Source organism: Polypterus senegalus, chromosome 14 (genome assembly GCF_016835505.1).
Source record: "Polypterus senegalus isolate Bchr_013 chromosome 14, ASM1683550v1, whole genome shotgun sequence".
Lineage (NCBI taxonomy): Eukaryota > Metazoa > Chordata > Cladistia > Polypteriformes > Polypteridae > Polypterus > Polypterus senegalus.
The window spans coordinates 41846773-41918861 of NC_053167.1; the positions used below are offsets into that span (position 1 = coordinate 41846773).

Here is a 72089-nt window from a genome sequence, read left to right on the forward strand (position 1 = left end):
CCCCTTCTGCCTGAAATCCAACCATTGTACCTGTTCCCAAAAAACTGAGGATAACCTGTCTTAATGACTATCGACCAGTTGCTCTCACCCCTGTCATCACAAAGTGCTTTGAACGACTGGTAATCACCCACATCAAAGCCTCCAACCCAGCTGATCTAGACCAACACTATTTTGCCTATCGGTCAAACAGATCAACTGAGGACGCCATCTGTGTGGCTCTACATGCTGCTCTAGCACCTGGAAAATCCCAACCCCTATGTTAGGGTGCTCATTGACTACAGCTCTGCATTTAATACCATCATACTTAACCAGCTGATCCAAAAACTCTATACACTAGGACTTGCTCCGTCCATATGCAACTGGTTACTGGATTTTCTCACCAACTGCCCCCAGTCTGTCAGGATGGGCAAACATATATCCTCCACCCTTACTCTGAGCACTGGTGTGCTGCAAGGATGAGTGCTAAGTCCCCTTCTCTATGCACTCTTCACCCATGACTGTCAACCCATTCCCCAATCAAACATTATTGTTAAATTTGCAGATTATACAACTGTCATTGGGCTTGTAACAGACAACAATGAAGCTGCATATAGGGAAGAGGTTCAGAATCTGACAGAATGGTGCAACACCAACAATCTGGTCTTAAATACCAAAAAGACCAAAGAAGTTATTCTGGAGTTTAGGACCACTAAAAAGACCAATCACAGTCCGATAACAATCAATGCAGATGTTGTGGAGAGAGTTTCAAGCTTTAAGTTTCTAGGAGTCACCATCTCAGAGGACCTGTCCTGGGCTGACAACAAGTTGGCTATAATAGGCAAAGCATAACAACACCATCTATTTTCTCAGGAAGCTAAGGAGAGCTGACCTCCCCCAGAAGCTGCTGGTTAATTTCTATAGATGCACTATAGAGAACATTTTAACTAACTGCATGATGGCCTGGTACAACAGCTGCACCAAGGCTGCTAAAGAAGCCCTGCAGCGGGTTGTAAAAACAGCAGAGGCCATTATTGGGACTGAACTGCCATCACTCGAACTCTCATATAAGACTCGCTGTGTGAGAAGGGCCAAAAACATTCTCAAGGACAAAACACATCCTGGAAATTCTTTGTTTGAGCTCCTCCCATCAGGAAGACACTTTAGGTCAATCCGTGTACGCACAAACAGACTAAAAAATAGGTTTTTCCCATCTGCCATAAACTTTCTGAACTCTGAATCTCCTCAGTCTGAGATCATTTTTAATTGAACATCTGCAATGAGCTATATTGGTAATGTACAATATACTAATGTATTACAATATAGAATATGTAATGTACTATTCATTAACAGGTGCAATAACAATTTATGCTGCTGTACTTTGAGCAATAATAATTTTCTCTGGTTACTTGATCACTTAACACTGTATTTGACATATTTGGAATTATTTGACTTTTCTTTAAATGCACCTTAGGGCTGTCACAAAAAGTAATTTCGTTGTGTTACACAATGACAATAAAGTGCTTGAACTTAAACCTTATCCCATCCGTGAAACATGGTGGTGGTAGTATCATAGTTTGGGCATGTTTTGCTGCATCTAGACCAGGACGGCTTGCCTTCATTGACGGAACATTGAATTCTGAATTATATCAGAGAATTCTAAAGGAAAATGTCAGGAGATCTGTCCATGAACTGAATCTCAAGAGAAGGTGGGTCATGCAGCAAGACAACGACCCTAAGCACACAAGTCGTTCTACCAAAGAATGGTAAAAGAAGAATAAAGTTAATGTTTTGGAATTGCCAAGTCAAAGTCCTGACCTTAATCCAATTGAAATGTTGTGGAAGGACCTGAAGCGAGCAGTTAATGTGAGGGAACCCACCAACATTTCAGAGTTGAAGCTGTTCTGTACAGAGGAATGGGCTAAAATTGCTCCAAGCCGATGTGCAGGAATGATCAAAAGTTACCGGAAATGTTTAGTTGCAGTTATTGTTGCAAAGGGGGGTTGTCATGTTTATTGGGAAAGGAAAAGGCTTAATTATGGACCTTTTCTATTCGAGGGTGGTTATTGTGTTCAGATATGCATGCTTTGTAACGTTTGTCCTTCCTGAGCCGCCTTAGAGTGGGGCGTTCCCGATGTAGGTAATGTATCTGCCACAAACACATAGAGCGAAGTTCATCTTGCCTGTTTAATCCTATGCTAGCAAAGCCGATAAGTTTATATTTGTAAAATGTTACTGTTCTGTACTGCTACTTATAGTTTAAATCTGTTATCAAACTGTTTGCATGCTAAATATTATATTTCTTCACTTGTAGTTTCACACCTGCTATTTATTAATAAACTGGAGATTTGTACACCTCGTGTCAAGTCAGTCTCCGGGTCGTCATATTGATCAAGGGAGGAGTTTAGCTGCCTGAATGTCTACTACTGTACCACGTAATAGTGAGATCAGAACAGTGAAACGGCTGCTTCCTGGCAGGCTTTTTAACGGGTTACGGATCAGACTGAACGGACAGGACACTGCATCTGTGCTGCTATAGAGTTGTACAAAGGTTAAACATTGTCAAAGAAACAGTCGTTGGTCTTTGAGACCAAGTCCCGCGTGTCATGCTCCACGAAACGCTCAAACAAGTCATCCAGCAGTGCAGCGACTGTTTCGGCGCACGCAAAACCTTAAGCTGTAAAGGCGCGGTGGCAATTGCTAACGAAGAAATGCAGATACAAATAGAGAAAGCTCGTATAGATGCCACTTTGGAAAAGCTAGCAAGAAGAAGGGAAGCAGCAGCAGCAGCTGTGGCCGAAGCTGAAGCGCTAGAAGCAGTAGCCATTGCGGAAGCAGAACTTACTCTTGATGCAGAGCTCGGTCTCCACAGCACTTCAGAGTGCGTACATGAACACAGCGACGTGCACTGCAACCCTCACCCGATTCAAAACGTAAAGCATATTCCAACCATTGGATCGATCTGTACACAGAACCAACAGCCTCAAGGTGGCGACCTAGTCCTACATTTTAAAGAAGAAGATGCTTCTCCAGGCAGAATTGCCCACAGTAACCTCTTCATAGAGCAAATGCAAAGACCTTCTCGCTACAATATGGAAGAAACTCCATTCACAAGTAAGAAGTATGATGGAGGTGGTCCTTTGGAAAGGACGACCAATAGATATAACTATGCTCCAGGGTACAATAGCATTCCTGACACTTGTTTAAATGTTAATCAGACTCCTTCTGACTTTACTAAATTCTTTGTTCAGTGTGAACTTGTCAGTAAGGGTCTCACAAAATTTAATGACCGTCCTGAAAGCTATCGAGCCTGGCGATCGTCATTCCGGAGTGCAGTCAGAGACTTAGACCTGTCAGCCAATGAGGAGATAGACCTTTTAGTTAAATGGCTTGGAAGTGAATCAGCTGAGCATGTAAAACGCATGAGAATGATAAACATAAATTACCCAGCCAGGGGACTGAGAATGGTCTGGGCAAGGCTGGAGCAATGTTAAGGCTCACCAGAGATGATCAAAAATGCATTCTTTCAATGAATTCATGACTTTCCAAAAATATCCAGCACAAATTACCAGAAACTTAGAGAGTTAGATGATTTGTTGATGGAACTCCAGTTTGCCAAGACAGAAGTGGATTTGCACGGTCTCACATTTTTAGACACTGCATATGGCATCAACTCAATTGTGCAAAAACTGCCATACAATCTACAAGAGAAGTGGGCAGCAAGAGGATTCAAGTATAAACAGAAATACAGAGTCTCCTTCCCCCCATTTTCCTTTTTTGTGGACTTTATTTGTGAACAAGCAAAGGCTAAGAATGACCCTAGCTTTGTTTTAGGGTTATCTAATATTGCTTGCACCAAATATGAGAAGTCATCTACCTCACACACTTACTGGAGCACAGCTGTAGCAGCCCACAAAACAAATATAGCCTCCTCGGAGTCATTATGCAAAGTCTCTATGTCTAGCTCTGCAGATGAAGATGAAAGGTCCGAAGTAAAGGACCCAAGTAGACAATGCCCTCAACACAGGAAACCTCATCCGCTCCAGAAATGTCGTGCCTTTAGGGAAAAGTCATTGGAAGACTGTAAGACCTTTCTTAAGATCAACAATATGCTTTACGTGTTGCTCTTCAACATCCCATCTTGCAAAGAACTGTAAGGCCAGTGTGAAATGCTCAGAGTGCGACAGTGACTGTCATAATACAGCTTTGCACCCTGGCCCAGCACCATGGACTGCACAAGATAGAAACCAGGTCAGAGAGCATGGCGGGGAGGAGCAAAATACTGCACCCCAACCAGAGGTAAATACTCACTGTACTGATGTTTGTAGGGAGGGTACTAAAGGCAGATCTTGTCCTAAGATATGCCTTGTAAAAGTATACCCTTCAGGCCATCCAAGTGAAGCGATAAGACTTTATGCTATCCTCAATGAACAAAGTAATAAGTCCCTAGCAGGCCCAACATTTTTCAGCCTTTTTAAAATAAAAGGCCCCTGTACTCCTTACACTCTTAAAACCTGTGCAGGAGTAGTGGAGACAGCTGGAAGGAGAGCATCTGGTTATCAGATTGAGTCACTTGATGGACAGCTCTGCATGCCCCTGCCAACGTTGATTGAATGCAACCAGATTCCTGATAACAGATCAGAAATTCCCACACCAGAGGTAGCCCTTCATCATGCACATCTAAAACATCTAGCTTCACAGATCCCTGAACTTGATCCGTAGGCTCAGATACTATTGCTCCTTGGGAGAGACATTATAAGGGTTCATAAAGTTAGAAAACAAGCAAATGGCTCACACAATTCTCTTTATGCCCAGAAATTGGACCTAGGATAGGTCATAGTAGGCGATGTTTGCTTGGGAGATGTGCACATGCCTTCAAGTGTTAGTAGTCTGTTTACAAATACATTGGGAAATGGTCATCCATCCCTTTTTCAGCCATGCCCTAATCGTCTCTCTGTAAAAGAAACTTACAACTCTACCAAACAACCCAGTCAGCTCCAGAGCCCTTACAATGTTTACTCACTCTGTGATGGGGATGAGAATCATTTAAGGTGCACGGTTTTCCTGAGGACAACAAAATTGCCCTTTCTATTGAAGATAAAGCCTTCCTAAAATTCATGAAGGCAGGACTGTTTAAGGATGCTTCAAACAGCTGGGTGGCTCCACTCCCTTTTAAACCTCAGAAACAATGTCTCCCTAACAACAGGGAGGAAGCCTTAAATCGTTTCTGTTCACTCAGATGTGCATTCCAAAAGAAACCAGAGATGAAAGAGCACTTATTTTCCTTTATGGAGAAAATATTTGAAAATAAGCATGCAGAGATTGCACCTAGTCTTAAAGAAAAGAAGGAGTGTTGGTAACTTCCAGTATTTGGGGTGTATCACCCAAAGAAGCCGGGGAAGATTAGAGTAGTGTTTGACTTCAGCTCTAAATACAGAGGGGTTTCTTTAAATGATGTCCTCCTTACTGGTCCAGACTTGAACAATAAACTTCTCAGGGTGCTTATCTGATTTTGCAAAGATTCTATCGCCTTTGTAGAAGATATTCAGCAAATGTTCCATTTTTTCCTTGTCAGAGAAGAAGACAGGAACTTCTTAAGGTTCTTCTGGTTCAAGGATAATTATCCCTCTGAAGGCATAATTGAATATTGAATGATGGTACATGTATTTGGAAACAGTCCTTCAACTGCAATTGCAACTTATGGCCTCAATCAGTGTGCATAGGAAGGTGAAGCACAATATGGAAATGATGTTAAGAAATTTGTAGAGAGAGATTTTTATATGGACGACGGACTGAAGTCGTTGCCCTCTGTTGAAGCTGCTGTCAGCTTGCTGAAAAGAACACAAGACATGCTTGCTTGTTCAAACCTTAGGTTGCACAAGATTGCTTCGAACAGTTTGGATGTTATTGAGGTCTTTCCATCTAGAGACTATGCAAGCAACCTGAAGGATTTAGACCTAGGAGCAGACATATTGCCAATACAGCGCAGTCTTGGTCTGATCTAGAATTTAAAAATTGACACCTTTGAATTTAAAGTCAATAATGAGGAGAAACCCTTTACTCGCCGAGGTGTTTTGTCTACCATCAATAGTTTATACAACCCCCTAGGTTTTGCTGCTCCAGTCACTATTCGGGGCAAAGCAATACTCCGGGAACTGACTACAGAGCCAAGTGATTGGAGTTGTCCACTTTCTCCAGACAAAGAAAGCTTGTGGCAGGGTTGGAGAAACTCTCTGAAAGCTCTGTCAGACCTCCAAGTCCCATGTTCATATTCCTTTATTCCCCAAGAGGAAATACAAACTAGGAAACTCTGTATCTTCTCTGATGCTTCCATTAATTCAATAGCTGCTGTAGTCTACATTAAAACCATAAACCTTAAAGGACAATGTAACATTGGGTTTGTTATGGGAAAAGCAAAGTTAGCTCCACGTCCTGAAATCACTGTACCATGACTAGAGCTCTGTGCCACAGTGTTAGCAGTAGAAATGGCAGAGCTCATTTCATCAGAAATAGATGTTGAACTTGAAGAGACTGAATTTTACACAGAAAGCAAGGTAGTGTTAGGCTACATTCACAATGAGACAAGGAGATTCTGTGTATATGTTAATAACAGAGTTTTACGGATTCAGAAGTCCACACATCCAAAGCAGTGGCATTGCTATATGTACCTACTGACTTAAACCCAGCTGACCATGCTGCAAGAACAGTCTCAGCTAGTCGGTTGAAAGATGCCACTTGGCTTACTGGACCTGCTTCACTGGCAAAGGTGGAGCAGTACACTGCAACACGTGAAACATTTAAGCTAGACGACCCGGGCTGTGATATAGAAATCCGCCCTGAGGTATCAGTATTCAATACCACCACCTCAATCCAGACTCTCGGGTCACATCGTTTTGAAAAATTCTCAACTTGGAAATCCTTGGTCCTTGCTTGTTGCCAGCCTTCTTCATATAGTTCAGCTCTTCAAAGCTTCTGCTGCAGGTAAGAGCAGCTGTAAGGGATGGCATTACTGTAAGAGAGCACACACAGTACAAGAGCTTAAACAGTCAAAGAATATTATCATCCGCACTGTGCAGCAAGAGATGTATGCTAAAGAATTGCAGAGTCTCAGAAATGGAGAAGCCATTCCCAAATTTCTGGCTCTAAGAAAACTCGATCCTTTCATAGATGAGAAAGAAATGCTCAGAGTTGGTGGTCATATTAAGGAAGCCAAGTTTACTCTTGAAGAAAACAACCCTCTTTTACTCCCTGGAAGTCATCCCATTGCTCCTTTGTTAGTGTACCATTAACATGAGCAGAATAAACATCAAGGGTGTCTATTTACAGAAGGAGCTCTACGTGTTGCTGGTATATGGATCATAGGTGCAAAAAGAGTTATAAGTGGCACCATATTTAAATGTGTCATCTGCAAAAAACCTCATGGAGTTTTCCAGACTCAGAAGATGACTGACTTACCTTCTGACCGGCTTAGTTTGGAACCTCTCTTTTCAAATGTAGGGCTCGATGTGTTTGGTCCTTGGATTGTTGCCTCACGTCACACTAGAAGAGGTCTGGTGAACAGTAAACGCTGGGCAGTCATATTTACTTGTATGAGTATCAGGGCTGTCCACATAGAGGTGGTTGAATCCATGGACACCTCAAGCTTCATCAATGCTTTCCGGCGGTTCATATCTGTTAGGGGCCCAGTTAAAAGAATCAACTCTGATAGAGGGACTAATTTTATTGGAGCTTGGAAAGAGCTAAGAATTGCATCAAACCTTGACATTGACTGCATTGAGAGATACTTGTCTGAGCAAGGTCGTACCTGCACATTTAATCCTCCACATTCTTCACACATGGGAGGGGTGTGGGAGCGCATGATAGGTATTTTTATTTTATTTATTAGGATATTTTTACAAGCAGGGACAGCAAGACTCACTCATATTTCTCTTGTAACTTTCATGGCTGAAGTAATTTCTATTATGAATGCCAGACCCTTGACATTAATGTCTGATGACCCAGAGGATCCACAGCCTCTAACACCTTCCACACTGCTCACCCAAAAGATTGGCCTGATTGAGGCTCCTCCTGGTGACTTCAACACAAAAGACTTGTATAAGCACCATTGGAGACAAGTGCAGTGTTTGGCTAATGTCTTTTGGGACAAATGGAGGAAACAGTACCTCTCCACTCTGCAGCCACACAGTAAATGGTAATCTGGAAGGCCAAACCTAAAATCTGGAAATGTGGTTCTAGTGTGGAATTGTCAATCTAAAAGTAATGATTGGCCTCTTGGACTGGTGACTAAAGTGTTTCCTAGTGAGGATCGTAAAGTAGAGGTTAAAGTTTGTAGAGATAATGAGACCAGACTTTACAATAGGCCTATATCTGAACTTGTTCTTCTTATTTCATCATAGTTGTTAAGGATGATATCTTCGATATCAGGCGGGGAGTGTCATGTTTGTTGGGAAAGGTAAAGTGCTTAATTATTGACCATTTCCATTTGTGGGTGGCTGTTGTGTTCAGATAGGCATGTTTTGTAACGTTTGTCCTTCCTGAGCCGCCTTAGAGTGGGGCGTTCCCGATGTAGGTAATGTATCTACCACAAACACAGAGAGCAAAGTTCATCCTGCCTGTATAATCCTGTGGTAGTATAGCCAGTAAGTTTATATTTGTAAAATGTTGCCGTTCTGTACTGCTACTTATAGTTTAAATCTGTTATCAAACTGTTTGCATGCTAAATATTATATTTCTTTACTTGTAGTTTCACATCTGCTCTTTATTAATAAACTGGAAATTTGTACACCTCGTGTCAAGTCGGTTTCCGGGTCATCGAATATCTATTACCACGTAATAGTGAGATCAGAACAGGGGTCACACCAGATACTGAAAGCAAAGGTTTACATACTTTTGCCACTCACAAATATGTACTATTCGATCATTTTCCTTAATAAATAAAAGACCAAGTATAATATTTTTGTCTCATTTGTTTAACTATTGTGTCTTTATCTACTTTTCGGACTTGAGTGAAAATCTGATGATGTTTTAGGTCATATTTATGCAGAAATATAGAAAATTCTAAAGTGCTCACAAACTTTCAAGCACAACTGTATTGAAAGACTGGTGTTTTGAGGCTTATTTTAACTCATCAGTTGAAATAAGAAATTACTTTTTGCTACTAAATCAATAAACTGTGCACACACAGAGCTCACACCTACAGCCCAAGACAAATTAAAAAGCTGTTTGATTTTGTCAGGGCGAGTCATAGACTGGTTAGACTGAGTCACTGGGTATGGCGGGCTACATGACTACTTGTCCCTGCAGTGTGCCACGGCTGCCTCCAAACTGCTAAGATTATGTATATGAAATCCATAACTGAAACTCACTGGAATACTTGTGTAATGAGATGGGACCTTAAAGGTTATTTAATACACCATTTGCCACAGCCTGTTTGCTGTAGCATTAGTTGCTTACAACAGTGTTGTTTGGCTCCATTTTTTACTTTTGTGACTCCTTCAATATTCTGAATTCCTACGTTTTAGATTTAATTCTTGTGGACCTTTCTGTTTAGTAGCTAATTGTTGATTTTATTATCATATACTATCCTTTCCTTATTTCATTTTTGCTTTCAATCTATGCATTTTAATAATTGTGAATTTTTCTTTAATCTTTTTTATTTTTCATTTTGCCATTCTTCAGTTTTAGCTGTCACAATCACAGTGAGACATCATGCAAGCATATTGCTGTTGGTATACAGGAGCCCCAGTAGCATTTCTTGACAAACATCTGCTCATTGATTTGTTGGCTGAAAGTCCTCAGTGTCTCAGAGAGAAGATATTCAGCATTATTGATAATGGTACTCATTTTTGTTTTAATTCTCCCCTTTGCTACTACCTCCAGGTAGTCCAGAGTGGGTCCTATAACTGAGCATGCCCTTTTATTTAGCCTGTTAATTAAGTGGGCCTCTTTTTAAGCTATGTTACCAGCCTAGCACACCACTGAATATGAAACTGCACTGGCCATCACAGAGTGGTACAAGATGTGAAGAATGTCATTTCTCACATAGGAACACAGTCTGCTAAGGACAAAGAGCCTGCTCTACCCTTTCTTATATACAGTAGTTCCTTTGTGTTCAGTTAAACATGTCATTGCTGTAGACCCCCAGGTACTTGTAGGAGTGGACCACCTCTACACCCACTCCTCGAATACTGTATATTTACCCTCCTTATCACTGCACTCCATGAGTGCAGAATCATCTAAGAATTTCTGCGACATAAACCATCCATCCATCCATTATCCAACCCGCTATATCATAACTGCAGGGTCACGGGGGTCTGCTGGAGACAATCCCAGCCAACACAGGGTGCAAGGCAGAAAACAAGCCCCGGGCAGGGCGCCAGCCCACCGCAGGGCTGACATAAACCAGTTTAATATTTATACTACAAAGTGTACAGGTTGAGGAGAAAAGGAGACAGGACTGTTCCTTGTGGTGCTCCAGTGCTGCTTACATCTGCATCCGAAACATGGTCCTTGAAGCTAACAAATTGCAGTCTGATACAGGACATTTATATATAAAAGAATGTTATATTTATATAATTTAATGCATTATTTTAAACAATTAAAATGCTGTATGGCAAAGTGTTTTGATGGTTTACCTTTGCTATCAGAGCTAAAATTTGTAATACTCATAGGAAAATTTGTTTGATCACTTCCATTCAAGGATTCAGTGCTAACAATAGCACCTGGACTGGTATGGTTAAAATAATGAATTATTGTCTTATAGCTGCTGACAAAAATTACTGCTCAGTTCTTACATTTACTGAACCTTTCACTTGCTTTGATACATTGTACAATTTTGTTCCTATCTAATACTTTAAATCACACTGACATCTTACAGGTGCACAGGAGATATGGTTTCAATGTTATCTGTCTGGCAGACAACAGTTTCCATCTTCTGCCAGCTACAAATCCATGCATTTTCTTGGTACAGCTCAGTATTTGACCTACTCATATACCCTTTCCATCTAGATGAGTTTGTTTGTGTATATACCCTGAGATTTTCTGTGTTCACATCAAGCCTGCAGATGACTTTCCATTAACATTATTTGTTGAATATTTCATGCATATTTATGACTTGTTCAGCCACAACTTTGTAAAAAGTAAAGGGAAAAAGGTAGAAGTATTACTTACAGTGTATGTGCTAAAACATTTTGGCATAGACAGTGGTTACTCTGTCTTTGCTGCCAAATAAGGAATTGCAGTGTCATTTTAAACCCAAAGCTTTCATTTGAAAAATGTAAATAATTTAATTAAATCTACTTTCTTTAACTAAATTTACTTTCTATCAGAAATATTTTACAACAATGACTTTCTATGACTGACTAGACAGCTGAAACGCTCGTTCATTCTTTTCCCAGTTCCCATTTATACTGTTTCAGTATAATGCCGTGCCTTCTGGAGAATCTAACAAAGTAATCAGCAGATTATAATATGCTCATCAGCCAGTGTTATGACCCACACAAAATCTTAGACTCATCGCTGCCTCATTCATTACTCTCCATTGGTTACCAATTACATATTATATTTCTTACAAAATTCCTCTCTCTGCCCACAAAGCCCTTTAACCTGTTGCTTCTTCATATCGTTCATACCTGCTATACTATTTCACAGCTTGTAGCCACTAATGAGGAATAACTCATTGTCCCTACACTAGATACTTGTCCCTGGGTGACCAAGCATTTATAGCTGTTGCTCCAGGCTGTGGAATTCCCTACCTCTAGACATCCGTCACTCCCCTGCTATTGCTATTTAAAAACACACACACATACATATGCACACATGTATGGCTTTTGAGACGGGCCATTTTTCCATTATTTTTAAATAATTATTTGATGGTGTTTACTTTATTTTATAGTTTTCTTTAAAGATACTTTTGGCTTAAAAAGGTGGCTTTAAATAACATTTACTATTATTAGAAATAAATTCATTTTTATTAGGGCTTATAAAATTGTGCACAGATAACACAATAAAAGAACAGGGAACCACATTATTAGAATGGTAGCTGAGTAAGGGCTTTCAGCAGTTATGATCATTTCCTATTCCTCCAATGCAGAATTTAACCTTTTCACTCCCTTTCAGATAAAGGGTAGGGGCACAAATTAGGCTAATTCATCCCAAGAGATAAATAACAATAGGAAGCTTTTTTTTTATAATTATTATCTGCTTACATGGGTGGTTTGCATTTTTCTGGGAGTGATACCTAGGCTAAATGTTAGTGAGCTTATTATTGGGCATTAGAAAGAGAAAAGTCAAAATAAGATATGTGTACCTACTAACATATTGAAAGGCTGTTAAAGCATCCATTCTTGTATATGCGGACACACAGATAAAAGAGAAATCAACCTAAAGACACAGGTTTATACAGTATAAGAAGATATTAAACACCGCCTTCTGGCAAAGCTATGTTAAGTGCACAGTCACTCCTGGAAAGTCTTGATTTGTTGCATTAGGAAAAATTGTATAAGAAGAAAAGAAACTGTTGCCATATAAGAGCTTCAAGTTGTGTTATGTGCTTACCCAGCTCAAGGTCACAGATAATTGATTTGTTGAGGAATACTAGTCCAATACCTCTTTGAAAAATATTAAAAATGGCTAATGAGATTTTTGGATGATGTTCGTGGCCCTCAGGTAGGCTTGTTCCAGGCACCATTTGCCTCTGGTCTTGCCCATCTATCTTTGTTGCCTTGGCAACAATGGTCCTACAGGAGTCTCATAATAGCAGTGGCAGACGAATTAAAAAACTCCTTTTGAGAGTAATCCTTGGGAAAGCCTCTAGTTCAGGCTAGGCATGTTAAGTGCTTTCTTTTAATTGAAGCATTTTTGTCTGGAATACTGATAACAATACATCTTGTGAGCCAAAAAGTGAACACTTTGCCTTTATTCACCCAGAGAGTGCCTCAATAGAAAGCTCAATGATTCTGATAACATAACATTTGCAAAATATGCTCCAAATTCTGCTTAACTTCTGCTCAAGCCTATTAAACATTTAACTGTGTAAAAAGTTGTATTTTGAAACAATTAAAAAAAATTCCAGACCTTTAGGCTGTCATGGTGAATAAAAAAATATTAAGAGATGCTCAATAATATTTTGTCTTACCCATTTTGATTATGCTCACAAAGAGGATTCATCTTGTCTGGCTTCTCTCTTTCAGAAACACCTGCAGCAATCCCTGAATCTAATTCTGAAAAAAAATTCTTTTAATTTTATTGAGCCTTTCCACCTGAGGGCAACGCTTTCTGTTGTAAAGCCAGATGTCACAGTTTGTTATGTTAGCGAAAATGTTACACATTATCTCTTCTCTGAGATTGTAAATATACAAAAGGGTTATGGCTCAAGACTTAAAAAATATATACCATATATACTCAACATCAGAAACTCGAGACAGAGTGATATAAAGGTTTGGGGCAGCCACCCGTATAATCTAGTTTCCTGGCTGCAAAGCAGTTTTTCAATAAATACAGCACGGATGTGCACAAAACAGAACAGAGGGAATAGGGAAAAGGTGGAGGCTTTTAAAGGGGAAGACAGGAAGTGAAGTCAAACTGGTCGGGCTCATGTAGGTCTTCTGTCATTTATGTGAGCCCGGACGTGACATCACAGGGGCTGGAGCCGGCAAGGTCTCCTTCCATTGGCCAGGTCCTGGAAATGACGTCAAGAGGACCAGGTGGAATCACCTGTGAATGGTCTGCAGGCTAGGGAGAAAAAGAGTCAGGCACTCTGCCACATCCCGGTATGTCTCGGAACTGTCCTTACTCAAGCCCTTTAGCTGCCTCCCATGCGCACATGTGTGACATCACGTATTAGTCGGGTCTTGAAACCCAAAAAATTTATCATAAAATCAGATCCCAACTTATACACCCGTTCAAAAATGCAACACTTCATTTTTTTTTACATCTTCTTCCCTCCTCTAATCTCGCATCAGTTTCTCAGACACATCAAATTTTGTTGCAGCAGTGCCGTTACCAATTTCTTTCGCTACTTCAATGACGTTTAATTTGAATCCAGCTTCATATTTTTTTCTGATCGAATGCTCCATCGTAGAAATGCTCTTACGATAAAGGTGTATGAGGGTGTGAAATACAAAAAACACAAATCAGTGCAAACGTTGCTTCAGAATAGTTTGGGTATTACCGTGTGGTCACATAGGCACAATAGAGAGAGAGAGAGGTTAGGAGCACGTGGTGATACAGTGCATTGACGCACCCACATAGGAAAAAAAAAGCAGTCTGCTCTGTGGTTACTCTTTCAGGTGGGCGTTAACATATCATAATCCCTTGCACCAATAACGTGAGTTTTCTGCATTCAACTTATATGACCGATATTATAAAATACTAGAAATTATACTGTAAAATCAAGTCCCGGCTTATCCGCAGGAGAACTTATCTACGAGTATATACGGTAATTGTTGGGTGGCATATTCCTCTGTTACTTACATCATGCTGTTTGTAGTAATACCCAAGGAAATTTTAATCTCAGGTTTTTATGGAGAACGGAGATAACAAACTTTCTGACACAAAAAACTTCTATGGGGACCAGTGCAGAGACAAGTGCAAGCAACATTAAAACAACCAGGAACAAAATCTCAATTTACTCTTGTTGCCTAATCCATATGTCAAATATCCAGTTGTATGCTTACAATATCAGACACGTTTTTTTGGGCTAAAATATTCTTAAACAAACCACTTCCGGAAAATCCCCTCATGAATGACTGAGGAACATGTGCAAAAGGAATGAAGCTTTTGAAGTGAAGACCTGACTCTCCACTCATTCATTGGTCATTAAACCATAATGCCATATTTCTGGGTTTTTCAGTGACAGTTTATGAAACTGCACCACTGAATTGACCTTCTGCTTATTGAGACACCTCAGATATGCACAAGTTGAAGGTATACTCTCCAGCTGTTAAAGTTTTCACTGGCTTTTCTTTCCTATTTGTTTGTCAATGTTGATAACAAAAAGTGTAATGACAGCCAATGAATGAGTTATTACTGCGCAGGACCTCTAGCTGCTTATGAGTGGTTTATTTAAAATATTTTATCTAAAATACATGTGTTAGTACAGTACTCAGATACATCTCTGGATGCACTGGGACACATCATCAGTGATGTTTCCTAAGATCATTGGGTGTTTCGGGTCTCACAACATCAGACACCCTCTCTCAGGTGACCCAGCTGGGGTTGATCACGCCCCAACTTGTGTCTCAGCAGCACTGGCCCACTTTGCGGACCTCTTGATCCAAATCCACCTCAAGGCTCTTTCTGCTGCTTCTGTGATGGATTTAATGGCTCTCCTCTTTGCTGCTCCTGTGATTCCAAGCCTGGCAAAGATCTTACACAGTGATCGAGCGGCATAGCCTCTGCACCCTACTTCTATAGGCTCACAGCAAGCCTTCCAGCCCCTCCTTCGGCAGTCCTCAATGAGCTCCTGGTACTTGAGCCGCTTACGCTCATTTGCCTCTTCCATGCGGTCCTCCCATGGGACTGACAGTTCCAACAAAAGGATTTGCTTGGACGATGCAGATGTTGGGCAGCTACTCAGAATATGCTCCAGAGACCCTCGTCTAGGACAGAGTGGACATGTTGGAACTTCACTCTTGCCCCAAACATGCAAGTTCGTTGGGCCGGGGAGCACGTCGTACACAGCTTGGACCAGGAACTTAATACGCTGTGGCTCTGCCTTCCAGATGTCATTCCAAGTGATCTTCCTCTCCAGCGCTCCTTCCCACCTCGTCCATGCCCCTTGCTGCCGCATGCTCACCGCCCTGCTGGTCCTCACCTCCTCGACACCTGCTCGGACTTCCTCTAGGACCAATTCTCGTCTCACCTTACCCTGAGCCTTGTTGTACTGTGGCTTTGGGATTGCTCCCAAACCTGCTCGCCCCGTTGCCACTATACCCACAAGTGCCTTGTATCTCAGCCGAGACTCTGCCAACTCCAGTCCCTCTTGTGCTCTCCACTTCCTTCCTGTTCGCCTGTTCAATAACTGCTGCTGTTACTCTAGAATCTCCAGAGCCTTGGTAGACTAGGGCCTCTCTTATACGAGAAACCCTGAACTCCTCCTCCAGATTGCTGAAAGGAAGCTGAAGCTTATTACTCCTGCCATATAGTGCTACACTCGTTAGACTGCGAGGCAGGCCAAGCCATCTTCGGATATGACAGCTGATCTTCCTCTCCAGGGCCTCTACTGTTGACATCGACACTTCATACACCAACAGCGGCCAAAGAATCCGTGGCAAAATGCCATGCTGGTATATCCATGCCTTAAATCTGCCAGGTAAACCCGACTTATCTACTGCCGACAACCAAGCTTCCAGCTTCTTGATCGTTGTCTGTATTGACGCAGTATCTCTGAGGCTACAGTCAAAAACCTTACCTAGGCTAGTGACTGGTTTCTCATTAATTGATGGTATTGTTACGCCATCCACTGAGAAGTGAAACTTGTCCACCACTTTCCCTCTCTTCAGTACCATAAACCTGGATTCTATTGGCTTGAAGCTCATCCTTGCCCAAGAAATGAGCTTAACCAGGCCCTGGAGAATCCACCTGCACCCAGGCACTGAGGTAGTGGTGACTGTCAAGTCATCCATAAAGGCTCTGATCGAGGGCTGCCAGATCCCAGACTTGGACAGGGGGCCTCTGCACTCCGTTCCAGCAGCCTTGACCAACATATTCATCGCAAAGAGCAAAAAGGATCACAGAAATTGTACAGCCAGTAATTATCCCTTTCTCGAGTCGATGCCAGTTTGATGCAATGCTCCCTGAAGTAACTCTCAGACTGAAATTACTGTAATAATCCATAATGAGACCCTTGATCTTAAAGGGTACATGGTGCCAATCTAGAGTCGTCTCAACCAGCTTGTGAGGGATTGACCCATATGCATTGGCAAGATCCAGCCAAAGCACAGCTAAATTTCCATTTCCCTCACGTGCTTTCCTTATCAATTGTGTGACGACTCCAGTATGTCCCAGGCACCCTGCCACTCCAGGAATGGCGCCCTTTTGTACCGATGTGTCAATATAACCATTCTTCAGTAGGAAGTCTGTCATCCTTCTAGCTAAAATGCTAAAGAAGATTTTGCCCTCCACACTGAGAAGTGAGATGGATCGAAAGTGCTCCAGTTTTGTTGAATTCTCCTCCTTAGGGATCCAGATGCCCTCCGCCTCCCTCCACTGTTCTGCGATGATCTCTCTTCGCCAAATCACTCTGAGAGTGAGTTAGAATATTGTGAGAAAACATTTGATACATGACATAGGTTATGCAACACGAGTTAACTGAGATCGGTTTCATGAAAGTTTTTGAATTTTTTGATGTTTGTTCAGCAGCACATTTGAGCCCTTACTTCTTTGATCTGGTTATGGATGTGTAGAGTCGTGGGATAAAAGACTAATCCCCCTGATGAATGCTTTTTGCTGAAGACACATTATGCTGCACCAGAAAAGAAGAAGTATAAAGGAAGTTGAAAGAATGGAGAAGGGTTTTGGAAGATAGAGGATTGAAGATAAATAGGAAGAAGACAGAATATATGAGGTTTAATGATGATCAGGATACAGAAGTTAGCCTGTAGGGAGAGCTATTGAAAACAGAGGATACATTTAAATATCTGGGATCAGTGGTAGCCCAAGATGGAAATTTAGATGCTGTGATAACCCATAGAGTGCAGTGTAGATAGAACAATTGAATGAAGGTATCAGGAGTGTTCTGTGATCGAAGAATTAAGGTGAAGGCTAAAAGTAAGGTTTTTAAGACATTGAAAAGATCAGCAATGATGTATAGAGCTGAGATATGGACAGTAAAGGGAGTGCAGGAGAAAAAGTTAGATGTAGAAGAAATTGGACTGTTGAGATGGATTTGTGGAGTTACAAAAAAGGACAGAATAAGAAATGAGACAATATTAGGTACAACAAAAGAGGGTGAGAAATCTAAGAAATAAAAGGAAAGTATGTTTAAGTGGTAAGGACATGTGACGAGTAGACAAAATAAACATATGGGCAAAGCAGTGATGGGAATGGAAGAGCAGAGCAAGAAAAAGTAATGGAAGCCAAAACTGAGGTGGATGAATAAAGGAAAAGAATATCTGAAGGAAAAGGATCTGATGGGGAGGAGATGCAGGACCAAGTTGTATGGAGAAGGTTGATCAAGCACATCTAACCCACATAAAAGTGGGGAAAGATGAAGAAGAAGAAAAAGAAGAAGAAGAAGTTCAACATTGGTTGTCATAGAAGCTTTTTGTGTCAGTTCCTCACAAACAAATTAGATTAAAATATTTTCTCTGCCATCACTAGAAACAACACAGAGTAAGTAACAGATAAAAAAAAATCTTACCATGTAAGGAATTCACTCGAGCTCCATATGTGCAAAGCATAAAATTATTAAACATAAAATGATATATATCGAGCACATCTCTCTCATTTAAAAATTGTCCAAAATGTTTCCAGGGCAAAATCCAACCTGAGAACGTTGCAATCAAGTTCTAGCCTCATTGGGTAATATGTTTAGGGCGTTATTAAATTAACATCATTCTGGACCAAAATCTTTAAATACCTTCAGCCTTGGTGTCATAATCCCTCCTAACCCATTAACAGCTGTGTCTGATGGACTCCCAGATGGGCTTAAAGTTGAGAAGGACAAACAAACTGTAATTGCCTTTACTTCATTATTAACATGTAGACTTATCTTGTTCAAATGGAAGAATCATAACTATCCTCTTGTAATTCAGTGGATAACTGATGTTATATACTATTTGAAATTGGAAAAAATCTAATTCTCACTTAGAGGATCTGTACAAAACTTTTTCAAAACTTGGCAGGATCTAATCAATAACATTTTAGAATAAGCTTTTAAATTGAGAAAGTGGATTCACTTCCCTTTTTTTACTCTATTTATTTTTATGTATTTACTTATTTTTCCTACTATTAAAGCTTTACTCTGTTGACCTAGCTCTCTTTATCATGGGTGAGGGTTGATTTGTTTCCAACCTAGTTTTGTAAAACTTGACATGCTTGTATGGAATGTTATTTGATTTTAACAAATTCAATAAAATGTAAAAAAAAAAAACTGTTTTGGTGTAATATTCCTTTAATCACTACAGAACCTAGTAGTTGTAATGATTAATTAGATACATCGACATCCCCATCATGCTAGGGTCATAGTCCTAACAGAGACATGTAATTCCAGAAAAAAATCCGAAATCAAATATTACAAAATAAGCAGTCTTCTTACTTGACAATGAGAGATAAAAAGATTGAAACAAAACTAAGCCATTGAATGAACCGCAAGTGTCATTTTTGAATGTATCTATTTAGCCAAGACAACTTATAACATTTCACATTTTGCATCGCTATGCCCCACTCCTTGTAATAAACAGCAGGAATCACAGCACAATTAATAAAGTTGTTGAACACCTCAGGATTATTACAAAAAAAAAAACTGCATCAGGATGTTTTAGAGCAGAGGTGAGAAATGAGAATTGAAGTTATTACCTTGGTGATTATGGAAAAACATAACCTCCAATTTGTAAAATGAAAAAAGATAAAATAAAAAGAAACAATAATTAGTAAAGCAGAACTGATTACCCTTTGCTTGTACACAAAGAGCTGCAGATTAACGTGGCCTTTCACCTGGCCATTTTACATTCATACTGCTACAATGAAAAGTTAACACTTTCTATTCATATCTTCTACGTGTACCTCTTGGATTAGCCAAGTTTATTAAATGCTTATTAGAACAATGGAACAATTTTGATGGCCGTTCAGCCAAATAAAGATCATCAGTCCTAGTCACGTAATTTCTGTCAAATATCATCAGTTTGAGTTTTGAAGTCCTACTGTCTGCCACACTTTTTGCCATGTGTCCATAGTTTGACTGTGTGCTCCTTGTGAGGTGTATTATTTAAAGAAGTTTAAACATAACCTCTACTGATGTGTACTCCACACATGAGGTTGTATATCCTAACATCTTAATCGCATCTGTACACTGTCAGGATGTCTGTTAGAGCTCAGATCTCCCCCAAATAACTTGCACCATCATGTTTCAAATCATTTTTACTTCCCACATGTAATATTTTTTACATTTACTTATATTAAAATTTCATTTGCCACAAATTTGCCCAAGTCTGAATTTTGTCCAGGTATTTCTGCAATGATCCATCTGACTCTAGAGTATCTGGCAATCCTAATAATTTGATAACATCTGCAAACTTAACCTACAAAGTACTTGAAATTTATATTCTTGTCAAGATGATTTATGTATATTAAAAAGAGCTTTGGCTCTAAAACTTGTTCCTGAGACACCACTTTGAACAATAAAAAAGTACCTCACATCATAATCCTTTACTTCCTGTGTTAAGTCAGTCTTGAACCCATATAAACATCTTGAACAACCACTTTTTGTTTGATTCATTACTCATTGAAAGGTTTGCTGAATATGTATGTGAAAGCAAGGCACCCCAAAACCCTTTTAAACCACCCTGGTCCTTGTACAATCCACTATCTTATTATTTTTCTTAAAGCAATAATATTTGTAAGATACTGTATATTTGGAAACTAATAACAACTTCTCATGCTAGACATATAGGGTGGTCCAGATCTAATTATGTAATTTTCATTACGCTATAACTTATTAAGTTTGTTACATAGAAAATCACCCAAAAAATCCCGAACAATCGAGAACTGTGCGAACAGATGACATGAAAAGTCATCTTTGCACCAAACTGGAATCGTCCCTGCATAAATCAAAGTCATCCAGACGATCTGGATCCACACAATTAGATCTCGACCACCCTGTACTGACTTCTTTCTCTTTGGAGTAATGAGCTGAAAGGGATGGCCCATTTATATTAGTAAAACTAAATGATGGCACTAAGTAATGCACCACTTTAAACTATTATTTGAGCTATTAAGAACTGAGGACACAGCACATCATCTTACCAAGGGCAACATGTAAAAAGACCAAAACTGTCTTGCAGCAAATACAACAAAATAAACTTTTAGAAGAACAGACTCCAAAAACACAAAGGCTCATCCTTAAAAAACATTGTCTCAGATAATCCACCATCATCAAGCCACTGATTCCACCAGAGAATTTGCTGGATTCAACCATGAATGCAGAGGTTTCTGCTGCAAACAATACAGATAATGACTGTGTTTCTCCCAAAACATGGACTGACAATCAGTTAATGTTAATAATAGTAATACATTTTATTTATATAGAGCCTTTCCCATGCTTAAGATGGGAAGATTTTGATTGATGCTGGCAGTACACTGCTATAGGGCGACTTAATAGACTAGAAGATGCTGTTAAGTCCTTAAGATCATTATGGTCCAGTGTCCACACTTTTGAAACCTAAACTAAATGAATGTAATGATATTCATTAATGTAATAATTATTTTTAGATGTATAAGTACATAACGTCTCATTTGTGTCTGTCCATAAGTGTGAGAGTGAGACCATGGATGACTCTGACAGTTGCACTGATGCAGGATTTGCCTGTTAAACCTTCATTAAAGTCTCAGAAGTCTTGCAGGGCTCAAGCTTTCTACACTAGAAGCACCATGCAGAGGCTTTACTTCTGTTTGTTTTGGACACTGGAAGTATGGATCTATAAAATTTATTTTAGTATATAGAGAGAGAGATAAAATACACTTTTCAACAGCACTGAGAACATCCATCCATCCATCCATTACCCAACCTGCTATATCCTAACTACAGGGTCACGGGGGTCTGCTGGAGCCAATCCCAGCCAACACAGGGCGCAAGGCAGGAAACAAACCCCGGGTAGGGCACCAGCCCACCGCAGATGTCATCAGTCCCTGGTGTTATATGAACAAGACTCAACCTGGTGGCACCAGATCTTCCTCTACGTTCCTCTCAGCATTTTTCCATACAAACAACTGTAAACCTACTTTTGCCCACCTGTATATTGTGGATTTTTGTGGGTGCAATCAGGACCGTTCCCACATAACGACCTAAAAAGAACAAACTAACAACAAAAAAAGGAATAATTAGCAACAAGGAAATGCTATAGGTATGTAATCAATAGGTTAAACTACAATATGCCCAGCTGAACAAAGTAGGTAACTGACTGTCCCACTGGCTCCTGTCCCACATCAATCCATCCATCCATTATCCAACCCGCTATATCCTAACTACAGGGTCACAGGAGCCAATCCCAGCGCATAAGGGAGGAAACAAACCCCGGGCAGGGCGCTATCCCACAGCAGGGTACACACACAGCACAATATAGAATCACCAATGCACATAACCTGCATGTCTTTGGACTGTGGGAGGAAACCCACGCAGACACAGGGAGAACATGCAAACTCCACATAGGGATGACCCGGGAAGCGAACCCGGGTCTCCTAACCACAAGGCAGCAGCGCTACCACTGCGCCACCGTGACACCCACAGTGGGAGCATTTCATTCTAATTTCAAAATGCTAGAATAGCCTTTAGACTATTTACTTTGTAGGTAATAAATAATCTATTCATTACAAACACACAGTGGTCCACCTTAATAAATAGACAATTATCTGTGTGTCTGTCCAGTTGCTATATCTCTGTCATTCCCAGAGATTGTGTATCACAAACCTTTGTAGAAACAAAATGTAATGAATTTGTCATTTCAACAGATGGCACATCACAAACATTAACACTGCTTTTACGAATCCATTGCTAAATAGCATAACAGAGATAAATGCTTTGCATTTGTCATTCCAACATATGCAGAAATGCATTTTATTACTACAAATATTTGTAATGCGCCATTTTTAGAATGACAAATGCAATGCATTTTATTACTTACATGCATTACAAAATATACTTTGATAAGTGCTGCACTACAAACGTTAACAATGAGTTAAACGTTGATTACTTAGATTTCAAACCGTCTTAGTAATGTAGCATGGCTAGTTGCTCAATTAAATTTTCAGATGTTTTTCAGATGAGCCTTTGCATTTTCCTAGAGACTTAAAATGAACTGTATATTTATTTAGTAATTTGTTAACATTATGATAATGTGTGTGATTTGTGTAGTTTTTATGTTCTAGTTGTTTAATTAATTCCAGGTTGTGCTCTGTTTTAGCAAAGTTCAAGGAATGCTTGGGCTTTCTATATTTTTTGCTGGGCTTTAGTGTATTTTAGTTGGGCTGTATTGTACGTAGAGAAGTACTGTAAACTAGTTGGAAATCACAGCAAACTAAAAAAATAATGAAGAAACTCAAGAAAATATGTATTTTGAAAGACTGACTAAAATAGACAATTAGTGTTCAGGAAAATAAGGAAAAGAATTGGAAGAATGACAAACTGTGGGAAGAAGGGAAAGGTGAAGAGAAAAATGAATCATAAACCTGATTATAGGCTAGAAATATGTAGATTCAATGAGAGTTGTTTATAAAAATTAATGACCAAGAAAGTGTTTTTTACCGTAAATTTCAAAGTATCCTAGCAATACAAAAGGCATTATATATGACACTTATCTGCCTCTTGGTGCACGGATAAAATACTGCTAAGTAAAATAAAGTAGTGTGTGCTTCCATGCAGAATCAGGGCAGTTCATGATCTTGAGTTTATTTAAATTCCTAATAGTATTTTCAATGTTCCCCATGACCAGGACACAGAGGGATTCCTCTACATTTTATGTGGGTGCCTAAAGGTTACTGCATAGGATTGCATCTAGTAAATTTGTGGAAGGTGAGCAGTGATTGACAGTATGGTATTGTGGGGTGGTGAACCATTCAACTCATGTGGTATTCAAGGACTCATTTGTTAAATTTACCTTTTTGTTGTGCTTTATGTTCTTCCTGTTGTGTTTAACTCTGTATAATAAAACCCTTCTTGTTTTTTTTTTACTTTTTGATTCCTTGGATCATTTGGTTTGGGGCCAGCTTTTGAGTGCCCCTACATTTTACTATGGACATTGCAGAAAGTGGATGAACACAGACAACAGAGGAATACTCACTTTAAGTTTTCAGACATCTGTGAGGAACTATATACTCTGGAAAAGGAAATTGAGCAATTTCTGTAATGCCAAAAGATACTGTTAGAAAAGAAAGTTCTCAGACTGTGCGCAAAATTTCTTCTACTTTAGTTTTTTTCTGACTGATTCTAAGGTGTCAACACTTAATGGTTGCCTTAAGCGGAGTCTTATTTGTTTTATGATGCAGATCAGTAGCAGCACCAGAAGCACAGTCCACACCAGAATCCATAGTCTGGCCAATTTGATCCACTCAGCTCTCCCAACTTGTCTGCTCACTGTCAAAATGTTAACTTTATCATCAGCTCTGTTCTTCTGAGCCTAAACTTTCCAAACTTTGAGAACAACATGTTTGCGTCCTGCTTCCCTGGCACTTATATTGTGTACAGCATATCAAAAGGAGGGCCTTGTAAGTTTTTAAGAAACAGAAGATTAGGGAATTAGGACTGTAGCAGACTGGCATGAATGACATCCATTATCACCAACCAAAAGTGCTGAAGCAGGACTTCGGATCACTCATTCAGACTATCAAGCAGAGGACCCTTGTCTCAAATGTATGGAATATGATCTTAAAAATTCACACTCACTATTTTTTTTTACCTAAAATTTATCAAGAAGTAAACTAGTTTTACATTTTTTAATATAACGTATGAGGAATGATCAGTCAACACAATTTCTTCAATTATAGAGAGATCATTGTTTAATTGTTCAGATTAAATGTAATTAATTGCTAAATGAGTCCAGAACCCACACAAAAACCTTCTACTGAGTCTTCACATTTAACTAATGATATTTTGTAAATGACTGATATCAATAAGTTTTAGGTTGTTAAAATTGTCATCTTTGTTTCTCACTTCTGCTTCGTTAATTTAGTGAGTTAAGTTTTGAAGTTATCAAAGAAGTTGTTTTCAATTTTTTGTATCCAAAGTTTCATTTTCTTTTTTTGAGCCTTCTGTTTTATTATTGCTGCCAGTAATTGTTTTATTTGTTTCCTGAAGTGGTAAGTTATTTTTTTTTAAAAGGTAAAGTCTGCAGGGAACATAACTTCATGCTAAAGTCTGTATCTTTTAAGAACTGCACAAGGTTAGAGTTTTTGTTTGATAGAAATGTAATTATTTCTGCCCTTAGATTTGCCCTTGACTTCACAAAAAGCAGTAAACATCCACATGTAATAATAAAATTATTATTGGTAATAACATTTTTTAAGTTTAGTTAATCCCCATAATAAGATACAATGGATATGGTGATAAATAGAACACAACATGCACCAAACAACAGGGACATTTAGTAACTATTATGACAGACAGTGGAACCTCTGATTTTGGGTTTGGCTGAGCTGAGGTCAGTGCAGCAAAAGATACAATCAGTGCTGCATCAAATTCAAGCTCTGTTGATCACCACTAAAGGGTCCAACACCGGGCATTAAAACATCGGAAAGAGGGTTGGTGATGAGTACTAATGTCTTTTCTCTTCTTTCAGACCCACAGAAGAATAACCAAAGCCTTGCCACTTCCATTCCCTTATAGATGACCTCACTTCCATCCCATGTCGATGACTTCATCCCACTTCCTGTGGCCTTAATATAAAACCAACTAATGTACAATTTTCATGTGTCTTTTGTTATTTTACAGATAAAACAGACTAGTATCAGTCTGAATTGCCTGCTTCATACAATGTACAGGGCAAATCCCCAAATCTTTGTTCTGTTGTTCTGTCAGGCTTAAAATTATTCACTAAATATATATATATATATGTGTATATATATATATATATATATATATATATATACACTGTATATAATTTAAATGTTACAAATAAGTACCCATTTGGCTACCTGTTTTCTTTGTTGGGTCCCTGAAGTAGTCTCTTATGTGAAGCATAGGCAAAGTTTGCCATTTAGGGTTAGGGGTACAGGACTAACTAAAAGATAATTGCATTTTTTTTGCATCTCAATTGTACTGCTACATATTTACTGTGCATGACATTCAATTGCAGATCAGGTAATGTGTCACATTCAGGAATCCGTGACAACCGCTCATTCGATACAAAGTCAAACCACCGGTACCCATGGATTCTCTGAAGAGACACAGTACTGAAGGAGTCCAGTCTTCATCTCAGATGTCAAATATGGCAAATTGTTCATAATATAAATTCACAATATGTACCATTAACTATATTTTAATGACAGAAAACATTGCTTTTTTTGTCTATGTATTGTAATTGTGGAAAAATAAGTCTCTATTATAAAAAAAATCCCAGAAAGAAACACTAGGGCGACAAGACATGAAGATCATGGAAGACACTTAAAAGAAATGCGAGACTAAAGAGATTGGCCACGGACCTTAAACGTGAGACTTTGTGCCAAGAGATTAACCCAGGACCGTCTCATGATGACGAAGAACATGAGATCCTTGCAAAACACGCCCTACTTACAACCAATATCAAATAAGAGCATGGGCAACAACACACTCACTCGTGTTTTGGCTTTGAGCACACACAGATCCAGGGCTCTCAGGGCATATAAAGCATAAAAGGACAATATGTTATAAATGAATCATAAACAACTAAGCAAAGAAGAAAGCAGTGCGGAGAAAAGAGACTCCAAAGCGTTGGAGAGACAAGAAAGAAAAAGAATAATGTATGTGCAAATTCAGAAAATAAGGAAAGTAATTATCACCCCGGAACAAGTGGAATTGAAAAAAAAGCACGTCCAGTCCAGACGTTGGCGCTATACACATGTAGAGCAGGTTAGAGATTATGAAAGCAGTGGAATTCGAAAGGCTCAAAAAAAAAAAAACGTTGGCGCGATACACATCTGGAGAAAGTTAAAGAATATGAAAGTAGGAAAATCAGAAAGTATAAAAAAAGAAAGTAAAGATCGCAGTATCGCAAACAAACAGAAATTATTACTCGAAAAAGGGAAAATAATCACAACGGACCAGGTGTCATTGAAACAAAAGCAGGATAAAGCGAGGTCAGAAATAAAAGACAGAGTAGAAAACAAAGTAAAACATCATAAAGAGGTTAAAAAACAAGTAAACATCGCATTAGCGCAAAGAAAGAGAAATTATTACTCAGAGAAATAATGAAAAGGCAAATAGAGATCGAATATATGGACACAGATATGTCAGAAGTATGTAAATATTGTAAGGCTTTGAAGTTTAATTCAAGAGAATTTCAAAAACAGAGTTTACCTCACATGCATTTATTGGTTATTTTGCAAAAAAAATTATTAACTGCTGATGATGTAGATCGTTTTGCCTCTGCTGAAATTTCAAACAGAGAAGCCTATCCTAAATTATGGTACAAAGTCATTAAAAAGATTCAGCACATTGGGACTCGAAAGATTCCAAATATTGTTTTTACAGAAGTTCTAAAATAAAAGTGAAACTAATGAAATAGCAACAATTCAAAGAAAAAAAAAATCTTAAAAGTGTGTATCTGGAAAAACAAAAATGGGGGTTAGCGAGAGAGGCGAGCAAGGGGCGAAGCCCCCAGTACTTCATTATCACAGGATAACGTTCAGGTGTGTCTAAAGACTTAGTTAACTGATTTGGAAGTAGGAAAGTTTTCTGTTTCTATTTGCTTTATCAAAGAGCCTGGTATCACATTTTTGCTTTTGTAAACATTTCGTCACAGTGGTATGTATGATGTGTGACAGAGGTTTGCTCAGACCGCCAGGCCATTGTATGTTCAGGCAGGCATAAGCTGAGGACATGTGAGCACTAACATGTCAAATGCTCGTGCTGCCTACTTAGGATCTGTTTTGACAAAAGGAGAAGTTATCAGGCATGTAAAAGTGAAAAACACTATATACAAAAAACACATGTTTAAATCTCTCTCATGCTAAATCTGAAACAGTACCCTACTTAGTAATTGAAATTATACAGAATATTTCTCTGTTTGCCTTAAGGATAGGGACAGTTCAATTGAGAGTTGTCATGGGAAGGCCTGATTATGGTATTTATTGATGCATTCATCGTGTAAACCTGCTTATCCATGGCAGGGGGCAGCTGGAGCCTATCCCAGCAAGCATCGGGTGCACATAGGAACATCCCCTGGACAGGGCCATCACAGAATAAACACACACATTAAGGCCAATTTAGTACCAGCAATTCACCTAACCTCCATGCCTTCACTGCATCTCACTGCTAATAATACTGTATTATTTTGCATGTGACTAATAAAATTGTGATAACTGAATTGAATTGAAATTTGAAATTTTTTGGGAATTGTCTTTAGACTGTGAAAGGAAACCATACCAAGCCCATGTGGACTCACGTACAAACTCCATGCAGGGAGCACCTGGAACATCATCCCTACACCCCTTACTATGACGTCCCACTGCATCACTATGTGGGATATGCGTTGATTATTAACATTTTTACATTAACTGTGTTTTAAAACAATTGAGGAAGAATGTGCTTTATTTATTTTGATAACAGACTGCATCCACCTTGGCCATCCCTTAAATTCCACCCATTATACAAAGTTTACTCTATTTTACCATGGCCTGGCCTCAGGAGATTGATTTAGTTTTGGTGGTTTTGCCTAACATTGCTCTTGAAATGCCTAATCGTTTCCTGTTTGATCATTGGGACTTAATGTCATCTCTAACTTTTAAATTAAATCAAAACAAAATAAAGTAATTCTACCCATCCTCTGCATTTTGTCTCCTTCCTGGGCTGTGTCCCAAAGGACAATTTTTGGTCTTCATCCGAAGAGAAAACAGAACAAGCTTTGAGACATCTTATACTTTAATCCATGTCTGATTGATTTTTCTTGTGTTCCACATTTCACCCAAGGAAGTAAAGCAAACTGAACATACTGTAGACAGATTGACAGAATAAGGATGAGCACAAGTGGCCAGAAGTTTCCAGAGCTAAGGGCACTGGCTAGTGGGCACAAGGCAAGAGAAAAGCTCCCAGAAAAGACAGTACATGCTGCTAGGGGCTGGGATGGTTTATGGTTGCCTTAGTCAGAGGCATCTAGATAAGGAGGAGAAAGTAGTAGCCTTAGTAGGTACATGCAATGTTTTCCTTTGGCAATAGGGCACAGGTGACCCTGCAGCTATGTGACTCTCTTCTAAGAAGAGACTTATGGCAGAGAGGGGGCACAAAAACCATCACCTCACTTCTGCAAGACAGATGGTTCCAGATGGGAATATATAGATATGTGCTATGCCTAAAAAATAACAGATCAGGCTCCAGGCAAGATGCTTTAGAGACATGGCCCTTTTAGAGAGATCATTTTAGGTTAGTGTTTTCATGGTGTAAATGCCTTTGACTCTGAAAGCCATTTTGGGCCTAAGCCAGGATAGATCCTAGGAGAGAGTGGTAAAGCTCTCCTGCACTCAAAGCAAAATTTAGTCTGGAAGCTCAACCAGTGAGACCAAAGCTGAGGAAAAAAAGAGTAAAAGGAAGAGCGAAAGACACAAAGATATGGACAGGATACTGTGCTTGTGTGTGATGCTGTCATAGACAATGGACAATCCACTCTATTGGTGAGATGGGTTCTGGATCAAAAATGTGCATTCTAGGTGGGGCAACAGAGCAGAAAGTTAATTGTTTAACTTCTGTTTTTTCTACATTGTGTTCTTCAAGTGATAATTCCTCTTTTTGTAATGTTAGTATTAAAGTAGCAACTTTTCCTTATGGTTTAGCCTCTAGTGTTGCTCTCTGTATGTGCAGAGCTGTCACAATTTTTATACATATCCATATTGTCTCAGCTGCCTTATTATATGTATAACCATCAATGCCTACATTTCAACATCATCACTTTGACAGCTCATGTCACTGTGCTTTGCAGTTGTCAATGTTACTCTTTTCAAGAAGACAGTGAGTCTCCTTTACTTGCTAACATCACACATGTATTCTAAAAATGTTTGTTATCAGTTGCTCGGAGACTTACAACTAAACTAAACAAAATCACTAGGCAACATTTCTGCTTTTGCAAGAAAGGTAGTTGTTGCTTGGCATGAAAAGCATGAGTCATTCTTAAATTTGCTCTAAACACAATTATACATGTTTTAACATAGGTTTCCAAAAATAAATCACTTCTAAAAATGAATAAATAATACAAGGAATCAAATGTTTTTACTATACGTTCATACATTACAATAGTCTTGTTTGCCTCACGATGCCAATTGTTTTGAGTGTGCTTTGCCCAAGTCACATTTAGCTTTTGGCACACTATGGGCTCAGTCATTTAACATTTCTAACTCAAAAGACACGTGTTATAAGACAAAGGATTAAAATGAATTATGTCAAAAGAGTGAATACATATTGTACTGTCAAGACACACACAAATACAGATAATTTGCATTGTATTGTTATGTTGAACAGATTCATTAAACAAGCAAGTGTTATGATGGAGTTTTCTTTCTAATTTGCTTTTGCTCTCATTCAAGTTTAAAATTCACAATTCAGCCTAATTAGGGGTGATTTCAAATAATCTATGTAAAATTCTGGGTAAAAAAACCAAACTATTAACGGTTTTGGAAATCATTTTTATACCATTTGCAGCACAATTTTATTTCTTATATGGGCAACACCATTTTGCAAGCATGGTGGCCAAAGCACATGGCCATGTGATTTGCAGGGAAAGATGTAAATAACTCTGTGACTTAAAAGGTCACCACTTATGAAAACACATAAAGTGTACCCCAAAACTGTATATTGGAATGAAATATTTGATTAAAACTATTAAATTTAAATTAAGCAAACATTTTCCCAAAATCAAATCTTTGTTCTCTGAAGTTATTGTGTATTATCAAATCCTGAGGGCTGCATCAGACAGCAATAAGTAATTGACACCATTTCTTGTCTAGCTTGTGGATCACAAAATGAAGATTTCCAGGAATATTTTGCAAAGCATTAAGGTTAGACAGAATGGTGTTATTATTTAATGTGTGCTTTGGTTGCTATATGAGGCTATCTGTGAAAGGTGCACCCCTTCATAATTTCTAGTTGTAAGTTGGCATTTTATGACCTGCACCATAGAAAAGTAGATAAAACCTCCTGTACAGTTTATACTTTACTCTTGAGTGAGTTATACAATATTTGAGTCTTTACGTTTGACAAATATTTCTCTACAGAAAGTACTGTAATGTAGAAACAGTCTAAAGGAAAAATGTAAATGAATGTCTTTTTGCATCAGGATAACTATCTGTTAAACACTGCTGGATGTCACAGAAATGCTGAGTATCTTATTGTGTTATGATTAACTGTTCAACAAATAGCAAAAAAGATCCAGAAATCAGGCCAGAATTTTCTCTGATTTGTCCAGCCCAGGCAGTCTAACCCCAAACTCCATAGGTAGACATTGGCCCAAAATGCTAAAGAGGCTTTTCACGTTTAAAAATATTCTAAATGTCTCAAAATATAAAAAAATGCCCTTTATAGGAGAGGAAACTGTCAAACCTCTGGCTTAAGACATAAGTCCAGCAATGAATATTTATAATGGAATGAATTTATAATTAACAAAAGAAGAACCAAAATGGCAAAAGCAAAGGAAATGACAAAAATGACACAAAAAGGTTTGCCTAAAAAGGCAAGTCACAGCAAACACGTCTTAAACCGTTATCCAATAATTGAAATCCAAAGACATTGAAAACATCCAGAAACCAAAAATAGTCACAGCTAATGCACTCTTCAACAATCAGTTAACAACTGGAGGACCTGTTCCCTAGCCTGAATTATAAAGGCTGAGGGCAGCAGTGATGTCAGGGTGGCCTTGCCTTCTGAGGTTCCACTCGCAAAGTACAAGGAAAGTATTCAAACTTAAATGCACAAGTACAAGAATACAAAAACATAAATTAACATATTTAAGAAATAACTTAAAAATAATAAAAAAGTGATGAATTACTATTTAGGAACAACAGCATGGCATCAAGCTTTGGGCCTTTAAAGATCTTGGGAAAAGCAATGGAATTCTGAACTCCATTACATAAATTTCTAGATCTAGTCAGTCTATGACATGCTCCCCAGCCCATCTAACCTCTACAGGTGGGGCAAAGCTGAAACACTGGCATGTTCTAGAACAGGGACACTAGTGCATATTCTTAGCAGTTGCCCAAAAGCCATGGGAGACGGGGCGCTACTGGTGGTGCCATGATCAAGTGCTGAAGATTTTAGAAGATATCATCACCTCAGCCATTATCCAGCACAAGCACCACTGTCCAGTACATTTGATGATTTTCTTTATTAAGATAGGGAGAAGACCCAGGTACAACCAAACCCAAAACTTACAGTTAAAGGTCAACCTGGGGAGTCCATAACTGTGACCATGCTTATGCCAGACATGATGCTTTCATCAGGGTCATCAAAACAAGTGGTCATGCTGGACCTCACAGTCCCCTGGGAAGACAGGATGAGATCTACAGAAACAAGCTAGGTATGCAGACTCAGGCAAGGGTGACAGCCATGATATTTGCCCATAGAGGTGAGCTGTAGATGGTTTGCTGGACAGTCCCTTTGCATCAAGGGAGTACAAAGAAAGCAGGCCATCAGAAAAAGCACAGAGTCAGCAGTGAGGACCTCAAGATGGCTGTGGCAGAGTACAAGTGAGTCATGGACCAATGCTACTAAGACAAAGGTGGAAGTGGACCTCTATTGGGTAACCCATGTGAGGGTATATGATGTTGAAACACCCAAGACACCCAATAACAATCAGCTATATCACTGATGATGTGTATCATTGTATCAGAAGATGTATGTAAGAAGGAGAGTATGCTTGATATACACAGAGCTATAAACCAAACAGTTCACGGGAACAAAATGTGTAAACGTACAGATTCACTGGAAACAACATTGAGTTTACTATTTATATAAAATAGCATTTTAAATTATTATATGTTGCCTGACAACAGCGAACAACAAATTCACACAATATATATTTTTTAATACTTTCCTCTCCTGCTGGATTAAGATATAACTCACATTTTTTTTAATTTAAGGAATTTAAAAACACCCATACATAATAATAATAAAGTTTTCTAAAAAAAATGGCAAAAAGAAATTGAGAAAAACTGACCTCATCATGACCTAATCTATTACCTTTTGATATACTCAGTTCAATTTACTGTTATTATACCTTTGGGCAAGTAACGCATTTGTTGCTAAGTCTCACTGGTGCAGAAACACACAGCAGCAATACAGTAAATAGCAGAATGAAATAAAAGACACAAATTACTGAACAGAGCAATAGAAAAATATTCCATTTTAAAAATAAATACATATATAGAGGATGGGGGCAAAACTGGATGCCATCATGAGAAAATGGCTCCATCTACTCCAGGAGGTGCTCTCTTGGAACACTTTTAGCCATAGGCTTAATCCACCATGTTGTGCTAAGAAACACATCTGGGAGTCTTTTCCATAGACATATATACTGTAGATAGACGCCGCATTCACTGTGTTGCCCAGTTGACACGATACATCAGCGCATCTGCCATATTGCGAGTGGCAAAAGTGCCATTTAAACTAATACAGGTAGATGTGGAAACTGGGTTTTCTGATGAAAATACAATAACGTTTAAAACAGTATCGTTTACATACAACAGATTTTGGCGAACAGTTTAAATGCAATTATTTATATCCATTTATACACTAATAATGGCAATTATTAAATAATAATAATAATAATAATTATTATTTTTATTTTTATTATGATTAAATAATTCCTCCAATATAAGTAACATTTCTCAGACTGCCTTCTTCCACCTCTGAAACATTTCTAGACTTTGTCCTGTTCTTACGCAACACAGTACTGAAGTATTAGTTAATGCCCTAGTCACCTCACGTATAGATTATTGTAATGCTATTCTATCTGGCATCTCACAAAAACGTATCCATCGCTTACAACTTATTCAAAATTCTGCTGCAAGGATAATAACCTGTTCTAAATCCACTGAACATGTTACACTTATTCTCTCTCAACTTCACTGGCTCCCTGTTCACTACTGAATACAATACAAAATACCGCTCTTAACATTTAAAGCTCTTCACAGTCTTGCTCCCCCCTACCTCACTGATCTCCTCCAGACTTACACTCCCTCTCGCTCACTCAGATCCTGTAATTAGAGAATATTCAGTCTGGCAGTATGGTGCAGCCTTAGATTGTGGAAGACAGACACAACTAAAGACATGAGCATAAAATGATGCTTGTCAATTTCAAATCATCATCTGAACCAATCTCAGCCCAAACAAACTGATTGATCAAAGATACACGGACAGCTTGCCCTAATGTTGACTGTCGTATAACACGCTCAGCTACTTTGACCACCTTGATTGTACCCTCAGAAGGAATCATTAAACCTCCTTTGTTTTTTAATGTGAGCAAGTGGTAGCTTTGATCATATGATGCCGGTACAGCATCTGTTACCAAACTAGCATGGCACACATCACAGGATAGCTTTCTCAAAATCCCGTCTAAGGGCTACCTCCCACTGCTTCCTGAGATGGATTTCTTTGGGAAACCTTCAGAGTTTGAGAAATGTTAACAGCTAACAACAATCTACATAGTTAGTGACTAAATACGTTTAGCCAAAACGTTGTTTTGAGGCTCACTTGAGCACATACATGCATAGCTTTGCTAGCTTAGCATGGCGTAGCCAAAGTTAAGGTTATAAAATGGGATTTTCTAATGGCCAAATATAACCAAAACAATTGTTCAGCCTTACCTATGAAATGTAATCCACTGGGATCTGGTTTGGAGCGTGCAGTGGTTTGCACAATCCCAAGTAGCACATGCATGAAGCATCTTTATCCATTACTTCACTCCACAGCAGTGCCACTCGCAATATGGCGGCGACGTTGACGAACAATACTGCTGGTCATGTGGCGTCTAGTAATTCTATGTCTATGGTCTTTTCTACCCACTGCTAGCAGGCAATTGAATCCTAAATCCTGACATACTCTTTAAGTTCACTGCACAATAAACATTTATTTATTTATTTATGTATCAATTGATTTATTGGCTGTATTATTTGTTCTGTGAGTCTGTATCATTTTTTATGTTTCTGCAGCTGTATGCAATGTAGTTTTCCCTTGGAATTAATGAATTTTAACTAATCTAATAACTAAATATCAGATATACGAAGTTGCACAATGCATCTTAAAGACAAAGAAAAATAAAACAGCAAGAATTGAACTGGTGGTGTACACTGATTGGAAGTATGGTTGCTTAAATAATGAAGTTTTGGTCAGAGGTCAAGTAAAAGATTGGATGGAAGTTAACAATTTAATGGCCAAGGTGCTGAAGTTTCATAATATTGTAAGTAATATTGTAAATATTGTACTATGTAGCAATTTTCCACATCATATGTCAGTTCTTCACATGGCCAGTGTGTTACAAAAGCTGCTTGAAGCAAGACACGTTTTTGCCAAACACCCACCCCAAGTACTTACTAAGCATGAGACAATACACTAAATATATCTATAATACATGTTGTAAAACGAAATAATAGTGTAGTGTAGGATAGGTCGGTACAGGAGCTGCAAAGATCATGATTACCTAATTTTCTTGCTTCATTATTGAAAGCATTTCTATCATATCACTCCTTAATTTCCAATTGCCTAATACCAGATATGGATTGTCAAATGCATTATAGCTGAAGCACAATCTCTTTTAAACTGCACCCCACATAACCATCCAGAATGTGACCATTCCACCAGCCATCCAAAGACCGAATTATAGGTAACTCAGGGTTCAGAGAATGCCCACAGAGTTAAATGTCTGTCTAAATTCTTTTTAGCTGAAAACCTCCAGAACAGGATGCAGGCCTGTATGTCCTGTCTCTGTCCAACCCTTTACCTCGCCTGGTTGGCAAGTTATAAAAGATCCAGTTTGCCTATTCATATCATTCTGTAGTAAAGATGAGTCACAGAAAGAATTACTGCAGATCACTGACACTTTCTCCATTCTACACCTTTAATAATAAGTTCACCACCAGTAAACAGTGACTCCCCAGATGTGTTTCCAAGTCTTCTTTACACAGCATACAATGACATCTACCTTAAGATCTTATTAGCCTTTTAAATCACTTATGCCTATACGTAGACAAAAGATCAGTAAATTACCAGGTTTTTCCTCATAAGACCTATCTTTAAATTTCAAAACACTTTTACTTCAGAAATACACAATATTACACGTGTTTACATTATCGCATATCTGTTCAAATACAAATTTTGTCCAAAACTATTCTGTAATAGTGCTTATTCTTGGTAATCTAGCTGCTTTAAAAGGCAAACTTAAACATCTAATAGGTTACCTTAAATATATATATCATTATTAAAAACAGTAGACATCCCAAGTTGATATTTGTAGGATTCTGCTATTAATATCATTTAATATGGAACAAGTTTCTTGTGCCATAATCCATCATGTTCTGACCTTATATGTTAATATGCTGTATGTGAAGCTATCTGTTGTAAACAGCGATCTGTCATAATTCCATTTACCAGAAAAAAAGAAAAACACATAAGAAAAAATGAAATGAAAAGTTCTCATTGGGGTTAGAACTTGCTCCCTTTACAATAAAGCATTTTTGCTCTCCTCTCTCCATTCAGACTTATAAGAATGCCATAGCATAAAATTAGAGGTCACAAATGAGGTCTTTTAAGGGTGTTCTTTGAAACTCCACTGAAAAGATTCACACTGTGAATAATGCCATTTTTATGATTAATTGTTCTATAATGTATTGTGCCTAGTTCTTTTGAAAGACTTGAAATGCATAATTTCTAAAACTAAAATTACATTTTAATGCACTTGATTCTTCATTATATGGACTATACAACAAATCATACTTTTAACAGGCACTTCTTTGCCAATGATTTGATGGCTGCTGTTTAAAAGAATAACAATAAAGTTTCCGCATCCTGGACCAAAAATGAAGCACAGTTGTTGATATTGTGCTGACTTGATAATGGTGATGGTGGTAATCAAGTATTCACTGATTGTTCAAACTACCATTGTGTTTTGTCACATTGACAATTGCAGTTTTTTCCAGTGGTGTCTTTTCTCTTAACTATAAAATTCATCCATCCATTATCCAACCCTCTACATCCTAACTACAGGGTCACGGGGGTCTGCTGAAGCCAGTCCCAGCCAACACAGAGCACAAGGCAGGAAACAAACCCCAGGCAGGGGGCCAGCCCACCGCAGGGCACACACACACACACACACAAGGGACAATTTAGAATCGCCAATGCACCTAACCTGCATGTCTTTGGACTCTGGGAGGAAACCCACACAGACACAGGGAGAACATGCAAACCACGCAGAGAGAACCCAGGAGGCGAACCTCGATCTCCTAACTGTGAGGCGGCAGCACTACCTACTACTCCACCTTGCCGCCCCTATGAAATTCAATAATATATTATTTCAAGAAACAACATTGAAAACCTGTCGTATACAGCCTCAATTATTTTTAATACTCTGAACAAAGAGCTGAGTAGAAAATACTCAAAAAGTCATAACAGTTTTTAATGAAGGACAAACATTACTTTGAGCATGGTTAGTTTTAGGTTGGAGGCAGACTGAGGTATGTGACAGTTACCATCTGTGACAGGAAGAGTTCTGCAAGCAGAATTATTATTTCATAACTAGAACAGTACAGGAAATGTTTGTGCTACAGAAACATCTTTTATCAGGGTGACTCTAAAGAAGATGGCAAGCACACTCAGCTGAGGGCGTATACTCATGTGTTTTACTTTCATTTAGACTGCAGGCTTATTTAGTGAGTTGCATTAGCAGTAGCACTTTCATTAACAGTAGCAGTTCTACCAATAGAAGGACTCCATTTCCCAGCAGCCCTCATTGGATGTCTGAAACAGGCACAGGGCATACTAGGGACAAGAAGAGCCAGTGGGAAATTTGAAAAGTGGCCAGTGAAGCAGCAGGTGAAGTATGTGTTTCTGAGTATCCCGTGTGTCCCATGTAACATAAACCAAAGTGAAATCATTTATACCCTGGATTGTTTCTCGCAAGGATCAATGGACTGTTTCATGACTGTCTCTCATGTGAATAGTTGTAGATTAGTCTTCAGAGGGAGTGCTCCCACAAGTCTCACCCCTTGTCGTGATAAGGACATTGTCGTGAGTGTTTATTTTTGTGGTTGATTATTGTGTGTTATATTTGTATCGCCGAAAGGGAAGGGGAAGGTTATCTGATTTTTGTTGTTTATATTTGATTTTACACTTAATATATTTCACTCATTTGTTCGATTGGTGTCTCTGTCTGTGAGTGTATGTGGATCTGTCCAAAGCTGGGTGCATTCCTGGAATCCCCACTAAAAAAATCCTATAAATATTTTGTAATAATGTTCATTTCGGAATATTTGATTAACAATTACTACATAGTATCAAAGTTAATGTGCCTCTAGTGCCTGCATCATGTCTACATTACATTCTAAGAATTTAACTCATATTCAGATCTACACATGAACGTGGTCAGTTAATTCAATTCAAGAATCAGAATCCATACTTCCTGGGATATATAAAAAATATGAATTGGACTGGATTCAACTTGTTATTAGTAAAGACATATACAAACAATGTTCTCCCCAGTATAGAAGGCCACAGTCTAGAGAGTTTGAGAAGAGTTTGTTACCATCAGATATATAGCGAAAACAGAAGGTGAAAAATTGTTCTGCAGCATTATAGTTAGAGGCATTCAGTGGGTTGCAGCCCTATACTATAACTTTTAATTAGTTAAGTGATGTCTCATGGATCCAACTTTTTGGGTTTAAAGCTCACACCCAGTCACTGCCCGAATATTCTTAGTCCGTCCCTGTGCCTTAACCCACTCTAACCCAGCCCCTATCCTTAAAGACATTCTAGTTAGTTGAACTGATGATTCCAAATCTGTACTGTGGGTGTTTGTGTGAGTGGACACTATGATGGACTGGCACCCTTTTCTAGTGCCTTTTTCTGCTTGTTACTTAGTGCTGCCGGGATAGGCACTGATCACTTCCAACTCTAAACTGGTTTGGGGTTTACGAATGTTATATTATTTTATATAATGTCCTCCTGAAATGCAACATTGAAAACACAGGTTCAGAAAACTAAAGCAACATTGTATCAGTTTGTCAAGCTAGTCTAAGACAATGGTAATGACTTGTAAAATTAAATAGTTGGATATAAAAATATCTCTCAGGGGTGGGGATCGATCTGTTCTTAACTTAATTTTTCTCTTTGTAAAAACTTGATTGCTTTGTATGGATTGTAATAAAATTCATAAAAAATAAATAAAAAAAATAAAAATATGATAAACACTTCAACTAACTTTTCACTATAAGTAGTTACTTAACTCATGCTTAATGTGGGAACAAGGAGAATGATAAAGAATATTTTAGTAAGGTAGTCTCATAATTCATTACTAATCCATGGCCTGAAAATAAGTATAGTTCTTTCATATTTGCTATTAAGTTTTTTTTTTATTCTTGTATCAAGAGATAAAACATTTTATGCAGCTCCCAACTATCATCAAAAATCATCATCAAACTATTTTTGGCTCTAATAACCTCACATCTGCTGTAGACGTTCCTCCCAGGTCTTGCTCCAGAAAAGCTTTATTTCTTTATACTTTTTCCTTTTTCTCCCAAAACAAATTCCTGTCTTTCAACACTGCAGAGAACACAAAACTAACTTGAACTTCCAATGAGTCATGAGTAACTTTTGTGTCCCGTCTCTGACAAAAGATTAGATGAAATCAAGCATTGCTAATGTGGAGATTCAACTCTTGACTTTACAGTTTGTTGCATAGGCTGTACAGCAGATTCTGTCTTCTCCAGCACACTGATGTAGAGTGCGTCTATAAATCATTCTCACTCAATCTGGAATATTCCAGATGGGAAATAAAACCTGTAACTGAAGTCCATAATATTGAAAATATAGTTAACTTCTAACAGTACTGATAATTAAATATGAAAAAAGACATCATCCTGCAGAGGATGACGGCAGCTCTTGCAGAAATATACTATGATAAACTATTGATTGCTCAGTCTTGTGTAACAAGAGAACATCTAAATTATCTCCCCTACTAGTAATAAATGTTTCATTTCTAACATAAGGGAGGGATGACTAATAAATTGGAAAAACATAACCTACAAAACAACAAAATGCCTTCTTCTCTTTGAGTTTGTTTTAAGAGTGAATAAGGTGAATTTCCTGCTTTTCACTCTCCTGACATACCATGAGCACTCACTCTTTCAGCCTCTAGCCTCTTCTTGTCACACTGAGCCATTTTTCAACTTTCCCAAAAGAGCCTAGCTGCAGAGGAGCAAATTAAATAGCATACATCCAATGACGTGTAGCAGCCTTTGTCTTATTCGTCAGAGGTGTTACCCAATACACCCAGTATTTGTGTCTTACACAACACACCCATTTCAAGGCATTTTTCATGCTTCTTTCTCACAAAACATCCTTACACTATGGATAAGATTAAGATTGTGGGATGGTTATATTACTCATTGGTAAGAACAGCTGTTGAATGGATGTGTCTTATGGTTGGTGTGTCTTGTAGTACCTCTGTTTCTTGGGTAGCAACCTTGTCGTCAAATACTGCACACTGCAGCCAGACCTTGATCTGACTTTCTACTGTGTAAATCATATGACTTTAATACACATTTCGATTGGCTGTTCAGCAGAGCTCCTGAATTGCTGGGCTTCAGAAGTGAGCAGCTACACTCTGCTCAACTTTCTGTATCACCTGACTCTAGATTTAACATTGCACTACCTAAGAGTGGAGTTCAAACTGTGCCACTAAATTACCTCTAGGTTATGCCCCAGGGCTTTGTGGTACTCTATGAATCTCCAGGGCCATTAGCTCAATTAGCTGAAGTCTTCATAATGCATATATTGTGCATACCACCCCATGGTGGTACCTGTCTACCCATACTTTACTTGTTCTCCCAGTGCAAGTGTGGGTTTCTCTCTCTCTCTCTCTCTCTCAATTTATCTATCTTGTAATAGGTTATTTTTTTCTTTCTTGTCACCTTAATGCCATTTTTGTCCCAGGCATCCCCTTATTTGCCAGTGAACACTTTTCAATTTTTTGTGATCAAAAACTTGTATTAGGTAAATAAAGGTCACATATAGTAATAAAAAACAACAGTGAAATACAGTTGACTTAAAATAATAAAACACCCAACTCCAATAAATAAGACTGTATACTATACAAGGTTTGCACAAGATTGCCAATTTAGGATACAAGAGCTGGATGCTCCTAAAATTATAGTATTAAAAATGAGGAAATTCAAACATACAATAGTAGAAAATTTACCAGAATTATACCCAAAGAGTGTACAGTCTTTGTTATGATTGTGTGGAATTTGCATCAATATATTACTTTTTTCTTATTCTAGTTATTTCTATTATCATTTTGCCTAATTTGAACCTTTTTGTCATTTCATTATTAATTTTGGGTTCCATTTTATTTTGTGCCACCATTTTGTATTATTTGTCTTGGGATCACTGGCCACCTTGTACAGTATATGGCAACGTGTTCTTGATGCTTTTATATGATGCCATAAAGTTGTGTGACATTAAGTAATTTCTGGGGAGTAAAGATTGGAATAAAATGCTTCTCCTGGCATCTACAATTTTGGAATACGTGCTTAAAACAAATTATCAAAGTGTTAAGAGGTATTATTTAAAGATTACATCAGTGTAAAATACTTGTGGCTTGCTTTCATGACTTTAAGTGTCAAAGTGAGAACACTTTTGTGCAATAGGTGGTTTTCTTTTTCTCTTAGGCAAAAAAACAGGTAATAATAAATGTAAAAGCCCATAGATGAAGGGATAATAGGCAACCTTTTGTTGAGACTTGGGCATAAGACAAAAGGCACATTTCCTGAAAAATTATGTTACAGGTTTTTGTAATGGCTGTCTACAGGACATAGATATTTACCTTTATTGCAAAAGAGTCACCTGCTTTGAAAATTAGTCTGCTTTGATTGATATCTTATCAACATACAATATTGTGATTCAGGACTGGCTTCTTCCTTTGAAAATGAACATGTTCTGAGGACATTGGTTTCGAATCAGCATACAGTGGTATACAATAGACAACAATACTTTTTTTTCACCAATGAAAATGTGTTTAAAGTGATAAGCGAAGTAAATTGATATTTACCATTGTTTAATCGATTGTCATATTGATCTAGGCAGAGTCTGAAGCAGTTATATATTTCTGGGCAGTGGATGTGTTTGAACGGTACAAAGAGAGCAGAAGGGATGGAGCAAGTCTAGAGGATGGTGTGGAAGGGCAGACAGTGTAGTGGGGAGACTGTCCACCAAGAATGCCGTCAAGCTCACTCGTACTGAGAACATTAAATTGCAGGCAGACTGGGGTACATGGCTGACAGAATGCAAGGCACACAGATGGTGATACCTACCTCCAGGGAGAAAGTTTCACAAGAGAGGCGCCAGGTCCAGCAAGAGGGGGAAGACTCACAAAAAGACAGAGTGAAGCCAGCAGACTTCTTTTGGGAAAAAAGCATTCGTCGAACAAAGCATTTCATTGGGACAGTTGGAAGATTAACTGTTGTGGTAACACAGAACCCAACTTGGACTTTGCACCACCAAAGCTTGTATCCTCCATTGTTATGTTTTATTGGAATTTTAGAGGGTGGACTGTGTACTCTCTTTTTAAAAGGGTTTCGCTCTTGATCTTTTTAGACTCTTATCTACTTTTATCTTCTTGGTATATTTTATATTGTCTTGTGTAATGCTAGTTACTGTAGTTTCTCTTGAAATTGTGGCCACATCTTTCATTTGTGTGTTTACTCACCACACAATTTAAAGAATCCTGTGTGCCATTGTTTTGAAATTTCAAGAGTTCCCAGACTCTTAATAAAACTGGGTGGCGTAGTTGGATATTTTAACTGTGTTTAGGTTAGATTACCTACAAGTGTGACCAGACACCTGTCACATGAGTTTGGAATGGTGTTTTGTGCAAATTTTGGTTTTGTTTTTTTTCCTGTATGTGTTTCAGAACTAATTTTGACTACATTTCTACTATATTTTGGGGTTGGGGGTTGGTTATCCTTTTGCCTTCTGGTCCTAAATAGAATATTTTCAGTTGAAAGAGAGACAGAGAGGTTGAAAATCAATTGTGTAGGATAGAATGGTAGAAAGAAATTTTGAGACAGTATGCCATAGAGCCAAGCCTGTGAGACATCCCCAAAACATGGCCAAGAAGGGACTTGAAAGAATAAAGAAAACTAATGGATCATCTGAAAGGCCCAAAGAAAAATTCAAGAATAAAATTAAAAATGGTGTGCAAAATTCAGTTGGGAATGTAAGTGATTGATGTTCTTTGATGCTAGAGTAAGAGAAGAATGTCGCACTCCCTAATGATCTTATTGTTACACACAATGCAGAAACAGGTTTTGTTATAGATGAGAAAGACTGAATATTGTGGTAGAAATGAACATCCTAATTAAATAAAGTAATTTATTTTCTAACAAGTCTGATAAAACCTTTTTTGAGTCAATAATCAGGCAGGAGAATAAAAGCTTACCCATCTACGTCATTTACTTCACCTGCAGCACGGATCTCTCACAGCAGTCCTTGACATGATGAGAATGGTCAGATATTAAAGGTGTAGGCCTTTTTATAAGCAACTGAATTTATATAACAGTGTCAATCAATGCATACATTTACTCTGGTTGATTTTTTGGTTTACCCCCAAGTGACTTCTATAAAATAAAAGTCCATTATATTATATTATGGGTCTTCTTATACCTTTTGGGTTGAGCCACCACCCTTGAAATTTCTGTGTTTATAACAACTGCCCAATCTGGCTGTTCACAGGACATCTGCTGACTTCTTAGTCATCTCTTAGTCATCAGTACATTTTGTGTATTACATCTTTGTCTCTGTTGTTTACTTGACCTTCATCTGGTTTCCTGGTATGCCTGAACAGGTTCCTGATATGTAGTAACCCTTTATGCTATTTCTTTAAAATGAATGCTATGTTATTATAAAATTACTCTTTCACAATAAAGAACAGCAAAGGATAGATTGAAAGTCAAGTAGACAAATAAAATTTATTAACTGACCTACATGGGAGACAAAAAAAGAGGAATAAAGAACCTGCACCTCAGTAATTGACATAATTAGTTGTAATGAACAATGAATTCATAAAAATCAAAATTTAGGTACTGTTTAGTTAGTAACAAAAAAAAAGGAAGGTTAATATGGTGGAGGAACATAAATGGCAAAAAGTGTAAGTTTCCTACTGCCTAGTGCAAATAGTACAGTGGCATGAAAAAGTTTGGGCCCCATTGCTTTAAATGTTTGTTACTGTGAATAGTTAATTGAGCAGAAGATGAACTGATCACCAAAAGGCATAAAGTTAAACATGACACATTTCTTTAATATTTTAAGCAGGGTTACATTTTTATTTCCATCATTCACAAAAAATTAAAAGGGCATAAAGCAAAGGTTTGGGCACATGGTCAGTACTTACTAACTCCCCTTTGGCAAGTATCACTGCTTATAAATGCTTTTTGTGGCCAGCTGAAAATGGGGGTATTTCACCCATTCATACTTGCAAAAGGCTTCTAATTCTGCTAGATTCTTGGGCCATCTGGCATGCACTGCTCCTTTGAGAGCTGTCCACAGATTTTCAATAATGTTTAGGTCGGAGGACTGTGAGGGCCATGTCAAAACTGTCAACCTGTGCCTTTTGTGGTTTTTCATTGTAGATTTTGAGGTGTGTTTCGGGTCATTATCTTGTTGTAGGACCCGTCCTCTTTATAACTTCAACTTCTTTACAGATGGTGTGATGTTTGCTTCTGAAATTTGCAGGTACTTATTTGAATCTATTCTTCCCTCTATTAATTACATGTTCCCTATGCCGCTAGCTGCAACACGAAACCAAACCATGATTGATCCACCCCATGCTTAATAGTTGGAGAAGTGTTCTTTTTCTGGAATTTGGCACCCTTTTTTCTCCAAACATACCTTTGCACATAGTGGCCAAAATGTTCCATTTTGACTTTATCAGTCCAAAGGACCTCATTCTAAAATGCATCAGGCTTGTTTAGATGTTCATTTGCAAAGTTCAGGTGTTAAATTTTATGGCTAGGATGTGGGAAAGGTTTTCTTCTGATGGTCATATTTGTTCAGGAGGTACAGTAGTACAGTGCACCTCCACTACAGAGTTTGCTAAATCTTCCTGAAGGTTTTCTGCAGTGAAACCAGACTTTTTATTTTTATTTCTAGCAATCTTATGAGCAGTTCTTTCATAAGGTTTTCTTGGTCTTCCAGAACTCAGCTTGACCTCCACTGTATGCTGTTCCTGTTAACTGCCATTTCTTAACATTACCAACTGAGGAAACGGCTACCTGAAAATGCTTTCCAATCTTCTTGTCACCTTCTCCTGTTTTGTGAGCATCATTTTCATTATTTTTCAGGGTGTTAGGCAGCTGCTCAGAGAAGCCCATGGGTGCTGATTGTTGTTGATTTGAGGTGTCAGAGAACTTTGCCACTGATCAGAGCTGTAGAGTTGTTTGAAAAAGTAGCTGTGAATATGCACCTGACTTTATACTCGTAAAACAAGGGTCAAATACTCAGTTCAAAATATTAGTTGGAGCTGCTTTGGGCATTCCATTTCAAAGTATCTAAACTAATATAGCCGTTGCAGCTTACCGTATATCAAACTGGCTCATTCGCCTTGTGATCGTCTTCTCCGATAACTGGAGTGTAGTTGAGTCCGTTCCACCTGTTCTTCGATAATTTCAAAAATAGTTTCATCTATATCGGAGTCTAAAAGGGCCGCCAACATTGTAATTTCTTCCGATAAATCTTTTCATCTCTCTCTAAAATACGAAATATCTTCGGCAGATTCCATTTCATCGGCAGCAGTAAGCATTTTTCTAATTAATTCTTGTGCTATTGATTCACCAATCAGTAACTAGAGGACGTGTTAGAGCCCACCCTCTCAACTTTGACGAGTGAAAGTGACAGTTTTATTTCAAGTCGTATTTCATAACGGTTTGCAGGAATGTTACGGACAAAATGAAATCTATACTAATAAAAGGCAAAGCCCTCACTGACTGACTGACTGACTGACTCACTCACTCACTCACTCACTCACTCACTCATCACTAATTCTCCAACTTCCCATGTAGGTAGAAGGCTGAAATTTGGCAGGCTTATTCCTTACAGCTTACTTATAAAAGTTAAGCAGGTTTCATTTCGAAATTCTACACGTAACGGTCATAACGGTTAATAACGGTCGACAACGTCCGCCATGTTGAACTTTCTTATTTATGGCCCCATCTTCACGAAATTTGGTAGGCGGCTTCCCTTCGCTAACCAAAACCGATGTACGTACTTATTTTGATAGTTTGACGCCACTCTCGGCCGCCATATTGAACTTTCCAACTTCCCGTGCAGTTAGAAGGCTGACCCCATCTTCACAAAATTTGGTAGGTAGCTTCCCTGCGCTAACCAAAACAGATGTACGTATTTATTTCGGTAGGTATGACGCCACTGTCGGCCATCATATTGAACTTTCCAACGTCACTAATTCTCCAACTTCCCGTGTAGGTAGAAGGCTGAAATTTGGCAGGCTCATTCCTTACAGTTTACTTACAAAAGTTAAGCAGGTTTCATTTCGAAATTCTATGTGTAACGCTAACTGAATCCTACTTACGTACATATACAGTGGTGTGAAAAACTATTTGCCCCCTTCCTGATTTCTTATTCTTTTGCATGTTTGTCACACAAAATGTTTCTGATCATCAAACACATTTAACCATTAGTCAAATATAACACAAGTAAACACAAAATGCAGTTTTTAAATGATGGTTTTATTATTTAGGAGAAAAAATCCAAACCAACATGGCCCTGTGTGAAAAAGTAATTGCCCCTTGTTAAAAAATAACCTAACTGTGGTGTATCACACCTGAGTTCAATTTCCGTAGCCACCCCCAGGCCTGATTACTGCCACACCTGTTTCAATCAAGAAATCACTTAAATAGGAGCTGCCTGACACAGAGAAGTAGACCAAAAGCACCTCAAAAGCTAGACATCATGCCAAGATCCAAAGAAATTCAGGAACAAATGAGAACAGAAGTAATTGAGATCTATCAGTCTGGTAAAGGTTATAAAGCCATTTCTAAAGCTTTGGGACTCCAGCGAACCACAGTGAGAGCCATTATCCACAAATGGTAAAAACATGGAACAGTGGTGAACCTTCCCAGGAGTGGCCGGCAGACCAAAATTATCCCAAGAGCGCAGAGATGACTCATCCGAGAGGTCACAAAAGACCCCAGAACAACGTCTAAAGAACTGCAGGCCTCACTGGTCTCAATTAAGGTCAGTGTTCACGACTCCACTATAAGAAAGAGACTGGGCAAAAACGGCCTGGATGGCAGATTTTCAAGACGCAAACCACTGTTAAGCAAAAAGAACATTAGGGCTCGTCTCAATTTTGCTAAGAAACATCTCAATGATTGCCAAGACTTTTGGGAAAATACCTTGTGGACTGATGAGACAAAAGTTGAACTTTTGGAAGGCAAATGTCCCGTTACATCTGGCGTAAAAGGAACACAGCATTTCAGAAAAGAACATCATACCAACAGTAAAATATGGTGGTGGTAGTGTGATGGTCTGGGGTTGTTTTGCTGCTTCAGGACCTGGAAGGCTTGCTGTGATAGATGGAACCATGAATTCTACTGTCTACCAAAAATCCTGAAGGAGAATGTCCGGCCATCTGTTCGTCAACTCAAGCTGAAGCAATCTTGGGTGCTGCAACAGGACAATGACCCAAAACACGCCAGCAAATCCACCTCTGAATGGCTGAAGAAAAACAAAATGAAGACTTTGGAGTGGCCTAGTCAAAGTCCTGACCTGAATCCAATTGAGATGCTATGGCATGACCTTAAAAAGGCGGTTCATGCTAGAAAACCCTCAAATAAAGCTGAATTACAACAATTCTGCAAAGATGAGTGGGCCAAAATTCCTCCAGAGCGCTGTAAAAGACTCATTGCAAGTTATCGCAAATGCTTGATTGCAGTTATTGCTGCTAAGGGTGGCCCAACCAGTTATTAGGTTCAGGGGCAATTACTTTTTCACACAGGGCCATGTAGGTTTGGATTTTTTTTTCTCCCTAAATAATAAAAACCATCATTTCAAAACTGCATTTTGTGTTTACTTGTGTTATATTTGACTAATGGTTAAATGTGTTTGATGATCAGAAACATTTTGTGTGACAAACATGCAAAAGAATAAGAAATCAGGAAGGGGGCAAATAGTTTTTCACACCACTGTATACGTCCATAGCCTGCAGCTCGGTCACCGTGTGAGGCAGCGTTGGGTCCCCCATCCCAACGCCTCCCACGTTGTTGGCTGCCTGCCTATATAAGGCCGTCCGTCGCTCCAGTCTCTACATTCCCTTCCTTGCTTTGACAAGGGATTCACGTCTCCCTGCTGATAACTACAGCCTTTTTATCTAATCCACGACTTCTCCACTGTTTTATTGTTCATTTATTACGATTATAGTTATTGTGTAGGTATTTTAGACTTATTTTACATTGTTCAGGTACCCATTTCCTTTATCATTCCAACCGTACCCCCATTAACATGTCTATCGAGGTGATCACCATCGATCAAAGAACTGTCACTTACCGAGTGGTTTCCATGCCCGGAGATGGCGCCCACCTTTTCCACTCTCTTTGTTACATATTGCACAGCCATATCAGGCTCACTCTTGATATCCGGAGGAACATTGGGTCTTATGTATTGAATGACTGGACGGGTTCAAGGTGTGGACTGATGACGGTACAGGAGATAATTATACTACACAGGAGCACCATAAGAGTGAAATGCTTAAGCCCTTCACCTATGCATCTGCATGTGAGTTGATGGCTGCCGCTGAATTGTTCGGTTGTCGCTTTCAAGTGTACCGAAATGGCCAAATATTTTACACCTTTGGAGAACCGCCAATGCCTCTTAAACATCTTAGATGCACAGGTGACGATTTCAGTAGTGGACACTTTGATGTTTATGAATGCTTAAACTCTCAAAAGCTGGATGTGAAGTTATCGATGAAACCGGTTGTATACTTACAACGCTTGACAGATGCCGAATGTCACTTCAACACAAGTCCTACAAATACTGTTGTAATTGAAACAAACCATGAAACTCAAACTGATTATGACAGCAGCAATCCAAGCTGTGAGATTTGAAACAAGATTACTGTTCACATGGCCAACTGTAAGTTGCATGCTCAAGAGTAAGCTCAGCGCACAGCTTGGTCATATTACAACCGGAGGGCCGAACTCACAATGTGGTATACAAAGAGATCCTTAAGAAATAATTATTGGTATATTTTCCCTCAGTTTAAAAAGGTTTAATTTTCTTCTTAATAAAAATTTTAAGGCAGTACTTTGCATGCGCGGGTATTTTGCTAGTAAATAAATAAGCAACAAAAAACATATTTCATGACACATTTATTTATTTATGTGCTCATTTCATGACATATTTATTTATTTAGGCTCTCATTTCATGACATATTTATTTATTTATGCTCACATTTCACAGTAGTTTTATTTATTTACGCATTTATTTATTTAATTTTGTCCTAAATATTCCACCCAAATCTAGCAGTATCAAATGATATATAAAATTCAGTTTACCTTATGGCTGCATGTGCAAATAGGGCAAATGGTGTCCTTAAACATTATGTGAAAAGAAATGCCTGCTCTTTAAGACATTTACAACATTCACATATTATTTGTTTTGAAACATTTGTGTAACACAAGTAAGAAAATTGCAGCTAAGTCAGTACCTGTGATTGCAAGAATATAAATTGTGTCACATTGCACTACTTTGTTAATGGGACGTACATTACTTACATTACAGTAATGAGTCACTTTGTACTGCATCACCCCAACTCTGTTGTGGCAGTCTCCTGTTTATTCATTATAGTTCAGCATTTAACAATAGTGTACCAACCAAACAGAACACCATTCTTCTCAACTTTGGACTTACTGCTACCCTCTGCAACTGGATTTTGGACAAACTGGCAGACCTCACCATCTGCAAATTAGCAGCATCCTGTTCTCCATATTTAGCCTTAACACAGGCAGTTCACTCCTTGTTCACCTTTCACTGTGTGGCCAAACACAGGTTCAACTCCATTGTTAAAGTAACTAATGATACCAACCTCACTGGCCAGATCATCAACATTGATGAGGAAGATTACAAAGTATAGCTTGCCAGGGCAACAATCTTACTTTTAATCTCAGTAAAACTAAGGAACTGGTCATAGATTTAAGAAAGAAAAAAGCAGTCCACACTCACATCTACATCTGAAGAGATGCTTTTGAGAGGGTTAGCAGTTTTAAATTACTTGGAGTGATCATCACTGATGAATGGACATGGACCCGACTTATTTTGGCTCTTGCCAACAAAGCTTACCAATACTTTTACTTCCTCAGGCATTTGAGGAAAGCTTGGATTTTCCCATCTGTTCTTACTCACTTCTAAAGATACCCAGAAGGATCGTGGTACAGCACTTGCTCAGTTCAAGATCATAAAGGACTTCAGAGAATGGCAAAGGCAGCATGGGATGTTACCAGCAACCAGCTTCCTTCAGTTTAGGACATACAGTATACAACACTATCTACTTTAGAAAAGTTAACATTATTAAAAACCTTAGCCATTCTGCACTGATGCTTTTCCTAACTGTCCCTTGTGCAAACGGGTCACAACCATTAACACACTAATCAGTAAATTCAGGGACAGTTTTTTTCCACAGCTTGTAAGTTTACTAAACATCCAGTCATAATGACAAATGCTGTATGTGTTCTTCTATATACAGTATAATATAGAATCATGCATTTATATATTTTATTTTATGCACATTTTGTGGGTGTGTTTTTGTATTCTTGTAGGATTCATTGAAGCATCACCTTAAACAACAGCACTGAAAAAACACAAGAGGCACTTAAAAATGCACACTGCATACCAGGCAATCCTCTGCCCTTGTGCAGATACATCAATGACTCAATGAATCACTGAATGAAGAAAGATGCTTTTGTAAATCAAGCATATTCTCTTAATAAAACATAACACGATGGGATGAAGACTGATTATGGCATGGCTCACAAAGGCCACATTTTAGTGAGTTGAAAGTTATGGTGCTCAATGGGCTGTTTCTGACAATCAAAGGTGACACTCCTTGAAGTGTGAGACAGCTTAAAATGGACAGGATAGAGTAGCAATGGATGCAACCTGACAATATCTTGATAGTAGTCATGGCCAGAACACAATAGCAGGCAGAATAGTCGGCATATAGAAATAAATACACATTGATCTACAAATGAAGTCCATTTAGTTTGGTACTCAAAGATGCCATGACACAGTCCCTCCAAGGATGGATTTGTCAGTCCTGTTGCTTTAGAGTGCTCATAGATTTGCCGACATCTTGTGAGAGTTTTACTTGATCAGGCTCTGCTGTTGGCAGGTGATGCCGGAGCAAACTGAGCTGCACTTTGAAGCTCGGCTGGATTTGCACCTTACAACAAGCTGTTTGTGAGCCAGAGACTTAATATTTCCTAAAAGGTCTGCCAACTGCACTGATCCAATCATATAACCTTAACTCTGCACTGATTACCTTTATGCTGGGTTAGAAGGTTCACACTGTGATCTACAGAATCCAGATGACAGAATGTGTGGCGAGTAGAAAGTATTTCCAGATTCAAGTTGAATAATTAAGAGTTTCTAACAGTAGATAGGGAGGGAGACATGGATGACAACTGCCATCTCGGGTGTCCATCTGCAACAAAAGCTCATGTGGACTCTTCACTGTGCAATTATTTATAATGTAGAAAGTGATGGGCTATTCCTCATGTTTTGAAGTTTTAGGTCTATTGTAAATTTAAGGCTTTACCATTTTTGATAACTTTTATTATTACTAGAATTATAACCTGCTATATTTTGACAGCAGAGTCCAAGGCTTTTGTCAATTAGGGCTAACATTGTCAGCAAGATAAATAGATGCTAAACCATTAGCTGCTTTTATTTGAAAGAATTTAAAAAAATTATTTATCAAGTTAACTGAGTTTTAATAAAGAGACTTAAGAACATGGGTGATATTATTCTACTGTACAGTACTTGCTTTGATCCTTATGCATTTTTAATTCATTTTAATGTGGTGAGAAAATTCTTCAAGCTACAAGAAAATAATGTATTATGCCTGTGCACAAAATTACTTTTCTAACTCTGCGTAAAGCAAAATTATCTGTGCTTTAAGGCATTATAATGATAAATAAAGGAAACCTTTGATAGTGAATTGACTTCAGTGTTTTCAGGAAGACCTGTGTCACATATAACACATCCACTTCTAACAGATTTAGAAAAACGTCATTCTGAGGTGTTTGGTTTTAGAGTTGATTAAACTGTATGACTGTCTGGGGAATTTCTGCCTACTCCTGAAACTTGCTTCCCCTGAGCTTAAGATAAGTAGTTTTCAACCATCTCCTGTTTTATCTCATTGAGACAGCAGACTAACGATATGATAGAACCAAATGTATAATAACTGCAGCATATCTTGTTTCAGAGAATAGCAATGCATCATTAATCTTTTGCAAAGATTTAATCAAGGTTTACAAAGATTTGGCTTATTGAATAAAGGCGTAGCAGTGCTTCTTTAAAGGAAGAAGAAAGACTACTAATAAAAAAGCATTAATTATATGAAGACTGGCATTTACAATATATGCACTACTCTTAAGTTTGGCTTTTTTGCCAGTTTTAATGGAATGTAATTGAAGGAAGAAGAGGACATTGTACAGTAGTATCCAAACCTGAGCCAATTAATCATGATTAGTAATTAGAGAAAACAAAACACTTTGCTCCTGTGACCAAATCCTTTACTGTCAGATTGATTGAATAAAATAAGCATTAATACATATAAATGATACAAAATTAACCAAGACAGACATGAAACACAACTGTGAGCAGCAGCCAAAGAGAAGACGCTGGCTGAAACATGACACAAAGCATGTTCGAAGCATCAGGTCTTATTGAGTAGTCCCAGTATGCAAGGCTTATTACCTACCAAAAGTGGTCCAAGGAAGGATAACCAGGAAGGTTAACTAGTGACAAGCTCATGGGCGGATTAGGACCTGTTTATACTTTACGCTCAGAACGTGTACGTGCATGCATCATGGCTGCCACGTGTTCCCAGCATTCATTTGACGCGTCCTCTGAGCAGATCCTCAGAAATTAATGTGACGCATGCGTGAGTTGCAATACCAGCAAAAAGTTGGGGAGCGCAGTGTGATCAAGTCGTAATGTGATGTCAAAGTCTCTGTTTACTATCTACATGTGACAGAAAGCTGCTATGCAAATCCTAAAGGATCAAAATGCGTGCTTCAATGTTTGAATGGTTTGATGCGGTGAATCCAAATGCCGACATACAAATGCATTTGTGGGTGCTTTTATATTCAATTGTTGCATATTCCCCAACGTAATGACATGATACATTTTGAATGTCTCACATTCCTCTTCTGCTCCATTTTACTTGCATCTTCATAGCAGCATCAGAATGTACAGCAGCATATTTGAACCACAGAGAAAATAATTAAGGACACGGTGAAAAGGTCTATTTTGTGAAAATTAAATTTCGAAATGTCCACTTTAATCTCGTAGTTTATTTTATCATTAAAGTAGATCGTCGTAAACATCATTTTAAAACCGGCACAGTTGTTAATCGCTTTGTGCTTCTGGGGCTCCTCCTGAACTGACAGCAGCGGCAAACAGCAATCACCACACAGAACACATTAAATTTATGACATTCCAGCTCTTTGCACATTTAGAATCCTTAGATTTATACTTGATATCACTTTCATGATGAAATGCATTAAAGTATATATGGTACATTTTACAGATAAAGCGTTAACTTCATTTAAATAATGAATACTGTTTACACATGTGTGGACATAGCATGTTTGGACGGCACGGTGGAAGAGAAGTAACGCTGCTGTGTCGCAGGAAGTCATGTCCCTGGTGTTCCCTGCCTGGAGGTTTGCGGTTTTTTTTCTGATGGGTTTCCACAGTGTGCTCTGGTTCCCTTCCAAGGACATGCAGGTTTGGAGATTTGGTGACATGAAAATCACGCTAGTGTTTGTATGCTTGTATTCACCTTGCGATGAGCTGATGCCCAGTCCAGGGATTGTTTCTGTCTCGCGCCTGATGCTTTCTGGAGTCATTAAACATTCATCCGTTTCAGAGATATTGTGGCAAGGTGTCCTCGGAATTTATGGGTGTTTCAACAAAGGGAAGCTGAACGTTTTCTCACCATCATGATATCTTGCACTGCCGCCTGATGGAATCTTCCAGATTTATATAAAGTATGCGCGCAAATATAAACAGTTCAATGCTTGCGTAGTAGTAGCATCCGCTGGAGCACGTGTTGCGTCGTGTGAAGTATAAACCCAGCCTAAGGCTCCAGCTTGGTGAGAGAAGGCTAGCCCATCTGGTCCAATCCCATAAAAGAGCTACTGTAGCACAAATTGCAGAAAAACTTAATACTGGCTATCAGAGAAAGATACTAGAACACACCATCACAGATTGCTGTGTATGGGGCTAAATAATGGCAGGCCAATCTTAGTGCCCAAGATGACCGTTGTCCACTCCAGAAAGCACTTGTAGTCGGCACGTGAACATCATAACTGAACCATGGAGTAGTGGAAAAAGGTGACCTGGTCTGGTGAAGCATGTTATCTTTTAAATACTAGATGTCTTTGTGCATGTGCTTCATTTACCTGGGGAAGAGATTGCAGCAGGAGAGGTAAAAACATCTTTTGACAAGTCACAGGAAGATTCAAGAAAGAGAACTTCAGAAAAAAAATGTAAATAGGAGGCAAATGCAGTTATTGATGCTTGCTTTGATCTCAGTGATGCTGAAGAGTTTAACAATCAATAGCAAAAAGTGACATAAATTGCTGATACCTTCACGCTGATAGTGTTTACTTTTCAGGGTTACAGGGCTTTACTGCCACAATGACATTTTTATGATTTCTGTGCTCATAGATAATTACAGCTGCAGCTCTGGTCTGTGTCCCTCAGTTATCTTGATCTGCATAATGAAATTGCCATTTTAGTGTTACACATGCAATGTATAAGTAAGTTCTGCATGATACTGGTTCATCTGCGTATCCAGGTATGATATGATTTTTCTGCTTAAAATATACAGTATATAACCTAATAGATACCATTCTTCATGGCTAATTTATATTCCTTAGTGCCAGAGTAAGAAGTAAGTGCTGACACAACACTGGAAGTCTACTAGGATCCCTGGATTACCCAGGGGTATTTCTTACACTTAAGGAAACTGTAAAGATTCCCTTAGGATATTAGAGGGCTATCCCCACTGCAGATGTCAGAGTTCCTGGCTCCCTACAAAAAAACTGTCTGGAGTCATTAATGGCTGTCCACCGAACCACCTTATAACCAGGTGGCAGCCCTGGTATCTGGAGAACATGGAATCAGGAGTCTTATTTAAGAGTAAGGTCTGGAAGGACTGGTAGGCAGGATCATAGTCTTTTGCCAACTCTTCACTTTCACTAAGTCCTCAAATTGTCTAACTGGTATAGAACCATAGGCTTTTACCAACCTTACATGATGTATTCAGTTTCTAAAAGGACAACAACTAAGAAAAACAAGAACATTTTTTCAAATGAAGCTAATTTCCTATGTTCACCAAGAAGAGAGACTCAAAAAGATTTGCTTCTTAGGAAAAATAGCAAGTCTTTATTCTTCTCTGTGCCTAGTTGTTTTCTCATCTTTCAAAAAAAAGTCTCATTGAGAATGATTAAAACTGGAGCCGAGTCCAGGGATAGTTCCTGTCTAGTTCATTGCAATATTCAATAAATCCTCTGAGGCAAGATGATGTTTTGGTAAATTTACTAACAAAATTGAAATATGCAACAATGGGTTTCACACGTAATATCAACTTTCTACTAGTACCACAAGCCTTAAATTCACCGTACTGTATACACAGGAGTGTGTCTATGTGATAAAATAGTCAATTACATCACACACTTAGGCTCCCCACAACCCTAAAATTGCATCAAGTGACATGTGAAAGTGGACAGATAGATGGTCAAAAGATTTACTTGTCAGATGTTTAATGATGTTCTTTGCTATCAAGTTCGTTTGACTAGCATACACTTGAAATTCACATTTAAAACTTAAAAAAACTAATTTGTATGTATATTAAGTCTAATAAAATCAATCACCATTAATCAAACATTGCAAGCAAAGTCTCTGGAGATCGTGCTGCAGCATGTGTTTACTCATTGTGTTTCTATAACAGTGACACATCCCTCAGTCTTGCATGTGATCGGCAAAAACACCTTCATAGACATCTTCTAATACAACCATCTGTTTATATGTTTAAAATGTTTAGCTCTTTTCTTTAATTGCTATCTATTAAACCCAAGTAATTAAATTAATGATTTAGTATACACAGAATCTAGTGTAGCCCAGCGACTGTGGCTACTGGGTTTCATTCTAATCTTTTTGTTAGTTATTGACCAGTTTTTGCTGCTAATTAATTATTTTGCCTTAATTTTAATTGATGTATTTTAGACTCTGACCCCTTAATTTTTTTTTTTCCTTAATTAGCAGCCAAACAATAATAAGATATAAAATGAGCCAATGCATGAACAGCAAACCTGTGCCCACTTTACATTATCTGAAAACCAGTAATGGCGCACTGCACAATAACGTGCAGTGAATACACTTGACTTGAGCATTCATAGTTTCATACTGTTTCTCTGTATGTTTAGCATTCATTCGCTTAGAGGTTGATGCACTTGCTGTTTCCTGAGCAGCTCTTTTTTTCTCCACCCTAGCTGCCCGCTTCTTCTCTTCTTTCATCGGCATTTTTTTACTTTTAAACTGATTAAGTCAGTGTTTGTGTTACAATTACTAAGTATGTTATCTTTATTTTTTCACTTGCCATGAAATTAAATAACTTCTTTATTTAACAACAATAATCTTTAAGAAACTGGTTGGAGGGAAATTGGTTGGAGTTTGATGCCCCAACCTAGCTGGTTATCTGCCGACTCAATTCATATCTCATTTTTGTTAGGGAGCCATTTAAGGAAAAATGAAGGCATTCAGAGGACTGAATCTTAATAAACAAGTCAATTAAAATAAAGGAAAAGAAGCTAATTCACAGCAAAAATGGGTCACTAATCAAGAAAAGGGTTAGAATGAAAACTGCAGCCACAGTAGCACTCCAGGACTGGAGTTGGAGACACTTGATGTAGACTGTGTTACTGTGTGTCAAAACCACTCAGTTGTCACCAGATAGTTATTGTCTTTCCCACCTGTAGCTTTTAAATTCCATCCATCCATCCATCATCCAACCTGCTATATCCTAACTACAGGGTCACAGGAGTCTGCTGGAGCCAATCCCAGCCAACACAGGAAGCAAGGCAGGAAACAAACCCCGGGCAGGGCGCCAGCCCACCGCAGAGTTTTTAAATTATAAACCAAAAAATATTAAGAACTCCTGTCCCGCAAGACAAGACTTTGTTTTAAAAGATTTAACCACACCAGGGGCCAGAAATAAAAGACAAAGAGTAGGACAGCTGCTGTACAGGCTTTTAAATGTTCAAAGCGCTGTGAAAGATGCAGATCACACGGCACTGCAGCAGCAGAAAGCCAGCAGTTGATTGAGCAAAGAGGAGGTAAAAAAAAACTGTATTTGTTTCCCATTGTATGACCGTTTAAGAGGGGGTTTCGGAGGAGCGACCGTATCTTCTTGGGGTCCGTTCAGCCCCCCTCTTCACAACACAAGTGTCAGAGACATGAAGTGGCTTGTGCATAGTGCAGGCCGGGGGGTTAACAAGCGAAATGAACATCGGGGAACCCCCTTGTATTTTATAATATTTAGAAGATCTGCTTTTGGAATTTGGCTTCTGATTTTTGATGAACCTGTCTACCACTTTGGTACCTGACCTCTACTATTCCTAAAATATCACTGCCCCAGTGTGCAAGCTGGGTAATCATTTTCCTATTGCAAAGTTTATTTCAAACAAATGAGGTTTTGGTGAGTCTTATACAGCAGGGCTAGTGTTGTGATTGTTTTGAAACAGACAGTCACTACCCTTGGTTATTTTGAAACAAACAACACAAAGAGAAGAAAGCTATTTGTCCACTTTTATGAGATTTTTACCATTTGTACTGAAAGAAATGAAAGATGTCATTTATAAATCCTTATTAGATATGTCTGAGAAAAGAGAAGTACCTGAGGCCTTAAAAGTTGCAAATGTGACTCAAAATTGATCTTGGTAATTACTGACTAACACATCTTACTTCGGTACCATCCAAAATTCTTGAAAGTATCATAAGAAATACATTTGAAAATTACCTTTATGAAAATAATGTACTAAATAACAGACAAGATGGGTTTCTGAGAGGAAAATGTTGCAAAACCAACCTTTTAGCTTTTATTTTTTCAGCAGGCTACTGCTGTAGTTGTCAAAAGAAAAGCATGCAACATAATTGAATTAGACTTTCAAGGAGCCTTTGGCAAACTTCTGCACAGTTTACACTTCTTCAAATGTAAACAGTTTGGAGCCTGCTGCGTTTCACTGTAATCTGCATTTTAATCATTTATGGTGCAAAGGTAATCGTTTAATTTTAAACTAAATTGCTTTACAGATTAGACAGGAAGTCACAATGTCCCAAGTCTTCCCTGTGAAGGTTAGTCTATCAGTCATTGTTGCCTGCCCATCAATTGCAATGCAGTGATCATCTGTTTCTGATACTATTACCTGAATTCTAAACATACAAAATGGTTGAATGTGAACCTAAAAGTGAAGGTTGATAAACATTTTGCATGACTTGTTTCATTTTTCACCATTTTTTCACATCTTCAACTACTGATACAGTTAAATGGGGCTGATGTGAAACCTTAAGCAAGGAAAAGAGAAGTGGCTTTAAGGTGACTCAAAATGTCCATTTTTTGTTTATAGTGCTGTAAAACTGTGAGCTGAAAAGGGTGGGCTTGAATTTTTTTTTAATTAATCTTTGTTCACTGTTATAGGGAAGACTAAATATTTCTTTAAATTGTCTCTAGTATGAATGCTTAAGTCTGTGTGCTGACTGACAGATTTACAGGAACCACTGGAATGTGTCTAACTTAATTACGTGCATGGCTAATATTCCACGTAAAATGGTTGCCCTAGTGGTTTAACACATACAAGAACATTACTTTACTGTACACAAATATGAGTCATGCAGGAGGAAGGTCACAGGTTCACATCTTAGTCACTAACTCATTTGCTTAACGCATTAATGGTGCATCACTGGTCTCAATGGCTATCCTGCCAAAAGAAGCAACCGCAAAAACTATACTGTACTCTCACTTGTGTAGGAAACAATGCCTTATTTTGTTCTTCAGCAGTACCTAATGCAAACGTCTGTAAAGCTTTAGATCCTTTAGATATGCAGCAGATCGTCTAGCTTAACCTCTAATAAAAGCACCTTGTGGTGAGTGCACATAATTTAAAAAAAAAACTAACGCGTGGCAGCACAGTGGCAGATTGGTTAGTTTAACCTTAGTGTAGACTAAGCTATACTGGTCTTTCCTTCACTTTGCATCAGGTAACAAAAGACAAAAATATCAGTTGCCTTGAATTTCTCGTATTTTATTTCCTTGGTGTCTGGGAGACTAAAAAGAAATGCAAGGTAATGGAGGCTCCTGCACACATTCTGGGGTGGGGGGTTCTTATTTCTAACCTTCTTCCAGCAAGCTAAATTCCCACCTACTAACAACATAAGCAGTTATTTATAAACAATAAACAATTTATACTTGTTGTTCATGAACAATATAAACAGGTATAACTTGCACATAAATATGTATACAATACCTGGGAGGATGAAAAGATATACAAAGTAACGGAGGCTCCTGCCCGTACTCTGGGGTGGGTCTCTCAATAATGGTTCCCACCTATGTTAAATAAACATTGAACAAAATGGAGCACAACGATTTAGGGGGAAACAAATAATATATTGTCACAAAGCTGAGACATACTCAAAGAAGTTTTGGGGCAGCCACCCGTATATTTTGGTATCCTGGCTGCAAAGTCATTTTTTATCATAACAACAGCACTGATGTGCAAACAAACGACTCCAAGACAAGACTGAGGGTAAGGGGAAAAAGGGCAGGCTTTTAAAGGGGAAGACAGGAAGTGAGGTCATGGGAATCGGGCACGTGTTCGTCACTCATTGGATCAGCCCGGGCGTGACATCAGGGGGACCGGCGCCGGTTAGTTCTGTCTCCATTGGTTCGGTCCCGGAAGTGATGTCACGAGAGCCAGGTGGAGTCTCCCAGGGATGGTCTACAGGGAAGTGAGAAAAAGAGCCAGTGCACTCTGCCACAGCCCGGCCTGTCTCAGAACTGCCGTCACTCAAGCCCTTTAGCCGCCTCCCATGCGCATGTGTGTGACAATATACTTACATAAAAATGAATTGAATTAACCCTGCTACACCAGCACTGCTGCCTCTCAGCTTATTGTTTTTTCCCACATCCTAAAAGCATGCCTTTTAGATTAACTGGCAAATCTAAATTATCCTGGCATTACTTAGTGTAGATAAGTACACAAGGATGCCCTGCCATGAACTGGAGTCACATCCCAATGTGCTTTTTGCCTAATGTTTAATGCAATAGGAACTGCAACAGTAATGAAAACACAGGCCCAGAAATGGATTGATGGAAAAAATATATAAAAGCAATAGCAGAAATGGTAAGCTAAAAAATTAAATACAGTTAAAATAAATTATTTAAGAAGTTCTAAGAGCAGTAATAAGGTAGAATTGACAGGATGATAAATCATTTTCTGTCTGTAAAATTGGCTGTTCGCTAAAAAGCTAATCAGAGATAATGTAGGCAAAAGCTTTTAATTAAATTATATTTGTATGCACTTTTAAAATCCTTATTAAATGATCATGGAGTCATAATGCAATTAACGTTTTGGTATTCGGGTAGCCTTTTCACTTTATTTCCCTTTCCTATGCATTTGCTTCCTGCACCATATTAATGTAATACTAGACTAGAACATCTTCAAAGTGGCAATCCTGTGAAATCTGTGTTTAGAACAAGCAAAATGTTTCATGCAATTAAACGTAACAAAGAAGGGTTTTAGCTGTGAAGCGTTGTGACTTAAACATATAATTATACAATGGCAATTTTGTAAAACATAACTTTATTTATGAAATCTATACTTGTGCCTGTTTTGTTGTTTAGGGGGAGAAGGCATACTAAAGAGTAAGGGCAGGTGGTCACTAAAATGGCATGCTTTGTAGATACCGATATTGCATTTCTTCCCTGTGTGCAGTCATTACTGCTGAAAAAGATGACTCCCCATTATGTCATTTGAGTGTCTAATAGGGTGAAGTGGGCAAAAAGAACACCATCAATGGATATATAAAAGGGAGAGAATGTGCTGTAATGAGTCAATCTACAACTCGAAGGAAAACAGGTCATTTAATGGAATTGCTTCAAGCAGACAAATATATAGGGTAGGTAGCAATGAAGAAGGTAGATTTAGTATTGCTTGCAGATGCGCTGTACAAAAGTCAGAAATAAAGAGATTATGTGTTTTTCTTTAGCAATAATCTTTGCTACCACTGGTACAAGAGTTACCAGTAATAAAAAAGCTGAGGCCCACACTATAACTGCAAAACCTGTTCCCCACAGTTTCCCGAAGGTTGGAAAAACCACTGGTTTTAACTACACCTAATCCTTCTGGATCAGCCATTCACTGGTACTTTAAATACTACAAATCAGAATCCAGTCTTATTTGACATGTTCGTCATGCTAGTTGTAGACTTAAATAATTAAGTAAATATGTACTTGTGCACTCGTTAGATAGCTTATATGATTCAAAACTATTTCAAATCCTCTGGGGGTGCTCAGGAGCAAACCCCACACCCACACATTTATTGTATCTACCCAAAAGAATAGTAACTAGTTAGATCAAAAACATTCTGTGTAGTTAAGAATAAACTAACACTGATAGAAAATAGGTCCGGGGTTAAACTTGGTACTGAGATCTCAAATCACTTAGCAAAGCTAAAAGAAGGATAGCTAATGACAACACTCACTGTAGTATTCAGGCAAACTGCTTCTCAAAAATATGGTATAAGATCCAGCGACTCTGCCTTGGAATAACGGGTTAAGAAAATGGATGAATGGATGTTTTATAAAATATTTTTGGAAGAGTTCATGCTAGAATACAGCTGGTATCAACCTTATTGCCTCTGTAAATTTAAATAATTCTTTTAGTCTTTTGGCCCATACCCTAAAGTCCAAAACTAAGTGTAACATCTCATCTGTAACTTTCTGTGAATGTGTTAGTCCTTAATCTATTTTAAAGACAAAAATGCTACATCACTCAGTATTGGTTGGAATGTTGCTAGTCATGGAAAATGATATTGTGCACATCGGAAACACTGTGGTCCATGGTCTGATTTCTTTTTCATTTAAATTATGGATGATAAAACTGGGAATAGGGGCTTTTGTCTGTCAAGGTCCTATGGAATAACCTTGCTGCTCACCATACCTGTGGTAACACTGTTCATTCAGCACTGCTAGCAGAGTTCATCATTTCCACCTCAAGGGTCATCTCTGGAGAAAATTGGTTGCTGGGAGTAGGAAAGTTAGGCAGTGAAAGACATGATGGGCAGTGCCAGAGTGCTGAGCACTGAATAGGAAGCAGGACAGAAGGCTAGTGTAGCTCTGGGAGGTGTCGGCACTCTCATCAGCTAAAGAGACAGAGCTGGTGAGAAGGTGTGAGAGGCCATGACAGCAGGGTGAAGGTTGGAGTCCTGACGCAGCAGTATTGGGAAAGGGCACAGCACCCTGCAAGTTCTAGAAGAAAGACAAAAATTGCAGGTCTGAGTCCGCAGGCACCAAAGGAGGTGGCAGTGCAAAGGAGATGCCCATGGGTCCTGATGAAGACTGGGAAAAATAAATGGAAAGACCGTATGTGTGTGTGTTTATTGTTACCTTTTCAAGTTGGATTTTTAACATATTTATTGATTATTTATTAACTGATTTTACTCCTGCAGTGAGTACTTTGTTTGTATTACAGATTATTTATTTATCTATATATAATGGAAGTAGATCTGCACTGTGCTTTGTTCTGAGCGGTTTGTTTTTTTGGAATAAAAGGAATGCACTTTGCACCATTTCTTGCTTGTTAGTGTTCTCATTGTAATGGCTTGTCCCTATCATGGCTTTCAATGTTTCCAGGTTCAAGGACACTGTGGCTGCTTCAGCCAGCCCAGATCATTACAGTGAGAGACCTTGAAACAGACCTATAAACAAGGCTAGGGCCTGTCCAAGCCTGCACAAAAACAGGTCTCACCTCAGGCAGCCTGACCCCAAAGTCTACTGGCCTGTATCAGCCCACACAGGTCTAAAACGGATTTTGGCTTCAAAATATTTTAAATATTCAGAAATATCTCAAAGTGCCTCTCAAGGAAAAGGAAAATGGTAAAAAATGTCCATTGAGAAACAGTCCAAAAAGAATCTTTATGAATGGAATTGTGTATTGAAATAAATCAAAAAGGAACTTAAATAGAAGAACAGCTAAAAAAATTGCCAAAAAGGCCATCCCAGACAAACAAGTGCCAAAATGTAATCCAATAAGCAGAATCCAAAAACATAAGTAAAAATCCACACTTCAGAAATATTAAAAGAAAAATCAAATACATTTTCCTTGCTCAACATATAGCCAGAAGGAGGTCCCTGCAACAGTGACATCAGGGTGACCCTGCCTCCTGGTGGTACCACCCTAAAAATACAAGGAATGCAAGAGAACGTAGTACAAAACATAGTGTTACACAGAGTGTCACATGGGAGCGGAATTGGTGTTAAAAAAAGTAGTAACAGAAATACATATAAATAATAATTTAAAATAAACAAAGAAGGCACAAAAAAGGATAAAGAAAATTAGGGAATAAACCCTGATTTGTAACATAACAGATTCTTTTGTGACAAAAAAAAATTAATTTTAAGACTTTAAATAAACTATGGCAAGCTTTTTGTCTCAGTATCTCTAAGGTGGCCTTCACATTTTTTTTTTTGAATATTTAGTAAATACTGAGGGTATTTGAAAATACAGGGTGGACCACGGAAAAGTAGCCCGCCTCCAATACCAATGACATGGTATTTGGAGGAGCCCGTAGCCACTTCATGACCAGAAAATTGCCGTTTGGTGCACAGTGTCAGGAACACGAATAGTGGGCCCAATTTTCTTTCAATTAACTGTGAATACCTGGACATCTTTGAACAATTTTACGACCAACTAACACCAGAATAAAAAATGTACTGCTTTTTCCAACAAAATGGGGCAACATGCCACACCTCACGCAACTCACTGGAACGGGTTCATGAATTGTAACGAGGAGTGAAGTATGAGCAAGGGGATATGGCCACCGCGTTCCCCGTACTTTTCCACATGCGATTTTTATCTCTGGGGAAATTTAAAGCAGAAAGTGTACCCCAACAATCCACATACCCTGGATGAACTCAAGGAAAACATCATGAACCCTATCTGCACATCACTGTTCAAGAGCTGTAAGCAGTATCAGCCAACATGCTCTGACGTGTCCAAAGGTGCATAGACGTGAACAGGGACCACTTTCAGCATCAGTTGTAACTTGTGGGTAAGTGAATAAAAACAATCCACTTGATCATTCATCTTGTCATACAATCACCAGAGGCGGGCTACTTTTCCGTGGCCCACCCTGTACAAAAATGCTTCTTGCTTACTTTGCTTATATAAGAGACACTGCCCTTTTCTGTAGGTATCAGTTCCTATTACCAGCTGTCTCATTGGTGTTGTCATTTATGTGCAATAAATTAATCTTTAAGAGTGTGAGAAAACACTTTCTCACACAAACAATTTTTAATTTTGTGCCTTTGGGAATCCCCAGTACTATTTTCACAAGGCGTATGTAAGAATGTAAGTATGTATGTAAGTAAAAACAGTCAAAATATTCTGTGTTGTTTTGAGTTATTTATCCTCCAGTTTTGAAGTTGTATATACAGTATAAATATTACAACTTTTTTTAAATAAAATAAACATTCCTATCTCTTGGCATACCTTAACCAGAATTTTTGAAATCTCAACTATAATTATTTTAGTTTATTTATGCCTAATTTATTCAGCATATAAATATGGTTACCAAATATCATTTGTACAAATTGAACACTTAAGTGCACTGTTTTTCAACCAGTGTGCCACAGCACGGTGGTGTGCCATGAGAGTTACGCAGGTTGCCGTGAAAATAATAGTGTAGTATACCTGGGTTTGAAACTGAGAGGGACAAGCTCGTCAGGTAACTGAGACCTTTCTGAAGAGGACAAGACTACCGGGAGAAGCTGGCATAAAAGCAGCTCCACGATTGCTATGTTGCTGACACTGCTGGAGTCCATTTACATGGGAATGCGGCCTCCAGCAAGTCTCACAGAGCCAGTGAATACCAAATTTCATTTGAGGCAGAGAGGGGTGGGCAAAGGGATGAAGCAGCTGAGAGACGTGTCCAAAGTGCTCACTAAGTGCTGTGTCTACGAATGTTGATCTCAGAGCTGCTTTTTTACAGGCTTCTCCAGTAGTCCCCCTCTTTGGACGGTTGAGCACATGTATGAGATATAATGTCTCTGTGGTTAGTAGAATAGTGAGGTTGGAAAATGCTGCATTAGAGCGATAAATGCTAAATGATAAATAAAGGTTGGACTGCATGATGCCTCATCTGTGATGTTAGCTTAATATGGAGACTCCTATAATCATGTTTTTGGATATATATTATTTGCTTCAAAAAGAGATTGTTTAGTATTTTAGTACCTTCTGCCCTATTTCCCCTTGAGAAGGCCATAGATGTTCTTTTCAATTTAACAGAAAACTCCTTTACTTAAAATGAAGTAAGCAAAACACATTCTAACCCTGATCTGTGCAACCTACATTTGATGGCTTGGGGCTAAAAACAGATGGGAAATATTCTTAAACTACACAAGTAATCCCCTGAAATGTATAAGTTGCTCTTTGAATATAGGTAGGCAATCATATTTTTCCCACCCTGCTCTCTGGAGGGTATCAGGACATTATAATAGATAGAATGATGGAAGAGGTCACTTCATAAACTATCTGATCCAAAATCAAAAGTTGTATATTCCTAAAACCAATAAAACAAAAAGACTAAAAAAGCATCTGAAATGGTTAAATAATGGCATTATTAAATAAAGTAAAACTGAAAAGATAATTGTACAAGAAAACTAAAACAGTAATTCTGACTTAGGAGAAAAGTGGAAACTACAGTTAGAGTTAAAAAAAAAATCTCTTAACTGTAGAGATTTTGAAAGGTCAAAAGAGAAACTGAAAAAATGCTAATAAAGACAGAACAAACAGCAAGCAATTTTTTGAGAACTACTCCAGTAAAAAGATGCTAAAAGAAAATTTAATCAACCTTACGGGCAAGAAAGGAGAAATACTTGAAAGTGAGAGGAAAATAGCAAATTAACTGAATAAATGTTTCACCCGAGTATTTGTAAAGGAAGAAACTAATGGAGTGCCTCATGCAGAACTAAAAACAAGCTCAGAGTTCACAGATTTTAAACAAAGAAAAGTCAGATCTGCTTCAACTTCTTGATATGCTGAAGACTAATAAAGCCCCTAGACCTAATAGAATTTTACTAATTGTACTGAAAGAATGAAAGATGTCTACATACAAACCCTCATTTGACATATTTGAGTGGTCACTTGAGAAAGGAGAAGTACTGGAGGACTTGAACTGTGACTCAAATCTTCGACAAGAAAGGCAAAATGCATCCCAGTAATTACAAACAAAAGTCTGACTTCTGTACTATGACAAGTAATGGAAACTATAATAAGAAATAAATTAGAAAAATACCTGTATAAAAATAATATACTAAATAACAGCCAGCAGTGGTTTTTAATAGATAGATAGATAGATAGATAATAGTGCAAACAGAATAACTAAATAAACAGAAAAACAAAATAACTCTAAACAAAATATCAAATAACTATAACTATACAACAAATTTGTGCAAAGCAACAAACAACTATAACAAAAACTATAACAGATATAATAAAATTACAGATTATTATTGCAAGTGGTAATGAAAAGTGGCTAGTGTTTATGCTATAAAAAATGAGATAGCAGCATGTGATGACGAGAAGGATCACCTACAGAATGAGGAAGAATTATACAGTCTTATTGCCACAGGTAGAAAGGATTTCCTGTGGCGTTCGTTTTCTACACTTGGAGGCAATGAGTCTTTTGCTGTGTGTGCTCCGATGACCCATCAAGGAGGCATGCATGAGGTGAGAGGGGTTGTCCAAGATACCGAGAAGCTTTTTCAGCATTCTCCTCTCAGACACCTCCGCCAGGTTCTCCAGTCTGACACTCAGGACAGAACCAGCCTTTTTAATCGGTTTGTTCAGCCTGTTGGCCTCAGCTGTCTTCAGCCCACTGCCCCAACACACAGCTGCAAAAAACACCACACTCTCTACCACAGAGTGATAGAACATAGTCAGCATTTTCCTACAGACAATGAAAGACCTGAGCCTCCTCAATAGGTAAAGTCGGCTCAGCCCTTTCTTGAAAACCATGTTGGTGTTCTTGGACCAGTCCAGTTTACTGTCAATGTGTACCCCCAGGTACCTGTAGTCCTCAACCACTTTAACATCAGTTCCTCTGATGATGACAGGGGTGGGAAAAGGAGCCTGTTTTCTAAAGTCCACAACCAGTTCCTTTGTCTTTGTAATGTTTATCTGTAAAGAATTTAGCTCACACCACTCCACAAAGCTGTCCACCACCCTCCTGTATTCATCCTCCTGTCCTTCCCTGATACAGGCCACAATGGCAGAGTCACCAGAGAATTTCTGCAGATGACATGACTGAGACCTGTACCTGAAGTCAGTCGTATAGAGGGTGAAGAGGAAGGGTGATAGGACAGTTTCCTGTGGTGCCCCCGTGCTGCTCAGGATGCTATCAGAGCAGCAGCTCTTCAGCCGGACATGCTGTGGTCGATTGGTTAAATAGTCCGTAATCCAGGCTACCAATGAGGCATCCACCTGCATTTCCGTAAGCTTATTTCCCAGCAGTGATGGTCTGATTGTGTTAAAAGCACTGGAGAAGACAAAAAACATAATAGGGAGATCCTTGCCAAAAAAATCTGATTTTTTTGAGAAGTCAACTGCAATAGTTGACAAAAGCAAAGTATATGACATAACTTACTTAGATGTTCAAAAATACTTATTCAGATTATTTCTGAAACTAGAAGCTGCTGGTATCAGAGGTAGCAAAACCAGATTTCAAGTCTTTTAACTGCCAGGAGACAAAAAATACAGATTAAAGGAGAATGCTCCACACATGGGGAGATCATCAATAGAGTCGCCAAGGGGTCTGTGCTTTGTACCTTTACTTTCTCAAATTTCTGTTAATGACATAGATGTTGGTATAGTTAGTAAACTTGTGAAATTCATAGATGACACTAAAATTGGAGGATTGGCAGACCCTGAGTAAGCAGTAAAAACAATTCAAAAAGACTTGGACATACTTTAGAACTGGGAAAACAGTTGGAAAAAGCAATTTATCACAGAAAAAGTGCAAAGTGCTACAAATGGGAAAAAGGAACGTCAATTGTAAATGCAAAAAGGAAGAAACTGTTCTACAGGATGCAGCTCTGAAAAGGATTTAGAGCTTCATGTTGACACAGCATTTTCATCATATAAGCAATGTACAGAAGCAATTAAATGCAAACAAAAGATTGTATTGTAAAGGCTGTTTACTATAAATCAACAGATGACATGCTCATACCGTACTATATAATACACTTGTGAGACTTCACCTGGAGTGTTGTGTGCAGTTCTGGTTACCACAATACAAGAAAGACATAGCAGCACTTGAAGCTGTGTAGAAAAGAGCAAGCAGGAGCATCCTAGGGCTTGAGGACTGATTGTACTCCACATATTTGTGTCAAGCAGATGAGACTGTGGGATGGGACTTACTGCTTATCTACAAAATGGTAAAGTAGATCCAGCAGAATTCTTTCAACTTAATGGTAAATCATGTATTCAACAAATTAAGATGGAGAATATTTGGGACTGAAGCAATGCAGCAATTCTTTATGCAAAGAGTTGTGAAAATCTGGAACAAACTACCAAGCCATGTAGTTTAAGCAGAAATCTTGACAGTCTTTAAAAAGTGTCTGGATATAACATTGGGACAGTTTAGGTATTACCTAAACAAAGAAGCTTCTTTTCATATTCAGTTGTACTAAATTGTAAAGTCTCATGGCCTCTCTAAATTGCCTATTCTTCCCATTAACTCATCTCTCTTGCTTCTTCTGGTAACTGGTTTCTGCTATATACTGTTATGATTACAAGGCCCATGAAACTCGAAAAGCAGGCCTGTACTCTCATATAGGCCTAAAACACTAGGTAGTCCTCACAGCAGAAAGTATACCTGGCTCACAAATCTCAAGAAACAGGTTTTGCAGTCTCTCCAGACAAAAAGGGTCAAGTTTATAACCCTCAAATGTGAAGAAGCAAAAGGAATTAAAAAATTTCTGGACAACCTTTAGAACAGGGTGAACACTTGGAAAATGCAGTTTAATGTACGGTAGAAAAGTGCAAAGTGTTGCACACGGGCAAAAGGAACATCAATTACAAATACAAGATGGGAGACACAGTTATACATGAAGCAACCTCTGCAAAGGGTTTAGGGGCAGATATTGACACAATGTTTTCATCAACTAAGCAATGCACAGAAGCAATTAAAAAGGCACATAAAATGTTAGGTTATATGATGAAAACTGATGAATTTAAGACAAGGGATGTTATGCTTAAACAGACTGTATAATGCACTAGTGAGACAGCATCTGGAGCATTGTGTGCCGTTCTGGTCACCGCGCTACAAGAAAGACATAGCAGCATGTGAAGCTGTGCAGAGGAGTGCAACCGAGTGCATCCCAGGACTTAAGGACAAGTCCTACTCTAACAGACATAGAAAACTAAACCTGTTTAGTGTCGAGCAAAGGTATTTAAAAATCCACAAAGTAACTGATAAAGCAGATCCAGCAACATTCTTTCAACTTAAGAATGAATCACATACTCTACATCAGTGGAAATTAAGGAGAAGTGCATTTAAAACTGAAGTAAGGAAGGATTTCTTTATTTAAAGAGTTGTGGGACACTGGAACAAACTACCGAGACATATAATTAAAGAAGAAACTTTGACAACCTTTAAGAAGAATCTGGATGAGATACTGGGACAGCTTAGCTATTAGCTAAACAAATGGACTTGATGGACTAAATGGTCTCCTCTCATTTGTCAAATTTCTTATGTGTTTCTAGACCACGGCACCAATAACAAAACAATATATTTTAACAATTAATAAAGTTTATTGACAAAAAGATTGGCAAAAGCAAAACAAGGTCAAAAGTATCAAAAGGTTGCCTGAAAGAGGCAAACATACCATAGCTGAACAAATCTAAATCTGTAGTCCAAAAATCAAACATCAGAAAAGAGAGAAAAAGTTCAAAAATCAGAGAAACAAAAGAAGGACACCTACAAAAATGAAGAAATCCTAACTTAATCAACAATCAATAGTAGAAATGGTAATGCCTCAGTACAGGGATCAAAGATCTTGTAAACACTGTGGGTACTTGAGCTGCAGTGTCAAGGGGGCACATCTCTCTGAGCTTAACATAAAGAAGATGAAAAAAGTAATTCAGAAAATTACCATAAAATACAAGGTAATCGGTAAGACAATACAAAAAGAGTTACACAAAACAAAGAGGAAAAAACAACAAAATACATTGTATATTAAATAATAATCAAATAATGTAATATACATATATTTGCTTAAAAAATGAAAAGGGTAACAAATAAAAAGAAACTAAAACCCCAGAGGAATCTCTGACCAAACAGCAGTATGTTCTATTTATTGATTAAATTGTTTTGTTAATTCCTTCCTGTACCTAATACTTGGAATTATGATCTCCCCTCTTCATTATTTGTTTTTTGATGTCCTACTTTTAAAATACATTAAACTTACTTCCAAAAGTCTCTATCTCTGTCTCCACTTTATTTTAAATGCTAAGATAAAAAGCTACCTGCTTTTTAAAATCCAAGCGTCGATGCTGCAAAAAGAACTAGGCAAAAAAAAGATAAGGAAACGAAAAGATAAAATGTAAAAGTCAAAACCAGTAGATCAGAAAAATCAGGCACTAAATCTAAACTGGTGGGCAACCTCATAGTCAGAATTCTAGTTCTAATCTGTATATACTGTAACTAAGAATAGTCAAACGTTGTGAAAAATAACCCACAACAATCTCGAATGTTAATGATCCTGCAGCACCAACTTATAAAGTGGCACGACGAAGATGAGAGACCAAGCAATGCATTGAATGAAATGATAATGCCTGTGAAAAAAAAATAGCATCACGATGAAACAAAAACATAACTGTAATCATTATAACCGATGTCTATAGACAATAAAAATATATCATAATTATACAGGCAGATTCCCTGATGTTAAAACCTTCCTAAATGTACAGTAAATGTAAATCTCAACCCTAAAACAAAATTTTACACGTAGCAGGAAAAAAATGATCTTTATCTGAATCATAACACTGGCAACATAAATTTTTCTATTTGGATAGCATTGTTGCAAAACCTGCTTAGGTAAGAAGGTGGAAATTTATTAATTTGGTTACCCCTGCCATTGAAGAACCTTCTTTTACAAACTTGTCCACTTAAAACGCTCAGCAGCACAAATTATCAAAGTCATAGAAACAACCATTGCCATTTGGAATTAGATTGCTAAAATTAGCGGAGCCAAAATTATAAATCTTTTAGCTTAATTATCTGACATGTGCTTTCATAAATATGACAAGAGTTCAGCTGACTGATGTAAAAATCTAAGCAAAAATTTTGTGTTGTGTTGGCTTTAAAATTTACATGCATCATATTTAGTATTTGTCCGGTTCCTCACCCATCATCCTCTAATAAAGTAAAGCATTTGGTC

The 72089-nt window shown here is 38.3% G+C and overlaps 1 protein-coding gene across 1 annotated transcript; it reads right to left on the minus strand.

Annotated features, from left to right (window-relative positions):
* Nucleotides 1–15196: 15196 nt before the first annotated feature.
* Nucleotides 15197–44985, minus strand: LOC120514312. Its single transcript, XM_039734638.1, has 4 exons — nucleotides 44957–44985; nucleotides 16740–17218; nucleotides 16038–16390; nucleotides 15197–15997 (listed from the first exon to the last, which is right to left on the minus strand). Exons 1-4 carry the CDS (start codon nucleotides 44983–44985, stop codon nucleotides 15197–15199), a joined length of 1662 nt encoding a protein of 553 aa, XP_039590572.1.
* Nucleotides 44986–72089: the final 27104 nt, after the last annotated feature.

What these genes read in the sequence shown, in the direction of transcription:
- LOC120514312 (XM_039734638.1), bottom strand. Translation starts at nt 44,985, where the DNA reads ATGGAACATTTTGGCCACTATGTGCAAAG. An exon ending in TTTGGCCACTATGTGCAAAG is followed by an intron (nt 17,219 to 44,956) that starts GTATGTTTGGAG and finishes ACTCACTCTCAG; the next exon opens with AGTGATTTGGCGAAGAGAGA. An exon ending in AAACTGGCATCGACTCGAGA is followed by an intron (nt 16,391 to 16,739) that starts AAGGGATAATTA and finishes CAGTCACTAGCC; the next exon opens with TAGGTAAGGTTTTTGACTGT.